Raw genomic sequence first — 72,089 nt, 5'->3', positions numbered from 1 at the left:
CCGGAAGGGTCCCCGCTCCATGAATTTTGTGATGTGCTCTTGCCAGCACAGGAAGTAGTCACTCTGCATATGCTAGTCAACCAGAGTGGATGCAGATTTTACCTAATTCTACGCTAAAATGACAAAGCAGCTCCTCATTTTCTTGCACATGACACTGACACGACAAGACTAGCATTTCATTCTGAATCCAGAGACTTGCGAGGCTGATGCTAACTGTAGGATAACATAATACTCCCTGACGACCTAATATTAAACCACATTTTTGTATTGTAAAATAACAAAAACCCTATTTTAATTTTCCTCAGGTGGACGTTTCCTTTATACACAGCAAAGCTAGCGTAGCTGATATACATCACCACGTACTTAGCTAGGCTAACTAGGCTGATTTTCTAGATGTGTAACGTTCATATCTCATGTTACATTTAAAGGATAGATTGCTCATGTTGTCCTCTTCTTGACACATAGGTCTACTATTGTTTTTCTTCATTTTTTATTAACTCTCTGAGAACAAGACCATTAGCATCACACATAGCACTCCTGCTATGGCCATGACTGACGCTCATCGTTCAACCTACTTATTTCCAAGTAAATATTTGAGTTGTTTTTCTCAGTAGAAAAAGACAGAGGTGTACTTGCTCTTTCCAAACTTTGACTACCTTACTTTCCCTACAAAAGGGCAGTTGCTTCAACAATATGCCACACTGAAAAATTTCTTAAAAACCTACGATTATCTACGAAAGCTTAGAACTCCGAGTGAGGTGACGAGGTCAATGGAAAGCTTAAGCAGTAAAAAAAAATTGTCTCGAGGACCTTCAACACAAACGGGGCAAATATGTGAGTTTGGAGGATTATACACCGACCACAGTGGGGTCCGTCCCTGAAGTGGACAATCCTGGGTTAAGCTTTATATTCCAATCAGTCACCCCACTGAGTGTAGATAGAAGAACATTTTAAATTCATTGCATAGTTGACCCTGACTGGCGACTTCTCTGAGGAAGTGCTGCACTTCCTGGAATCAATAAGTATTGACATTAGTATTATTGTTCTTGGTGTGACATTCAAACACAGTAATTTGGTTGACAGTGTCACTTCACATCAGTGTGGAGTCTTACCTACCCTTTGGGAATTTGTTTGAGCCATAATTATGAAGCGTAAGTCAGCACCATGATGCAACTTATTTCTAGCCATCTGTAACTCGAGGAGACGTACATTATTGCATAGTATTGCTCTCTCCCTTTACGTAGTTTGAAAAAGACAAGTCTCCGAGTGCTTTGGAAGATAAACAGCTCACAATGTGCTTGTGCAAGAGGCGTCATTCACACAATGATGCACTCAACACAGCACTGCTCTGTCTCCCTCTAACACACACGCACGCACGCACACTTGCACAGTGAAATGCTCATGAAAAAGTGTTCATTCCCTGTGTCTAGCTGGTTCTAAAGCTCTGCAGAAGAAGATGATAAAGGTGCAGGGATACTGAAACATTACCCAGGCTGACCTAGAACATTCTGGGATGTTTAGCAAAAAAAAAAAAAAGGGAAACGACCACAACCTCTTCAACAAGGGCCTAATGTGATTGTTTAAATTTGTATGTCAGCATGACGGGAAAGTCTATTAGGATCCTGTAATTGTGGACACACAGCATTCCTGGTTCAACAATGTAGCCCTGATGCTTTTCCAATTTGGAAAACTGTCTGAGTCTATTTAGCTTCCGTGCCCATTGAGTGCAGAGCGCTCTCTTTGGCTTCAGATCAACACTGAACTCCTCATCTTATCTGACCATGTGATCCAGTCGCTCTCATTAAATCTCCTCTTGGTCTCCATCGACTCTTCATCCCTACTCCTCTTCTCCTTTTCTCTTTTTCTGATCATGAACCAGTCAGCGTGTTTGAGAGTCGGACGAAATCTCTAGTCGATGACTGACATGAACATCACAGCACGTTATTTATCCATCTATTTTATTCATAGATTTATACAGTCATTTGAACGCACCAGCCAATATCAGATAATACAAGATTTAATCCCTTTATGCACACTTCCATCCCACAGAGACGTAGTCGTCGTTATGCTCATTATTCCATATGGACTATCAGTACAACGCGCTAATGAAGCCAGCTACAGGCAAACATTCAGAGCAGTAACAGATGTACATAAGTCAGCATTCTGTTGCTGTTTATTACCCTCCATCTTTTATTGTTTGTCTCTCCCCATTCATTCATTCACATCTTTCCATAAAATCTTTACAGTTCTTTTGTGCTGTACACACACTTGTATATCGATTAGGTCAGTGATTCACATAGCGTGAGGATTCATAACGGCATCATCCCAAGATAACCACGCTTCTTTTCATTGTTCGCAAGATATATTAACCCGTTGTCACAAGAAAACCCAATGTTTTTCTCTTGAAGGAATGCAATAAATTACTTGAGAACTTGAGATGACGGTTGCAGCACGCTGTCACGAGAGTTAAATATTTCATGTTGTAGTTTTTTTAATGTCATTTGGAATTAAATCATTACATTTAGAAATGTCAGAACTTTTCATAAAACATCCTGGGATTTTTTTCCTCTCTTCATGTTTTTGAACTTTTATCTTTTATTTCATCATTGGTTGCAATAGGAAAGCCAACCCCAACAAGTGAATCCTCAAAGTCAAAATAACTCTGTGAGAACAAGCCAGACTTGCCTCTTACCAGTGCAGGACTAGAGGACTCCTGCCTGACCTGACACCATGTTATTGCACCACCATCTTGAGACTAAAATGCACAATATTTAACAGATCCTTGAGAATTTTTTGATTTAATTAAAGGTTTCAGTGACGGTTTGTTGGTTAGGTTCACCTGGATGATGTCAGAGAGGTGGGGAGTTTTGATCAGTGGCGCTGTCGGTGGAGGTCCTCAGTCATGCAGGTCGTGGTAGTCTTAGAGTTAGGCATAGGCAACTGGACTTCTTTTGGTGTAGAAGAAATTTCACCACTTATCCAAGAGGCTTCTCCAGAACTGAAGAATCTGTGAAAAGAAACTGTTAAAAAAAAAACTTATGATTTAACTGGTTCACGCAGGCTAGTGACGATGCAGGCAAGTAGGAGAGGGGGCGGAGGAGGTTTTATTCTTTGGCTTCTGCTGTAAGATAACAATGTGAGGTTTCACCTCTTATCCAAGAGGCTTCTGAAAAACTGAAGAAGCCTCTTGGATAAGAGGTGAAAGTTGCCTACGCCTAACTCTCAAACGATCAGTGGTGCTGTTGACCTCCTCTGCGTTACACTGAGGGGCTCTCCTCTGGTTTTCAACCCCTATTTCTATAAGTGAGACAGACTAAAGTCAGTACATAAATATTGGAGAGGTAAACAAGACTAGGCAGCTCAAAAGCCCCTCTCCTCACCAAGCTTGTCCGGATGAGATGGTGACACTCTGTCACCTTGACTCATCGACTGCGGCAACAGGAGATGCCAACGCTAGCATTACCTTGCACTCATCACCTTCCTTTTTCTTTCTGTACATTCTGTGTACAGTCGATGTACTGCAATATGCTGGTACTGGTGCCCTCTTTCTCTCTCAGGTACTGTGAAGCTGGTTGAGTGATACAAAGAGTAAAAGCTCATTATTTACAAGAACTTTAATTCATGATTGACGTCTGAAGTTGCTGTTTATCGTTTTTACTTTTGCAGAAAGATATATTTTTGAGATCTGAGGCGATTCATTAAAAATTCCGTGAGGGTTTTTGTGTGTGTAGCTGGATGCAAAAGCGGGCCCCTAATCAACAGTTCTATTTATCCACTGGCAGTGGGTAATGGGGAAAAGATGACTGGCTAACTGGCAGTGTGGGGAATAATTCCGTGCACATGTGACGGAAGTGAGATGTGCTTCAGCGGGGGAAGCAGGTGTCACTGAGTGAATTCAATCCGACAAAGGAGAGGTGATGAACACAACAATCCTGGAGAGTGAGAGAAGCAGGCGAGTGAAGGCTGAAACGTTCACGAGGGCCCCTTTCACACCTGCCTCCTTTGGTCCCGATGTTTCGTTTTGATACAAACCAAAATGTAAACACTCTCTTGGACCATGGCCCTCCTGAAAAACCAGGACTCTGTAAATTTCCTGGAGAACCGTGGAGAGGTTCATTTGAAGTAGAGTAGGAGAAGGGGCGGAGGAGTTTTTCTTTGACTTTGGCTGTGAAATAATAACAACGCAACCTTTTATATTATATGAGGACGTTGGAAAGGAAAGGTGCGGGTGGTGAGCAGGTTAATAACCCCTTGTGATCTTAGTCTGTTGAATGTTGCGCACGTCCTGTAACCTCATTAAACATAAGCCTGTGGAATTCTGGCGGCCTCTATGTGATATTCTTGTATTTGACAAAGTAGGAGTTTGAAAGCAAACCTGACAAAAATAAGAATGTGAATTTGTTGCAAGCTCCACCCTGAACTGAGTCTACAGGTGTGAAAGGGACCTCAGACACAAGAAACTAGACTCGGGGTTAAAGTGGATGGGAGCCCTGCCAGCCAGCGGGGCTGGAGACCGTGGCCTCTGTAGATGACCATTAGTGGATGTGGATCAGGTGAGCAGGTGTGTAATCAACCAGCCAAGGGAGGGAACACACACTCAGGAGAGGATGAGGAGAGGTGAGGAGAAAGGAAAAAAGATCAAATTAAACACCAGCAAAACCACCGTAACGATTCTGGGTTTCTGCCACGGAGCTGACCCATCTGTTTTGCATTCCCCTTTCTAAACTAAACATATAGTCTATCCGTCAAAATCCACCTCAGGAACTGTTTCTTTATAGATTTTATTGGAGCTTGCAAGAGGTTACTCTCCACCAGGAGGTTTTAGCTGTTTATAATGATCCATGCTCAGGAAATGGGTCAATCTTTTCCTGACCAAACTCAAAGGCCCTCTGCCCTGTAGCTCATGTCAGGCAGCCTCGGCCCCTGATTTGTAAAATTGAAAACTGTACTGAGGAACAGACGATGCTAAAGACAGCAAATTTATCTTAACATTTTCTGACAAGCCGCAGAGGAAGGATCCTAAACGTGAACTCGGAGAGGAAACAAGTTTCAAACAGAACACGCTGAAATGATTCACTTACAGCAAATGAATGAAGCTGCACAGAGATCTGCATGCTGCGTGTGTAGCGGTCCGATGAGTGAGTGTGGGCTAATTGTCCATTGGGCGGCTGATCAATGCTGTGTGTTACTACATTATCAATATCCCAGTTTCCTCCCAGTTAGTGAAGCAAGTTGTTTTTGTTGTTTTTCTAAATAAAAGTACCTGCATCATTTACTGCCTTACAGTGCAGGACACCACAGATTATGTTTACCACAACAGAGGCACAGAGAGAAAAACCCAGCTGGCTCCAGAACAGCTACAGTCAATCACGCTTTTTATGAGAAAAAAATGAACTAAATTCGGTAGAATTTAAAAAACTTTGTAATTATGTCACTTCAATAATGACCTTATATACTGTCAGCTAATTCTCCAGCTGACCTTTGCAGTCCAAGCGAAGACAGTGAAAGAAGACTAAACTGCGCTTGTATGAAGTCTGCAGTACACTGAGTACTCCTGGCTAGTATAAAAAAAGAACACAGGATTCTTTCAGTCCATTAATGTCAGTAGTCTTCAAGTAATTTTCCTTCTTTCTGTTGCTTCCATCAAATGTATTTGATGTCAACAGTAATATTTGATATTACTAGTGTGTGTGTGTGTGTGTGTGTGTGTGTGTGTGTGTGTGTGTGTGTGTGTGTGTGTGTGTGTGTGTGTGTGTGTTGAATTCTAACTATACGGGTGAAAAGGTAAAATCTCATAACTTAAGGCCTTTGATTGTTATATTAAAGGTTTCATTGTTGGGGTGAAGTATCTAATATAACAGACAATGCTGGGTGGTGCTGCTCCAGCTTGTTGCTGCTGCCTGTACTTGCTGTGTATCCTACTGTAATGAAAAATGGCCACTTGGGTGCGTATAAACATTAAGCTCACGCAGTGTCAAAGCAGTGAGATAAAAAAAGAAACTTAAAACAAGGCTAAAGAGTGAAGGAAACCTGGCAAAAAAAAATTTGTCCAAAAAAAGGAAATCAGTTTTTAAAGGAGGAGGTGGGCTTCGGCGTGGTAGTTACACCTGTGGGATATTAATCATCATGCACCCAAAATGCTGCATCACTGCATGTGTCCCTTTCACGGCCCTTTGACCGTGACAGAGCTTTTAGTGAATGTTTGTCATAGGTATGAATAAAATTCCATCAAGGTGTTAATGTGAGGTGACCTTTGACCACCAAAACTGCTCTAAATCCTTGGAAACCTTTCGCCAAGATAATATTACTGCCCTGATTGTTTTCAAAATAAAACAGTTGCAGTTTATGCCGTTTTTGCATTTCCAGATAGTTTTACTTCTGTCCACCACAATAAACAAACAGATGGACAGCTTTACTTATTTGACACTTTTTGACACGAGTTATTCTTTTCCTTTTTTTTTTTCCGCCTGCATTCCCGACCGAGTCATGCCACTCTTGTTGGCTTTTCAGTATGTCCCTGAATCTGCAGTCTGGAACGGCTGCATGCACACAGATGGCACACGTGTGGTCTGGAGAGAGAGGAAAATAGGAGCAGGGAGGGGTGTCACCTCCACTGAATATTAAAGACAGGCATTATCTGTATTGTAATGAGGGGTAATCAGCGAGCACTCTTATCTCATTATGGTCTTTGTCTCCTTACTCAAGCAGCCATTACCCCTGTGGGCACTGCTGCCACTGCGCTACCAGCCTGTCATACCTGGTGAGCTCTCACATCCCCCATCCGCCCCTGCCAGACATAAAAAATGTTATTGTTCCCTTTTGCCAGGAAGTGTTACATTGAAGATGGCTTACATAAGCTGCCTGCCATTGCATCAGAGAACAGACTACCACCCTCGCTGCTGAGCCCCTTTAAAATCAAGGGGAAGACAGTGAACAGCAGAAAACATGAACAGCATGCACAGTGGTATCGCTCGAGCAATGTGGAAAGAGACAAGCAAGTGAATACAAACTATAGGAAACAATAAAATGCAAAGAGGCTGCGCATGGTCTGGTTTAAAAATGGCAACACATCGAGGGTTTTAAGGGGGTGCAGCAACAGAGGTAGGGGGATGTTTTCAAAGACAGAGGCGAGACTCGGGATCAGACTTAACAGTAGCCTATGGTGAAATATTTACTCGGCCTAGATTCATATCTAATGAGCTTAAAGACGCCCAGTTACGCAACAGAGCTGCTGTTAAATGTTTTATGTTGTGTTGTTGTGAACGCACCGGAGAGCCGTGCACTTGTCTTCAAAATTAATTCTTCTTGCAGCACAAAGAATCAGCAGATCGCACAACTCGGTCAGCCGTCCCCTGAATAAGAACGAAGAGACTCAATCAGTTTTCAGAGTCACGTCATGATAGTCTCAGCCTTGTTGTCCGATATAACATTTGCTGAATGACTTCAAATGTTTAACAATGTAATTTGCTGTTATTAATTATGCAATGCGAGTTGGACTTCTCCAGCTGCCTGATAAGTTAGAAGTTTTACTCCATATGTCTAAGAGGCTCGTCTCAGTGGGAGCTGTTTAGTGATATGAGCCATTGTTCCTGCATGTCTAATTAGCTGCAAGTATGCCAGCTCTATTCATGTAGCTTGACTTTAAATCCAACACTTTAAGGATCCCACTCAGCACTAATCTGTGCTGATCTGTACCCCAGGGCTGGAGAGAGAGAGGGTGAGGGTGGGGAGGGGGATCGGTGATGGAACAGAGCGGTCCAGCTTGGTGGGAGAGCTTTTGATGAGTCTAATAATACAATAATACCAGTCGTTATCATGAAAGGCTTTTTAGTTCTGTTTTTGAAGCCTTTTTTTGCGCCTTTGCCATGTGACACGGAGAGAGAAGTGGCTGAACGAGACAAATGAAGCCCCGTGGTTCCTCAGGAAATATGACTCAAGCGATTAGGGTTTGTGAAATGGCCTTTTGTTGTCATAAATTGTTCAGAGGTTGACTTCACTCACATTCATCAACAATCGAGCGCTAACCCTGCTACAGTCAAAAAGAATTTAATTAAGTCGCTGCAGGTAAAAAACAAAAACAAAATCCAGGGACAGTTTTACATCACAAAACCTCTGCTGTTTTTGTTTGAAAGGGATTCACAGTATTTTTTTATTTTTTTTAAAAAGCGCTAACAAACGCACACACACAACTTTAAGGAAAAACCAAGATGAAAGATCCGAGTCCTGGACTGTTAGCGGTTCACTCATTTGGTACTGTGATGACGGTGGCGGTAGAGAGTTGAAAAACACGGAAATAAGATCAGAAGCACAGCGTGTAACAAGGAACTAGGTAGTTGTAACTTCAAACACAATTGAATAAATATGAAGTTATTTACATGTCACATTGTAATGTGCTGAAACACAAGCTGTAAGTTGCCGGTATTTTGGCAGGCAGTCACGTGGTTTGCTGTGATGAGGTCCACCAGAACAATGACCAGGCAGTCTGTGCTCACAGACTCTCATCAAACATTGATATCTCAATAAAGGTCATGCACAATTTTCATGGCTGACTCTACAAATATCAACATGAGCGAAACGTGTTTTTATTGCCAGAATAACAGCAAAATATGATGCCTTTCAAATGTCCCTCCATCTCAATAAACCACCCGATTTTGTCGCTAATAAAACGGCTACAAAAATGTCCTGAAAGCTTGCCTAAGACATCCAGCTACAGTTACAAATGTGCCCATGTCTCTCCACAAACACCTGCCACAAATGTCCTCATGCTGCCGCTGCAGCAAAACAAAAACCCTAACAACTAAGTTTCAGAACAGTGACTGCAAATATCCCGAAGTGCCGCTGCTGGGTCCCTGCGCATGATGACATGTATTAGATAGTTAGAAATCACTGTCCATTACCTCTTGATATCAGGACCAAGAGTGAACGAGGCCGGCCTGCTGAGCTGCATGCTAGATGCCAGGTCAGCCAGACAACAGAGACCTTAAACTTCTGAGTGACGGCGACATGGTCTTCCTTCACCTGCGCAATCACCTGCCAGCCCTCACTGATGTAGAACCAGGTTCCGCTCACCCTCGCCTTCCCTGAAGCCATCTACTGACCCTCTGATCTGAATGACAGCCGCCTTTCTGCCCTTTCTTGTTGCGGTGTTTCCTATCATTTCATGCTGCTGTTCCTAATTTTGAGTCAAATGTTTTTTGCGTGCAGCTGTTGTTAGTTTTAGCTGTCCTGAGGAAGTCAGAGCAAATGGTATCAAAACCTTTATCACATGATCATTCAGAATATCAGCTAACTGCAGCACGTGGGGTTTATACACTCAAAACACTTGGATGATGTACTGTAAGTGTAAGTCACCCCCTCCCTGAATTGCTCCCAGTTCAGTTGATACATGAACAAGTAAACCCCTGCTCCAGTTCAGAATGGTTAAAGGCTTTAAAGCATAATCCTATGATACCCAGACTACAGTTTTCCCTGGTGCACATTTTAGAGCTTTTGCTGTGGGTTAGTGAGTTTTTAGCAGACTCGGCAGGTAGTCTCTGCAGCTTTGTGTGTGTGTGTGTGTGTGTGTGTGTGTGTGTGTTTGTTATCTTTGGAATTCAACAGAAAGCCTAAGTTACAACCAGGAAAATCTCCTCCACATCTGCAGAATACTAACATCAATCCACCAAAACGTTTAACGGCGAGCCCTTCACGCTACACAAGGAGTGTGATTGGGCTGAAAGGAAAGTTTTGTTGTATTGATTGCAAAACATTCTCTTAAAGGTTCTCATTCATTCACTGTCCTCCCTTGAAACCTGGGAGGTAAGAAAACAACAAAAGGGAATTGGCGACCACGGCAGTATGTCTTGAAAAGTGTCTCTGATTGTGTATTAACAAGGAAGTCTTTCAAAAGATGTAATTGAAGCAGCCCAAGCAGCGAGCATGCAGGAGATTTGAAGTGATTCAGAGGAACATCAGTTAGTGAGTCAGGCTCAGATTTGTCATTGTTGACTCACACGGATAGTAGAGAACTGCGTTTAGACTACAACCTCTGATTTACATGCTATTCAGTCCAGTAGAATACAGTTGTAGTCGTTGGCACTAAAATTTTGTCTGCTAGCTACACTGTTTCACCATCATCATATTTATCTTACCTCACCAACAAATAAGATCCTTTACCTCTTTACTATGAATCCTGCAAAAGGAAAGCTGTGAGCATAGGCAGGTAGATCTCAGTCCTGAAGCTCATGGCAAATGCATTTACACTTCCGTTTTTGGCCAGAGGTGCCGCCAAAGTCAACACAAACTGAAATGTTTAGCTGCTCCCGGGTGCAATGTCTTTCCCAAGTCTCAGTCAAAAACCGCAATTGTGGGGGGAAAAAATGTCATCGTCAACGCCAGCGTCGGCGTATTTTACCTCGATAGTCGTATCATTTAGTCAACGCCTCGAAACAAACCAACAGTTTTCGAGCGCTGGTCTTTGCAGGTATCTGAGACACCTGACTGGCTTCAATCTGAATGTAAACATTACACCATTTCAAACCTCCCTTAAATAGCAAAGGCAGAATTTCTGTGTTCATTTGAAAGATAAATTAATAACAAACTTCATGCAGTTGACAGAAAAAACAATATTTGGTGGAGGGGCCATGGCCTTTAAACGTGCCCGATCGTCCTCTGTGCACTTTCAAGGTTTTTAACCCAAAAGTTGCTCCAAGCAATTTTGTCCGTAGATTTCGGTTCTCTGTTGCTTGCGTTACATCATGCAACCTCAGACTGGCTCCGTGTTGTTGAGATGAAGGACTCTGCAGGGGTCAGACCATCTGTTGCAGGACTCCTTGTTCCTCTTGTCACCAAAGAGGGGTTCTTAATGACCCTGGAAGCGTGGTTCAGGGTCACCAGGCCGCAGAATCACACTTGGGTGTCAGCGAGATATGTATTTGTACACTCCTGTGCTGATTAGTGTGATTCTGCTTCTCATCTGTGCACGTTTCCACTGAGCAGCTTCGACAGCAGATCTGGAGAACTTGTCTGTCACACAGCTCGTGCCTTTGAGGGACCTTGGGATTGTAGGATGGCCACCTTGTTCCTCTGCTCACACTTGCCAAGATTTTTAGATATAAAACTGTCACTTACAACCTCGCCTTCTTTTATGTCCCCTTTCCACTGCCATATTTCAATATTTGCAGGGCCAACTCTGACAGTGTTGGAGGTCTGGGCCAAATGTGTCCCCAAAATCACTTCACACATCGATGGTCTCCTGTTGGTTGTGCTGCTGCAGTGTTATAATATAACCTGATTCTGGTCACTAAAACATTATATATTTTATTTCCCCTTTAAAACACACACACACACACACACACACACACACACACTCAAATACTATAAAAGCACAGTTTTCCAAATGAAGTGCTGCAGTGCTGTAGATTTTAGGGATTCTGTTCTTGAAGTTATAGTCCAGTATCCAGTCCCTGCACGCTCCTCTCACCGCTGGCTGCACACAGATCAGTGGTACAGTATCTGTCCAGCTCACAGAGCGGTTTATATTGATAAGTTCATAATATTTTAAATGCTATCTGGAAGTGTTTATCCTGTCATGTTGTCACCTTCGGCTGACATGATTTCAGAGACTGCAGAATGTTTATCATTGTAATTTAAAAGCTACTTTTATCGACCGTTACCTCAACCGGTCCTCCAACCCGACAACCTTACGGTCGTTCAAAACCCAGCCCTCCATATTACCTTTGCCACCAGCCTGCCCGGGGAAAAGGAAATGTTTACACATCTAGATTGTGGTATTTCGCTATGTGACAACTGTCGTGAAATATGTGAAGTGTTGAGTGTGTTTGCACGGCACTGTTCGGTAGCACCTATCTATTTCTAAATACAAAATAACACACTGTAAATGATTTCAAAAGTCATGAGGTGAATGGAGTCTGTCAAACAAATGGTGACTGTGTTGTAGCAGCATGGCGACACATTATGGCAACAATTTCTTTCCACAGATGGCAACTCAAACTGTTTGATGGCGTGGGAAACAATTAAGCTGCAGAATCGCTACTGGAATGAGAAACCATTACGGCTAATGGGGTGATATCTTGCTGTCAGAATGGTATTTAACACACACCAAAACAGGGCAAGCACTTTAAAAGCTGATCCGGTGTGTGAGGAGAGGGAGCTGGAAGAAAACTGTTATTCTGCAATGAGCTCTGGCCGCTGTTTTCTACTTAGTTTGATCCAAACACTTCACATCGTATGTCTGCAGTTTATAAAACTGCCATTGAAAAAGCAATGTAAATGTGAACATACTTAAGAATATGGAAAATGATTTGTCTGAATGTAAATGGAATTCACATAATTAAAAAAAAAAAGAAAAAAAAGAATGACTGGTCCTTCAAGATCCCATGAACGTATACGTGGTGGTCGGCCTCCAGCCAGTGTGTGACTCATCCCACAGGGATTCACGGTCTTCTAAGCCCTGCTTGCTCCCTGACTGCATAAATAATTCATTAAGCACAGCATGAAAACCGCATGTCAATTAGCCAGGTTATATTTTTTTCTTCTAATGAAAACAACAGGTCTCTCTCCATGCCAGCTAGAGGAATGTGGTAAAATAGTGCATTATTTAGAATTTTCTGGACATGGCTGCTTAAACTGCGTGTCCTCATTTTTCTTTAAAAGCATGAACAAAGTCCAACAGTGTCAATTATTCTGTTTGATTTGAGCAGGCAGATCTTTTTATTAGAGTGGATAGATTTTAAGTTTGCCTACTGCGTTACTGCTGTGATGTGCTTTCGTTTACGCTGCTCATTTACAAAGCGGCGCGTTCTTTGTATGAAACGGGCAGCTGCGTGTAATTACCGGAGCTGGAGTCTTTTCCTGTCTGATACAACATAATAACATCGATGGGCCAAGTTTACTTCAGTCAGCATGGGAATTTATAAATACATCCAAAACAATAACTACAAAAGCTTCCCATAACTTCTGTTATGCATAAGTAGCTATAACACACACACACACACACACACACACACACACACACACACACACCATTCAGCCACGATGTGCTAAATAGCTACATTTCTCCCTTTTTGTGGAGAACAAGGGTCAACTGTTACACTTCCATATAAATGAAAAAAAAAGGTTTCATTCCAAAAAAAAAAAGTTTTGCATTTGCAACCATTGTTGCGTTTTTAAGTCTGTCCATGTCAACACACACACACACACACACACACACACACACACACACACACACACACACACACACACACACAGAAAGGTTCAGGATTATCAAAAGATAACATAAAGCTGTGATACATCCTATGTTCACCCTCATGCCAGCTTGACTCACGAATGGATGTCTATGCTAATGATAGTATGCACTTAATCTCTTGAGGGTCAGTCAAATATGACCCTGCCTTGTCATTTAACACTGATTCATACCAGGCAAGGAAAAAAAAGGCCTTTCATTTGATCATATCCATTTCTCCAAAATTCAAAAAGTAGCACCTCCACAAAAACCCACCTGTACGCACCTCAGCTGCCAGTCGTTTGTTCAGTTTCAGGTGTGAGAGTGATGGCTAATGTTGTCTCTTCATGCTAGCCTCAAGCCAAAAAGATGTGGTAATCTCACTTCTCTCTCCGTCAATTTTTTTCTTCCATTCATCAAATATTTGCCTTCAAACTAACCTTCAGGCATCTCCAGGAGCTGGATGAATGCACAAAAAGCTTCATGCATCTTGGTTTTTGTTTTTTTGTTTTTTCTTCACACATGTATATGAGCTTGTATTTGACCGGTTTTATTGTGTAAAATCAACACGGCTGCACTTGAAACTTGACAGTTGAACACAGCAGGTGACACAACAAGCACACGTCTAGGTCCGATTTTTATGTAAATGCTGATTAATCTTGAAAACACTTTTATTAATTGAATCTAAGAGACGAAACAGTAAAGGGTTAAGCTAAAGTTTAGCTTAACCCTTTACTGTTTTGGATGACTATTGGGAGGTAATTATTTTATTTTCGCTGCTAAACTAAAATAATTACCTCCCAATAGTCATAGTCTGACACTGTTTTCTGACATGACAGCGCCCAAAATACTTTCTCTCATCGCTGTTATATCACAAAGGATGTCTGGGATAAGCGCCCAATTTAAGAGCGGGGTTTTGTCTTGGGTTTTTTTTGGCTTAATTTTGAGTTTAACATGTTAAATGTCTTCAACTTCTTTTAAATAAATGAGGGTTTGTTGCAACGCCTCAAGTCACTGTCAATAAATGTACTGTAAATAAAATGTAAAGGTCAGTTCCATCAAACACTACAATTACATGAACTAAAACAAAAACGGCGTGTTAGCTTGAACGTTGTGAATGCATGCTAACTCACAGGAGCTAGCGTTAGCTGATGAGCTAGCTAGCAGCAACATTCTTTGGCACACCATGGAGCCGTGATAGTGGGACACTGTCCAAGTTGCATTAATAATGATACAATGTTCTCTGTTGGGACATGCGCAATTTTATTTGGTGAAATTTAAAAACCTGTGGATTGTTTCTTGATCTCCACCACCATGACGTTCAAACCAGTTTCTGTCTTTTTACTTGCTGAGAGTGGGACATGACATGCAAGGACAGATGAGTTTTAGGGTTGCTTGAGCACCCCTAAAAAAAAAAAAAAAAAAAAAGGCCTCACATCCCCAACGTTAAACACTTCAATACGTAGGTCATATATTATTCGACTTCTGTCAATAATCCGCATTCCACACGTTTGACCTTGGAACAATTTTCTCATAACCAAACCAAAAAGTTGAGCTGTTTGTTCACTTTGGTGCTCCCCGACACACAATAGCAGTGTTCATAAGAAGAGAGCGAGGTTAAACTTACCAATGCGGCAATTTGATCAAAGTGGGATTTGCAGACATGCACCTCCAGAGACTGCGGCCTGCTTGGATAGTTTGTCAGCAGCAAACACCTGGCCTTGTTGCTTGGTTACTGTGTCTGTATTGTGATTCTAATGGCTCTATGGCTGCTGAGGTAGAAGTAGTTCAACACAACAGGAATTGAGTTTTTGCTCAAGGAGAAAGCAAGAAAAGTGGACTTTTTTTCCCCCCCAAGAGCTAAAAAAAACAAAACAAAACAAAAAATGAATGTTTACATATAGAATTCACTCATCGTCAGTCTCTGTTCCCTGCACCTTTCATCTCACATCCTGGCCCAGTGCAGCAAAGAGAACTGATGGAACGTCCCTGGCCAAACTGAAATTTTTTCATTGAATTTCCTGAAATTTTACAAAATGCATTCATAACATACAAGACAATGATTGCTGCAAATACACCCACAATAGCCATACGTGAATTACGTTTTTTTGGGAAACTCTTAATACCCTTTACATTTCAACCCTGGACGTCAGTATTTACTTACCTGGGGATCTACCTCAGCTCTACCTACATAAAATATTCCAGTTCCTTCCTGATCAGGCAATCTAGGTCATTACTAGGACCCACTAAATGCAAGCAGGCCAAAATCCAACAGTTCTCATCAAGAGAACATTATTCTTAGTCAAACATTTTATCAGATTCCTCCCCTGTCTTTATCTGGTCTGCCCATATTAATCAGAATTCAAATAAGCTCCCTCAAATCTAAGTGTTCTCATCTAATTCTTTCTCTTACATGCAAAATTTAACCCCATCCTCCCTTCTGTTCATAGTGTAAAAGGCCTACCTACAGTATATATACTGGAATCCAACTGGTGACACTGGTGAGTGTAAGGGGTTAAAGGGAGGATAGACGAGTGGCGTTGGGGGGTTTGAGAGGAACATTCAGCTGTGTATCGTCTGCATAAAAATGGAACTGGACATTGTGCTTATGGAGGACATGACCCAGAGGGTGTGTCCTGAAAGTAAGAAGACCCATCTCACTCATGGGGGGGATTGGTTAATGGACCTGCAGTCCCATCCTCTGACAGGTTTCCTGAGCTTTATATATTTAGTGAATTATTTATTCCTCAGATGTCATGTCAGGACATTCATATTCTCTTCTTTCTCTCCGGGGGGGGGGGGGGGGGGGGGGCAAGAAATGTCTAATTCTTCTTATGAGATGTCATTGTTGCCCCTCATTTAAAAAAAAAAAAAAAATGTCGCTGTGTTCAAGCACCCTTAATGACTTTGGAACATACACGCAGACTAAAAACCCCTCTGTGGTGCAATCTCTCCTTTAAATTCAATTGGAACTTCACTTACCCTTTTTCACTCGTTTTGTGGTTTTCAGCCAGGGCATTAATTATTTTTCCTCCTTTGAGATTCCCCCTTTGTTCCTCCATACATACACTCATTGGTACCCCAGTGATGGCTCCCTTACATCCACCACTGTTTCATACTCCCACGCTTTCACTGCTTTCCACCTAAACTTTTCTTATCCTGTTTAATGTGTGCGCTCTCAATTTGTCCTCCATTTGCACAACAGATCCGTGTCATGATGCAGCCTCACATATGGCTTGTCAGTGTTAGGACAAACAGCTTGACACCTCAATCTTCTCCCTCGTTTGCTTCATCTTTTGATTACTAACGGTCTTCTTCTACGTAGTTGCCTACCTCGGATTCTGTTATAGCTCTAAATGCTCAACCAACATCAAGAAAGCATCTTAAACTTGTGACGTTATGTTTGTTTTCTATGTTTGTTTTCTCGCAGCTTCTTGGGTGGTCGGCTGATGGACGCTACCTGACAATTGAGGTCAAACATAATTTCTTCTGTTTTCCGGCGGCAGAGTTGTAAAATGTCTCTCGATGTATTCCTAGAACCTCGCGATACTCTCTGGAGATATCTAACAAAGTGCCTTTGAACTGTCACTTGTGAAAAATATTTCTATGTGCACTCTAAAACTTAAAAAAAACTCTGCTCTCAAACTAAAAATTGCGATATTTAGAGTAAAATTTTCTCTTTTTAAGGTGTTCAGTCGAACTCCTGCAACGCTTCACATCATCTGAGTGAGCAAGAATCAATCAATCAGCTCTCTGTCCTGGAGTCATGTTTCGTAGTGCAGGCTCACTGTGGTCATTCCCAGAGAAATCATTTGACCGCCTCATATTGTTGCTTCACTTTATTGTTTTGTATTATTTCCCATGCAGATTGAGATACAAGTACAGGCCGTGTGTGAGCTCGTCTCATACCAGACTACTGCGAAGCGAGGCAGCTGGACACGTTTGAAAAAAGCGGGAGTCGCTGCCCCTTTGGATTTTCTTTGTGACACCAGACTTGCTTTAAAAGCGTCAGAATCACCGCCGTTTTTTCGGTAGGAATCGCCGCTACTTTGACTTTTCAGTGATGTTACCAGTGACATCACTGCAAATAGGGCAGTGATGTCACTGGATTCAGAAACTACATAAATGTGTGAAATATACATGAAAACATACATCCGCCACTACAGCTTTACACAGGCAACACGGCCATGGACAGCGATAACACAGCCCAGCTCAGCGAATACGCTGACCTCTGCAAGGCAAACCAGGACCTCCAGAAAGCAAATGAAGTCCTGTTTGTAACTGTCAGGGATCTTCAGCAACAAGTTTGGGACACAAAAGATGTCACCAAAGACTATACAGGCGTAGACATTGAGAAGGCAATTGTGGAGCTCAGAAAAACCGCAGCACTTCTTAAGGAAAAAGCTGCGGCTCTCAACAAAAGCTTCAAGCATGTTGAGGGGAAGGTTTGGCGTTCAAAGAACTTGAGGAAAGGCGTTCTCAAAGTAGAGAACAAGAACATGCAGAATGTAGTGAAAGACCTTAAACAACAAAATGCAGAGATACTTGACACCTTGAATAAAATGCTGAAAGAGCGAAATGACTTATATCAAGAACTCGCCATGAAAAAAATGACATACAAGACGGAAAAAAATGTCTTAATTGAGATCAGGAACAATCTGGAGAAAGAAATTGTACAGATGAATGAAACTGGTAGGAAACTACAGTTCTCTCACCACACTGAAGCTGCCGTGAAAACGAAGCAGTTAGAGCAACAAAACAAGGTGCTGGAGGAAGATTACCAGGAGATCAAGGAAGTGCTGCTTAACAGCCTTCAGGCCTTGAGCCAAAAAAATGAGGAATTCCAACAGGAAGTGGAACACATCAAAAAGGTTCAGGATGAACTCAGTGTTCTGAGTCTGCAGCAGCAGGAAAAAGACCCAGAGGTCACTGATGATGTGTGTGATGATAGCGAAGAGAGCAGCGATGTCAAGGATGTCACTGACGACACGGGTGATAGCCAGTAGGCAATGGTACTAAGGAAGCGGCCCTGCAGCAAAGAGTCCCGGAGCCCCCTGGTGTGATCAGTACAATAGTCCCCATCAACTAAGAGCTCCTCCTCTGCGAGCAGAAGGGTCCAGAATGGCAGGCGTGTAAACTGAAAGAAGAGGTGAATGAGTAAAGCCGTTGTCTTTGAAACTGTACTAATGTATTGGAATCAGTATTAATTGAGGGGCGACAGACATAAAATTAGGGCAGGGGGGTAACGGGCTGGATGCTGGCTGTAACACACGTTAGTCAAGTCAATTTGATTTGTGTTGCTGTTTTACTTGTATTGCATGCATCATTTTACATGGCTGTGTTTTTGTCATGGTGCGGGGGGACTTTAACTTCTAAGGATCAAATAACCAGAGTTTCAGAGTTTAGGGATTTGTGAACAACATGACATGAAAGGTTCCACAGAGGCTTAGTTGGTTGGTTTTTCAGTTTCATTCATACATGCACTTATTTAATCAATCTCATTTGTTTTCATGCAGTTGACCAAGCATTTTGCTGCATTATTATTATTATTATTGCTATTACTTTTACTCATAAATACAATGGTTCCAGTCAATATGAATATTTTAGTGTTTTGGACACAACAGTACCACTATTGGAGAAGACAGCACAACCCTTCTATCCACTTGGATCTGCCCTCTCCCTCCCAGCTTCCCATGAAATGCGTCATGCTAGCTTTGCTCTGGTTCAGTGTATCTCTGCTTTTAAATTAGCTTCCCTGTGGTAGCCTCTGTTAACCAGATTTGGGTTGAAAAGGTTTCACAAAGGCTCACTTCGCCCCTTTTGCCATTGAATTAAAAAAAAACTAGGCCGGAGCCTGGAGGACTGAGTGTCAGGAGAGTGAGCTCAGTCGTCCTGCCTGCAGGAGCTGCAGAAAACATCCATCCCCTCCATCAATAATCAGCTACGCTAGCACAATAAAGTCACGCCATTATGGTGAAGCAACGGCCGAGTCTTCCTTGTACTTTGTCATTGAATACTTAAGATAATCAAGCTCTTTCAGAGGGTTTTGCTTTTGATGGGATTTCTAAGTGCACGGTGTTGTGTTAATAGACTTTGCTGATGGAACGCTTCACCCATGTCTTTAAAATACAATAAACATAATGACCAGTGTCAGGGTCAGTCCAATTAGCTGTAGGTGTAATGAGTTGTGAGTGAACAGTATGTTTAATGCAGAAGGTATGGAGTGGGAGGAAGAACATCAGGTTTTTTTTAATGCAGAACACAGCGAACAAAAACATACACTTGTGTGAGAGAAGACATCTTAATGTTCTGGTGGATTGATAAAAAACACAAACACATTAATAGAAAAGAGCAATGGGGCTGTTCTGACTACACTGTACACTGTCTTGTTCAACACAGTTAAATGTTGAAAATGGTGAGCGGGTTCAAATACAGACAGAATATACAGTATATACACAGATAAATCCAAATATATAAACAGATTAGATGTCATCAACTTCAGACTTTGAAGCCAGGGTTCCACACTGGAGAGAAAAAAAAAAACAAACCTTCTAATCCAAAAAAAAAAAAAAAATGCTCAAAGTTTACTTTGGTATCATTACAGCCACGTTAGCGTAAGTGTAAACGTTCTGCTTGTAAATAATAATTATGTAGTACATGCTCAACATGTTTTTCAGAAAAATGTGACAATTTAGAGTAAATGTTTCTAGCAAGCATTTGGCCAAACCACTGGGATTAAAATGAAAACAAGGAGAGTTAAAAACAAATCAGAAATCAGAATAATAACACGCCAACAAGACTGCTTTTACTGGTTTACAGTACAGAGGCTGTTGCTACCAGCCTCTATGGTGTCACTTTCTAATCCGTCACTCCAAAGGCAACTACCAAGCCTTCATTGATGGTTAAGAAATCTGCCACTGATGTTTTATCGCTCTTCGGCTGCCAGGTTGTGAAAAACCTTCTTCCACTGATGGGGTCCACCTCAACCTTCCTATAGGAGCCTGCTCATACTGGCTGATTTGTACTGTGCAGTAGCACAGGAGTCCCTCAAAGACCAGTACAAGCCAACAAGAACAAGTGTGAATGCGCCCTAAAAGTTGTTCTCTGAATCTTTGTGGATTCTGCTTTTGTGTTGGGCACTTTTCTCACTCGGTCTCTTTCATCCCTCAAAGTCAACTCAGACTCATCAGTCTGAGTTGACTTTGAGTTCAGTCTGTGTATGTGTGAACACTCCAAGCAAACTCAGAGCCCTCTGAAGTGAACCAGTCTCAGATCACTTCGGTAAATGGTCTGACTAAGGTTCACTTGCTAGTCCCTATCGCTGTTAGCTAATCCATGCATAGCAAACAAAAAGCACTCCAGGTTCCCTTTGCCACCGTATCACAGCCCCCTGGGGTTGCTGTGGACTGACTATATGCACTGGAAAGATCAGTGCTCATAAAAGGCTGGAATAGCAGCAGCCATCTTGTGCCCAGTGAACATGACCCATTATCCAAAGCAGCGCATCAGAGCTGAAGTGGACCAGTAAGAGAACAAAGTCCTCTTCCAAACAAATTGGCAATGTCACCACAAAAAGGAACTCAGCCCCTTTTCTGTTGGTCCACTTTGTGGGGTACTCTGAGCAGACAGCGTTTCTCTTATAGAGACGTGTGTGTGTGTGTGTGTGTGTGTGTGTGTGTGTGTGTATAAAAGGACTTTAAGAGGTATGTCAAACTCTTTAAGTAAGTTTTTCTATATACTAACAACTGCAGACCCCTAAACAACACTCATTAAGACATTGTCCTTTATGTTAAATAGTCGAGAAAGAGGACTGGATCATTTTTGAACACCCTCCTATGTTTCTGCTCGCTTCAGGATGTTTTTTTTCTAAGAATTCTGACTCATACCTGCAGCTAGCACTACGAGCTAGCAGGAGCTTTGCGTCGGGTCAGCTCGAACTACACAGAGCGAGCAGCAGTCGGCCTTCAGAGCTCATTGGAGGAATAAAAGAATCGTGATTATGCCGATGGCAAGGTAGCGTAACAATCTAACCTCCTGACTGTTCAAGCTAAAAATGCTGTACAATGTTGCTTTGATTATCAACATTTGACTTAATGGAAGCAAATTCATACAAAAGAAAAGTTTTTCAAAACTTGGCAACCAAAAACTGTTTGATGGTCTGCGACTTATTTATAAAGCATCAGCAAATTCAGGTATTAACAAGTGACAAAGCTATTAGTTACGAATTATAAACCCGTTGAAATTTTTGATGATGTAGCAACATTCCAGCTATATATCTTGTTTTGGTCTACGACTCCCAACAGACTACAACTGTGCTTCTAAAAGACAAAGACCTAAGACATTAAAAAAAATTGCTCCCACTTAGATCTGTTGTTCAAGAAAAGGAACCGAATGGCAGGGAGGAAGCCACTAGCATTGCTGTCCGGCGCCTCTCTGTTGGCTCTCCTTCTGACGGTAGTGGAAGAGGCTGGTGGTGTCAAGTTCACCCGCATAGCAGATCGCCTCAGCAAACAGTTTCACCACCTGAGACACAGGAAACATCATTTTGTTTTCCAGGTAAACAATTCTGATTACAGATGTGACCTTTGGTGTTATGAGGAAGTGATCCCTTAGATTTTTTTTTAATAGACTAGAGAATTATCATACATACTGAAGCACAGTGATGGACTGACTTACCTGGTAGTTCGTGATGAGGGGCACGCCGTGGTCCACAGCCATTCTACGGATGAGGAAGTTATCCTTCAGGTGGCGCGTGTTGTTATTGGGCAGGTTGACCACCAAGTCAATATGACCCTCGTTGATCAGCCTGCAAAAACACACATGAAACTCTGTCAGATAATCAAAAGATAAAAAAGCAATCATTTCAAAGATTAAAGGCAAATGAAGCAGATCATCTGAACACGAATTATGACGAAAAAAATTCTCATTCAGCTTAAAAACACAAGGAGGAAACTCAATGCGAAATGTTTCGCTATTGTGCATTAAGCTTTGGTATGTGGGTTACATAACAAAGCGGCTGATTTTGCAAGATCACCCAAGAAACGATCTTATCAGGCTTCAATTGAAGTAGCAATCAGCATCCATTGAGGCGATACAGGTGTGATGGAAGCGGGAAGCGACTGTTCGTTAAAAATCACTATGGCTTCTCCAGAAGAGGTTAGCGTGGATGCCGCTTTAGCGTCAATTACATCAAGACTGGAGAATATTTACTCTTTAGAAGAAAAGCAAAAAACGCCTCTGAAAGAAAAGATGTTTACGCTCTTCCACCGACTGGCTTTGGCTTCTACATCATTGGTTGATCTAATAGGCTAACGTTTGCCTGTGAAAGACAGCGGTACTGATGGTTCACGTAGCCACACTGGGTTTCACCTGTCCATTCAGCCACGATATGTGCTAAATGCTGCATTTCTCCCTTTTTGTGGAGAACAAGGGTCAACTGTTACACTTCCATATAAATGGAAAAAAAGGTTTTATTCTATAAAAAAAAAAAAGTTTTGCATTTGCAACCATTGTTGTGTTTTTAAGTCTGTCCATGTCAACACACACACACACACACACACACACACACACACACACACACACACACACACACACACACACACACACACACACACACACACACACACCCGAGCCCTGTCTTCCATTTCCTTTTCCAGGCCTTTGACAGACCCTGTGAAATGGTGGCTGGAGTCCGACAGAACATATGAAGGACAGTGACAATGACGGTGCTGCTCTTCTCTATAGCGTGTTGGCCTCTAGGCTGACTTGCACAGCTGATGCCAGCAGTCTTATGTGTTTTTTGTTGTTCGTGGTCAAGGCTCAAATGAATACCAAATCACCAACTAATTTCCAAACATCTGGTCCAGATGGCAGCATTATTGTTCCTTTCTCGTTATTTGAAGACTACAGTCAAGTGCTGCTCTGAGCTGCTGCACTGAACATGCACATCACCAAGGAAAATATAGCTGATGGCGTAACACCTACGTTAGTCAATAAAAACCTGGCAACCAGCTACAATGTAATTTAAATTTGTCCTCCATTATCTAATTATTTGCCTTTTCCCTTTAAAAAAGAGCCACTGCAGCTTTTTCGATTTCCGTAAACTTGATATGGCATCGCTCTGATATAAGCCTTTCTTCATCCTCCCAATTCAAGCCCCTCTCTGGCTAATGCAATGAATCTGGACTTCAGAGTCTGCTACATCTTCTTTGATCTTATCAGCATATTACAGAGATAATGAAGGGGCGATGCCCTCAGATCTTCAGTATCCTATGCTGATCAGATATCCTAATTTAAATCTGATGTCGTATGTATTACCTAAGCATTACCTCAGGAATGACTCAGTCTTACATTGGCTGGTTTTTCATATCTCCATGAATGCGTTAAAACAAAAATCTAAACATCAAAGCAATGTTAAAAATGCGATTCTTCCCAACCTCTGAATACTGGGTAAACTGGTGTCTCCTCCCTTCTCTGTGGGCCAGGCCACTGGAGTGGCAGGTACATCATTAGCACAGAGCCAAGCTGAGGTGGCTTCAGTGGCATAGAGCTAAAAGAAAATATCAAAAATGTAAATGTAATTCCCACACCCATTACCTATCAATACAGAATATCATCTACAAAACTGAACAAACTTTCTCCAATCTCTACATGAAGGCAGAATCATTATAGCAGCCAAAAAATCCCTCACGTCTGATCTTCAATACATAATCTAGTTTGTAGCATTTGAAGCATAAAAGCTTTCAGTACTCACCTTGAAGCCCTCCTCTTTCAGCTGGTGGGCTGTAGCCAGGAAATTGGGTCGGAAAGATTGCTGGACAGGAGAGAAGCAGAGAAGCAGCACAAAGTGACACAACATTTAAGTATAAATACACACAAAAAAAACCCAACAATTTCACTGGAAAAAGAGAGAGATCTGCACTCTTCTTCAGCACATTACTTGTTTCTAAATAAACTAAACTAAATCATTCATGCCTCAGTCATCATATCAAGTCACTTAATGTGCTTTAGGTTTGATGCCAACTTCTTAGAGAATGCTATTGGGGTTTATATCGATATAGATTTCAAGCTTTATTATTTACATCTCATTATAAAGATATAAGGAGATTAAAACTGTCATGCCTCAACTCTCCAATTGAAAGCACAGTGCAAATAACAGCAAGGATTCTAAAAACCAGCAAAGAAATACAAATAAGTATGTGGTAACATTTACATGGATGAAAATAGATACCACTATGAACACCCAATCATCAAATTATATAAAGTAAGAGTAAGAACAGCACAGTGACAGCCGTGTCCTCCAGTTTGGTTTGTTAAGGTAATGAATGTAGCAATGTAAGATTCTGGACTTGATGAGGAACATTGTGTGTTTTAAGCCAAAGGAGAACTCTTGACACAACAGTTCACTCAGTGCAAGCTCAGTGCTTACTGACAAACTCCCCATTTCATCTTATATATTCAACTGGATTGAGCATTTCGTTTGTATGATCATCAATACATTTTCCCTTTGATTCTGAATATCATTATTACTTCTTTTTGCCTTTCTTATCAAGGCAAGATGATAGCTGATGGATGTTATGCAGCCATTACAGGCTGATTCGAATACTCATATGATCAATATAATAGTGACTCCTTCAGTGGGACAGTGAGGTACTGTACCACTTCTTACTGTAGTACTACTTGCATGTATCTAGTAACAAGGGTGGAAACGCGACCATGCCATGATAGCTCACTTCGCACCACCTCCATCAACCATGTTGCCTACAAGCAGGGGGCCACAGTCACTGGGCAGTCAAGACAAGATGGCAAAAATCATTTTCATTTTTTTTGTTAATCCTCACAGCACAATCTTTCTCAAGCCCTCTGACGGTAAACTTTCATCAGTGTTGCCGCTGTGCTCTGGATCTGTCAGCCATGTTATAGTGTATCTGTGACCCCAGGCGTTTGCCTTGAAGTGGACCTGTTCCCCAAGGGCACCAATTATACAGCTTGCATAATGAGCGCTTTGTTAAAGCTGGATTAGTCAAACTCGCAGTTTGGCAACCCACGGTGGCAGCAGGACTTAATTACTAAAACTCATGTAATGTGGTGTCACTAAACACTATTGAGTTCAAGCTTATATGCTGTTGTTTTTTCGATGGGTGAGGAAGACGATGAAGACGAGGAAACCTTGTTTGTCGTTTACTTTGAGATCGGCAACTGAATGGGGATCCTGGTTATTAGGGTGGTTGTTTTCTAAATTGTCTGTCTTCATTTCATCCATTCATTGATAGCACTGTCAGGTCAGAAATGAAATTGCGTTTCAGCCCTTTGATGAAGGTCTGGCATCATTTCTATTGTTTGAGAGTGTATAAAATGTATTTGAGCCACTGTGACTGTGATTTAGTGTGTTGCTAACTGGGGAGTGCCAAGCTGCCAATGTAAGTACCTGGTAGCATAAAAGATTTAGGTCATCTGCTCGGAAGGCACCTCACATTTGGTGTCTTGCAGGCAGCAGGAAACACAAACAGGAGGCAAGTGGACTTACAGATGGCTGTGGTCTTACCTGAATCCCAATCAGGATGCCCTTCTGGGGCAGCTTAAAGCCTGTGGAGAGCATAGCCTTCAGGAAGGCTGAATAAATGTTTGGTCCAAAACAAGCTACCTGCAATAAAAGCATAGATAGGATTTGTTATGCTTGGCCCAGGGGGAAAACCTGAGCATGGCATAAAGTGACACCGATTTCTCCCACTCACAGGGATGACCAGTGCTACTGCCATGTAGCACAAAATGAATTGATGTATTTATGAATCTACTGAAAGAATTGTCATCGTGCTTAAGCGCAAGCAAAATACGAAACAAAATGATTTTTTTCTCTATTATTTGAAATGCCATCTCTGAATATTAACAGCAGAAGAGCTCAACATAAAAGAGCTTCTCGACCCTGCAGCTACGAGGACTGCTCTTTAAAAGGTAACACAGAATATATAAAAATATGTTGCACTTAGAGCAAGCAGGAGTTTCGTGCAGGAAGACTAAAGGAGGCAATTTCGCTTGTTACAAGTCAGTATTAAACCTGTTATTTTAATCTAAACATTCTGCATAATGTTGCTCTAACATCAATTAAATTCTCCGGATGGATAAAAAATAAAATCCCTCCATTTGCTCTGTGATTTGAATCTGCTCTAAAATTTAATGGGTTCTTCAATGACCCATACTCCACCTCTGCACCAGGTCTTATTAAATTCAGCTTGCTAGTTTTACATAATCTTCTGACAGACAGAGAGACAAAGGGCACTGAAAACATAACCGCTTTGTTGGAGAACCGGGCTTTATATTTCCAATGTACGTACTTCTCCAGTGGAGGCCATCTCACAGCGGAGCACTGGATCTGCGTCTCTCAGGCGTGGCCAGGAGAACATGGGTGCCTGGTGGGGAGTGAAGCGGTTTGTTTAGACAGGCTCCTGAAGTACTAGGATTTCACATAATAAGTCTACAACTCTTTAAATAAATCATACCAAAAGAGTGGTGTCCCATGACTGTGAATCTTGGCTATGTAAGACAGAATCCTGTTGATTGAGCATGAAAACCTACTATTTCTCCATAAAAATGATTGCTTCGGCATTAATAAGAAACCACAAAAACTGTCAATCAATAAAAATAATTTGTGACATGAATAGTAAACAGCATTGAGTGTGCTTGCAGTGCTATAAAGTAATTTCAGGGATGACACTGCTGCCACCTAGAGAGAAACAGCTCACGTTCCCGTGACAGGATAACTCACCTTACATTCAGCTTATGCTCTGAGGAAAATCACAGCAAATAGTATTTGGATTTGTTGAAGAATAAAAAGGTGCACACAAAGTAAGAATCATCCTCAATATTTCATTTTGACTTCATCTTGAATGAGAGTGATAGCAACAGGATTTACGAGATAAATGCTTCTACTGCTGGTGCAGACGGAATGAAGAGGAAAATGTTAAAAGGAAGAAGACAACTCAGACAGAAGCCCCTTCAACAGTCTGTTTGGCTTCTCCATGCTGAGAAGAAGGGATGAGGAGGTAGGCTGCCAGAGAAGAGGACAACAAAGAAAATGAAAGGAGCCTGAGAAGACTGAAGAGGAGGGAGAAATTAGAAAATTTGTGTAAAGAACAGAGGAGAGAGAATAAAAAGACTTGGGAGAAGACATAAAAAACATACAAAAGAGCGCAATGGAGTGGAAAACAGAGGGAAAGGAGAATACATAATGAGTGAAAGGAATCGATGTGGGACACTGTTTTATTTCTGCGTTTTAAAGAAAACAACCTCTTTACATTGAGAAGAGAGAGAAGAAATGGTTAGGACGAATGAAGTCTTGTGTGTTTGGTGTACACACACACACACACACACACGGAGGCAAGGACCACTGTGGGGATTCATCCTTGAAGCAGGCTATCTAATCAGCTGAATGTAATGTTAGCATACTAATGGCAGACAGGACAAAGAGAAGGGAAAGCAGTATCGCTTATCACGGCTTTGTTCAAAGAGTCGGAGGAGGACAGAGAACTACGCTGAGATAAAATGGTAGAATGTACCAAGAGAGGGAAAATGAAATGAAGGCGAGAGTGGAAGACATACAGAGAGGCAAGTTTTAATAGTGCAATAAAAGATACAACAATAAAATGAGTAGTGAAGAAAACGGTGTGTGAAATACAGAAAATGAGTAACAGGCATTAGCCTTTGGGTCTCAGTGTTAATCCAAAACAGTTGGTTTGTACATGATCCAAATGAAGAAGGGCCACATTTTCCACCGTAGCACCATCCTGAATTTAAATGCTCTGAGAATGCGAAACTGTTCTTGAGTCTATGTGAGGAGAATACTGAAAAAACTCTGCGGTCTCGATTATACTGGTTTACCCCGATTGCTGTGTTGTGACTGTGTAACCACAAAAGCCTAGAAATACACACAAACACCACTTCCCCATCTCCATATCCCACACCGACCGCCCACTCCTAAGAGACAGAAGAGTTGTGAGAAGCTCTGCAACATGAACAATTTTATCTTGGGGCAGCAGCTGAGCTGTGGGAATGAATAAAGTAAGACATTTCCACATAATACTGCTGCTGACTGTGGGCCTTGTTGGAAGCAGAAGTGGCGCCTGTGTAAATGTCTTTACATTCACAGCTGAATGCAGACGCAGCTACACTTGTACTACCATTTCACTATTGTTGCATTAAAAAAGGGGGAGATGGATATTTTGACAGTCTAAAAAATAACTGAAAAACCAGTTTACTGTCTGTTTAAACACTCTCTGACCCCTCCCTGCAAGCCCTAACCCTTTTGGCTCGGTCGCTGTACAGCTAAAATAAAAACAACGTGCATTTTCTCATGATCAGGTGATGTTAATTACGTTGAAACGGGCAATTCTTATGAAACATGCAAAGTTTATGTACTTCAAAATAATTCAATTCTCAAACTAGTGAGTATCTCAGACAAATGTTGAAGTAATACTGCCAAATTACCTGGGGGTATCATTGAGGAAGCTGAAAAGGGAAGCAGTACATGCAGAAAAGTGATTTGTAAACTGAATCCAGAATTTAGAGCGCACAAACTGCTTGTTGTTAGACGCTACTGGAGACCGAAGATTAACAACAGCAAAATTATACAAATTTGTCAGAATGTTTCGCTCAGTGGAATCCAAATCAATTTTATCCAGCGTGCTCGTTATTTTACAAACACTAAAATCTAGCTAACTAAAACATTTCTGGATCAACATGGTACAGCGTGTTACTCTGACATTACGCTGCACCAACGAGCAAGGATGCAGGATTTCAACAGATTGCACACAGGTTCAAAAACACGTGTGGTTTGAGTGTTGCACCAAAAGCTTTTCTACTCTTATTTAGATCGTTTTGAGCTCAAATAAAAGAGTTTGTGGATTGCAGAGCATACGACTGGATAAAAAAGACTTGGATTCAACTGGATGATGAGTTTGAGAGTTTGCAAGCAGGCGTTTTGTATAGTTTTGCTGTTAATATTTGTTCTAAAGAAGCTTTCTCATTTTAAGTCTCTTTGATATTTAGAAAATTATGCTACAATTTTTAGATTAAAAGGGATGACAAAACGGAATACAGCTACAATGCCGGTCTGAATCAAGAGAGTTTTCACCAGCCTTTCATCCAAATGACTAAAAAAAAATCAAAATGAAGATGGCAGCGGGCGAAATGTAAACATCTAGAAACAGGAGTCAACAAACCAACCTGTCCCACAAAGAAACAATAAAATAATTAGTTGGTTTTTTTCCATCTCACCCAAAACTGTCTATGGTTTTATTGTTACGTTTGAGTCATAGGACTCACAAAGATGTCACTATACTGTTCAGCAGTCGAAGTGACAAAACATCCACAAGTTGGAAGTTATTCCTCCTAAGCCAGTAAGTGTACACCGGGGACTGACACCAAACCAGCAAATCCACTTCTTCCTCTTCAAATACTGTTTTCGTGCTGTTCTTTCGCCCCGTCTCAGATACACAACAGTGTTATTGTTCCTATGAGTTTGTATACACAGACAGAAAATTACACAATGGGGACTTGTTAGTGAAAAGAAAACAACATGGCCCCAAACGATGGACTGTCAAGAGAGAAGAGATGGCTGGAGCGTTCCATTGAGGTTGAAGGGAACGAGACAGATAAATGACGACGTTCTGACGTGTTCCTTGTGATGATGCAGCGAAGACAATAAAGCTGCTAATCCTGTGTAAATTGTTTCCTACATTATTGTGTGTCTACAGCGGAAAAGTGATACTGTTTAACAAGAGGAAAGAAATTATCACTCCTTTGTTAGACAACTGTCATGCATTTTGGCAGGTTTCCCAACAAGATATCAGACAAGGGATGGGAAGTGTATCATAGACTCCAAGTAAACTCTGCAAGTCTTTTAAGCCTGGTGAGTTGAGTATTCAGAGCGCTGATTAATATTCCTCACCACTGTGCAGACTAGAAATTGAAAACTTTAGGTGGCTGAGAAGAGTGGGGGATTATACCTGCCTGACTGGATCCAAACTACAGCCATTGTTACAGCAGCTCTGTTGTAATTAGAGAGAGAAATTACTTTGAAAAAAAATTGCTTTGGAACAGCTGGCGACACATAAACTCTCTCATATCCAATCTAAGAAGTAAGCCCCCCAGCTGGTATTAGACAGCACCTACGACTCCCCCTCCCTGCTCCGCTTCATGCTTTGGTAGGGGGATGAAGAAGTAATTGCTGTCTTTGTTATGTGATCCAATAGAAGCTGTACTAGCAGAAACTGCAGTACTTATTAAGATATCATACATGTATGGTTCTTTATAGGAACTAATTTTCTAACAATACACAATAGCTCAGTCTGTATGAAGTTCCAGGGAATGGTTATTAGGAGTTATAAGAAAAGTTTGTAACTTTTCTGCAGCAAATTCCATTAATGCTGTAATTCTGCATACTTAAAAGAATTACAGGCAGTCTTATGAGCCCAGAGAGCATTTTACAACTTAATAGGCATTTTCACTAAACAAGCAATAATCAGACTGGAGGAAGAAGAATGCTCAGCTCAACTGCTTCACTGAGACTACTGGTTCAGATTTGATTGACAGCAGCTAAGCAACATTAAGAAGCAACTTCAAAATTGCTTAGTTAAAAAGTATGTTGGTTAAAATATTGTTAGACCAAAATCCTGTCTGGTACTCTCTCCCACAAAATTGCCAGGGCCTTGAGGAATCATAAAAGGTGAACATAATTGACTAGAATATGATATAATTTTCAAGATAAAATACAACTTGAAGTATGTGTGTGTGTGTGTATATATATATATATATATATATATATATATATATATATATATATATATATATATATATATATATATATATATATATACACACACACACATATATATACACATATATATACATATATATATACATACATATATATATACATACATATACATACATACATACATATATATACATACATACATATATACATACATACATATATATATATACATACATACATATATACATACATACATATATACATACATACATACATATATATATATATATATATATACACATACATACATACATACATACATACATATACATATACACACACAAATGTATTTGGCTGCAAAATTCTAAGCAAATAATATAAGAAGTGAATGAAATCAATAATACCCAACAAAATGTAGACACGTACATCAAAGAATGTCATTTATATTTCTTAATTGATTCAGGTCCCCTGATATGACTGCTGACTTGGCTAAATTTGTAAAATTGGTGTCTGCTGGCTTCTGACAGCAGAATCTCTGCAGGGTGAACTTAATTTTACTCTACAGACACATTTTTATGAATAAATGGAGAAAAAATGAGATTAGGATAGGGGCATTTGAGTTCCCGACAAGGCTCCGGAGGCTGAACTCATCATCAGCTGAGACTTGATGACCCCTGTCACCTCAGGTTGATGACGAGAGAACATGAAGGACTCTTACAGGATGCACTTCAACTGACACTTGGGGGGGATACAGTTTGGTCAGCACAAAGGGGCTTTTCAAGTGCCCACCTGATAACACATGGTCATCAGCAATAAAGTGTACAATGGGAAATAAACAGCAAGCTCGTGACTGGAGGATGGTCGTTTCTATCAGTGACAGGAAAGACTCCTAATCAGTCCTGGAGCTGCTCAGTGGCCAGTCAGACGGACTGTGGTTGCACTGAGCAGCCTGCAGGTGTAAATATGATGAGGGTTTTTCAGACGAGAGCCTTGCGCTGAGCGATCCGCCCTGAATAAATCATCCCTGTGCATTTGAAACAAGTTAATAAATTCATTCAACATCGAAAATCTGTTCAGGGCAAGGAACCCGTGTTCAGAACTGACCCAGTAAAGAAACAATATATTTAGATATGCAGTGTCAAAAGAATAACTTTTCACCAACAGGGAAGGTGATTTGCATCAAGAACTACTGCTTGTCAACGTAGGGTTCAAAATAAGATTTTTCCAGCACCAACCTGCTGGGTTATGAGAGATGCGTCACAGAGCTGCACACTGTACTTGAGCATTCTTTCATATACCCTCTGTAATTTGTAGTCAGTCTAAAAGTCTTTGCTTTCCTCTTCTTATTAACTAACCTATCAATTGATACATTCAGTTACTCAGTACATTAAAATGAAATGAATAAAGTTTAAACAAAGCCAGCCTCAGTGTTCCATCTCACCTTGATGCCCACGTAGTCGATGGGAATGATGGGTTTCTCCAGCGAGGGCAGACTGGCCTCATCCACCGGTTCCCCCACCATCACTTTAGTTGCCACATTGATAAAGTCCACACCGATTGTTTTTGATACAAAAGGGAAGGAGCGAGATGCCCTCAGATTACACTCAATCACCTAAAAAAGGTGCATGAAAAAAAATACTGTTATTTAACGTAAGTTTAATAAAAAAAAAAAATTTCTTCCAGATTTGTACACATTCCCCCTGCAAAAACTTTACACACTGGAGTTTACACACACATTTCCTTCTGTGATGGAGCTGAAAAATGAAAATTGATCCCGCTTTGCAAATCGTTCTGAACACAAAGTGATTTCATTTTATGACTAACTTGCATTTGTTGCAACCAGGTGTGAAAGTGTTGATCTATCATTTAGTCATACCCTGTAAATTATTACCTACCATGACATCATTGCCTTTAACCAGGAACTGAGTGTTAAATGGGCCTGAAATTTCGAAAGCCTGCGCTATTTTCTGGGTGGCAATCTTAACCTGAGGGCAACAGAGAAAGAGAACACACATACAATAACTATGAAGCTGTTTGGAAGCTGACTTGCCATTATTTCTGTCCACAAATATAGAGAATTGTGTTTGCATAATGTAAATCTTAGTTCCTGCAAAATACATGTTTGTTAAATATATTCAAGTTCATAATATTCATATAAAGGGGTGAAATAATGTTGAACAGGAATGAGTGGAATATTTTTGTGGGGTATTGTCACGGGTTCCCTCAACCAAAGGCCAACACGGTCCTAGTTTAGTTTATCAGACATCAGTGTTTTGCTTCACATGATGATCTTCACAAATGAGAGCCAATCATCTGATTTTTGAAACATAAATGTAAATGAAATCTTAAAAGCAAAGCAAGAACTACACCCCGGACACATGACTTCCTCTTAACAACTAGCTTCACATCTCCTCTGTTTTGATGAGGTTTAATGTCCCTAACAAACTGTGCAGACTCATTCAGCTACTTATTAGAAACTCCTTTTTGGACACATGAAACACTGAAAAAAAAATCCCAAGTTCTATATTCACAAGTTCTGCATTTTACACCATAGAACATGACGCAGGTGTTAAACACAGACATTATTCCAGTCATTTAACTGAGAACCCACTGACTTTGAGACGAGGGAACCAGACATTCAACACTATTAACTCGTGCAGGTTTTTGTACTCATTCCTGTGTGGTCTGTTAAAGTAATGTAAAGGCTCCCTGGTTGGAGGGGCGTGTCTGTGTACGTGACTGACAGCTAAACGCTGCACAGTGGTCTTACACTGTAAGAGGAGAGCCCATATGCCACAGGCGGACAATGTGTTGTTATTGGCAGTATTGTATAATGACCACGCCAGCATCTAAATGGGCCGCACTGACATTTGCAGGTACATTTACCTGCTGTTTAATGTGCTCCAGCTCAGCAGCTAATTAACTATGTAGACAGCAAACTGACATTTGCGGTGCACTTCTCCCAGGTGAATGTGTGTTTGGTGGCCTATGCAACCAGCCAGGGTGCAGGACAAGATGTGTTCTCATGTTTTTAGATCAGATAAGAAGGACACTTTAGCTGTAAAGCTAATGTGGATTGTTGTTCAGGGTCTGTGGCTCCTCTGTTGTGTAGCAGTACTGTCTAGATCAGTGTGACCTTCTCCTCTGCCTCAGTACGAAACATTTTATCAGCTGTGTGGGGACAGATTGTCCATTTATGTAAATGTAGAATTAATACAAAAGTTTCAGGATATGCCAGAAATTACACGTCATCATGAAAAGTATACATTTCTCCATTTTGTATTTTACCTTTTCTACACAACACAGCCAAGTGATTTGCAAGAAAACACATGAACTTCGATTGTACAGGCTTGAGAACTAACCTTTTCAAGGGACCCCTGGCTAATTGTCTGGGTGGGCAGCATTAGGGTGGCATCTCCAGAATGTACTCCAGCATCCTCCACATGTTCTGTTATTGCATGGACCAGCACCTGGACAGACAATCAGTGATTATGTCACACTGACTATTTGCATGCACAGCAAATGGCAGCAGCTAAACTTTTACAGCCTTGAGCTGCTCTCCAATGAGCACAACGCAGACTTGGAGGCAGATAGCCTCTGGACCTGATGTCTGTCTCAAATAAAACAGTCTATAAAACTGCAGTGTCATCTGATGCTGATCAGTTCAAAAAGTGAATGCTGTGCTGCGCATTCGGAACACATTAATTTATTCATTCGACACTCATAGAAATCTGTTCAGGGCAAAAAAAAAACACTTATTTTTGGAGATGACCCTGTGAAAAAACAAAAAAATTAGATACGCTGAATTAAAAGAATAACTTTCAACTTTTCACACCACAGGAAAGGTGATTTGCATCAGCAAGCGACTGCATGTGAGTGTGAGTCTGTAAATGGGCTGCCATGTCATTAGCTCATTTAAACTACAGCTAACCACAGCATTCATTAGCACTCTTCAGATAGAGCATGTAATTAATACGTATTATCTCTGACTTTTCCGCTCTCCACACACACACACACACACACACACACACACACACACTCGTACAGCCTGCCCAGGAATAATGAGGCCTGCTTGGTATTCAATGAATGGACAGCTTTTTAATGTGATACTGAAGATAAAGGAAGGGCTGTATTCAGAGAAAGTAGGGGGAGAAAAATCTACTATTATACAACTGCCCACGTTCAAACTGACACTTTTCAAATGACTCCCACAGTCACCAGAACAATAAAGAGGGCATTCAGGACAAGTACCAAGGTGACTCTGTCACCTTCAGCAACACACAGTACTAACAATTATAACCACTCAAAAGTTTTGAAAAGTTCAACACAACAGCAGTGTAAACGCACAACGAGCTGTACGTGCATCCTTACAGCATTCTGTGCCTTTTTCAGTTTCCCGCTTTTACTAACTTGTTAGCAATATTATAACCGTTTCAGAATCCTTCATCCCATACACACCAAATTTTTAGATACTGGACATGACTGTCCTCTACAGCAGTGGTTGGTTGTGTGAAAAAAATAAAAAAATTTTAAACTGGAAACTACATTCTATCAAACTGTTACAGTGGTAGAATGGATTTTATCGAGTGCCTTAGAGTCAAAGTGGGCCTGCACTTGAAAACTATGACAAGTAGCTTCAGCTATCAACTTTAAAAACTATGAAAACTGTAAGTGAACCTTTCAGATTACACATTTCGTAAAGGGCACCTCCTATCTTGTAAGATTTAGTAAAAATATGAAGCAAATCCATTGAGGTAAATAAGAAATATTCAGGATTATTAAAGATCACAAACACAAGACACAGTACATTAAGCCACCATAAGAAGTTAGCAACAGCATCCAAAAACGATAAAAACTCATCTTGGACCAAAATGAAAATGGTTTGGATAGCTTTTGGTAGTCTTGGAGGAAGATGCTGACTGCAGCGACAAGGACATAAACATAGTACTACACACCAAATCTCTGAATTCTTTGTGTCTGCTAGTAGTGTTACCAAACTAATTAAGATGGTCATTAGCAAAGAGTAGCAGTGGAAGTTCGACTCTATTTCACCCATACTATTTCAGATTTCTTCTCAAATTAAATGTTTCACTCAGTTATTAAATATTTATCTCTTTGTTTTGTTGCTCACGAAGTTGTGGATGATACGGTTCTGTTTTCTGGTCCATTTTTGAACTTTGTGATATAAAAATAACTGAGCTTAAGCATTTCAAGTTTCCTTAGCATTCTTCCAGAAACAAAATAGAAAACTAGGTTGCACAATACGTGCTCTATTATGAACAGTACATGCAGCTCAAGAACATAATGACAAGAAAAGCAAGGAAATGACATAAATCTGTGGTGCATGTCAATCAGATATGAAAACAGTTTGTTGAACAAAAATCATTTCAATAAACGGATCTAATCTAAAAAGGGAAAATTAATTTAGTATCACCGGTTTCCTGAATTTTGGCTTTAATGTATTCCATTTTCCACATCACATCTGCCTGGGCTGTAATGACTTTTCACAAAAGATGAATGAGATTACTTCCACGTTATTAATTGACTGGGCTCAATATCTGTTCTACCTCTCCATTTAAACTGAAAAATGATAGAGGCCCGAATAATGCCAGGCGAGGGAGATGAATAACAATGATACTGTCAGAAATGAAACAAGGTGTCAACAAAAAAGGAGAAAATAATGTTGTTTTCTACCGCGGAAATAACATTTTATCATGTAGAAGATGTTCTGAAAGTAAAGCTATGAGAAAATTCTGATAATTTAGCTTATTACAGCAGACGATACAATATTAACTAAGTCCTGGATACTATAATGTACAATATAGTTATAACTGGTGGGATGAAAACCAAATGTTGACTGTCCTTGTGGCTGGTGTGAGCCAGGGTCTCCAGTTCATGTTGTATACACAGACACTATGGCTGAACCAGTAATCCTGCACGCCAATGGCCTACATGTGCCATGACAACCAAGTGGTTTATGGGAATTGTAGTAAAGACGTTCACATGCAGTATTTACCAAAAGAAAATCTCACCTTGCCATTTTTAGCCACGGCATCCACCTCAACTTCCCTGGCGCCCCGAATGAACTTGGTGATCACCACTGGATGTTCCTGGAGGAAAGACAAAAAAACAAAAACAAAACAGCGTCCCTGCATGTTTCAACTAGCTTGAGGGGTTTTGAAAGGGATGTTTCACTCATAAAAGAAGTTTCAGCTGTTTTCATCTCGTGCTCATGTCGATGGAAGGTCAGTTGTACTTTTTTAGTCCACAAGAAGACTGCGGAAATTCCAGAGGAAAAGATTTTGCAGTAATCGCTGAAACAATTAAAATGAATGGAGACCAATCTTCAAAACATAAAATAAACCCACTATAAAACCATAAAATGCCTCCACATTGCTCATCAAAAGTAAACCAAATGTCCAGAAGCCCCAATGAGCCAAGTAGTTTTGAAAAACCTCACTGATGCTTTGTGTTTAGCTTTCAACCATTTTAGTTAAACTATTCCTTTAAGATCTTTTTAAGACCACTTTGAATGGTATTAAAAACAACAACAACAACAACAACTTCATGTGCATACAGGCAGTAAAATAAACCGCAGTTCAGAATAACTTAACTGAATGAATGCGTATTAGTGATCAATGGTCCTATGTTGATTTATTTCCACAGCAATTGTTGGGGGAGGATCTATGACTGTACAGTTTACTTTGCAGCCTGGAACCAACATGCAGGAGAAGAATTAAAAGACGGACAAAGCTACTGCAACACAGAGGTGACATTTTAATTCAAGAAATGTTTAGGACCTATCAACGTATTTCTAAGAATTATTTTTGAACTTACTGAGGCTTTACTTTCAGATAATTGTGATTTAAGAATTTTCAAGACTCGGCAGAAACCCGATGATCAGACCGATCAGGGCGGTGTTCTTGCTTCTTAGAAGATCGTTTGTCACATCTGCTTATTTGGAGATTCGTGAATACTGACACGTTTCGCCAAAACCTCCGGTTAGTAGAAACTAGAAGCTAAACAAGAAATCTGACGTTTTGGGGAATAATAGCAGACAAATGGTTTCTTTTGCTCCGCTCACAAGCTTCTCAGAGTTCTTTGAGACATGAATTTGATTACTCAGACAAATTTCAGTTGTTATCCAGGCTCATCTTTAAGCTAATCAAGTTTTTTGTTTGTTTGTTTTGTTTTTTGGGGGGGATCTTAATGTTATCTTAAGAGCTGGTTATTTCAGAAAAGTAAAGATTAGTGCAATGGGAGGGAAAAATTAGCATTTTAAGGTCTTGAATTGAGATTGAGTTGATTCAAAAGGAAAAGCTATTTCTCAGGAGCAGAACTTAAAAAGTATATGAAATTGGGCAAAATCTCATATTGATGTTAAATTGAGCTCAATGATGTCTAGGAGGCTGGACAAATTTGAATTTTCCTCGCTTCTGAGTATTTTTTACGTGACCTCAATCAAGTTCCTGTGAAAACCCTGTGAATCACTTGCTCAAGGATAGACTGTGGATGAAAAAAACAAGCACAAAGCATCACCAGGAGAAGTGCTTGCTGATATTTATGGGTCAGACTCCCACTTTGTAGCTTTTGCTGCCAAAGGATGTGATGTATCGGTTAAACTGAAAAACTAAAAATTAAAAAGGTACCTTGTCAAATTATTTCTGATCCTCTAAAACTGAGATTCAAAACCGTCTCAACTATTAGACTGCTGTACTGCTGATATAGACATTACCACCATATGTTACAGCTTAAGTCTTCAATTTAATGTGATGGACAAGATAAGCATCACTATTAAAGTACTTACAGATGATACTGTGTGTACATGTGTCTAAATTCAGCATTGAGTGAGAACATTTCATTGCATCAAGAAATGTGATCACCAGCGTGTTTCTCTTTAATATATGATGCCTCAAAAACGGGTTTTGGTGACATTTGGTGAATTATTCTGTTGTTACCATCGGTAATAATACTGCAAAAATTGTCAAAATCTAAGAGGTTGCAAGTGTCTTTAGGGTGTTTCCAATAATTCAAGTCAGTTCACGGTTTTGGTGGAAAATAAACATCATTAATCATCATGTCCTCTGTTCACCTATGTTGGTGCACCTTCAAAAATGCTGGAAAAATACTTACTAAAATACTGTTTGTTGTCTCAAGATAGGAATGCACCAACAACTCACCTGACTACACTTGAGGTGCCTGTACGTTTGCTGGTTAAACAGTGTTGGTGCAGTGTGAGAAAAGGAAAAAAAAACTGGTTCAGTCACAAACTAGCAATGACGTTTGCACTGCATTGGTCACCACTTGGCGCTCTTTGCAACATTTGGAGGTGATCTGGATCACATTGTAGATCCTGGATACTGAAGAAATGGTAGGATATAGCTTATAACAGTACTTCTGGATATATAGATGAATTACAATCAATTCCGCACCCACGTAGCTTCTTTTAAAATCCCAGATTACTTTCTAATGTTAAAAAACAACAACCTTACTTTGGTGGTGTATGGTTAAATGTGCATGTGTGTATATGCTTATAGCTCTAAAAGTGGCCTTTGGAGAGAACAGCTGCAGCACAGCCACCTGAGAGTTCAGTAAAGCAGGATAGGCACACAATATTAGCCAGCAGCCACACCAGCTGGTAGCAGCAGATAAGTGAAAGCAGAGGGAGAACACAAGACGAAGAGGAGAGTCAGAGAGTGTGTGTAAGTGTGTGATGGGAAGAGAATGATCACTTGCTCTGACATTTATTCAATAGATTTCAAGACAGAGAAAAATGAAAAGTGAAGGTGAGGCGTGTGAACTTCCATTACGTGGCAATGTGTCTCAGTGGCAGAGTTAGTACTGATCTTACCTGGGACACTTGGGTGGCCTCCTCCAAGAAGCGTTTCATCTCCTCTTCTCCATACACCACATTCATCGCAGAACCACTGATGAGGGGTGAGGAAGACAGAGAGACAGAGAGGAAAAGAGAGGGAGAGAAAAAGCCACAGGAGATGAGGAGAAGCAAGCAAACAGGAGACCATATGAGTTTCAAATGATTGTTCAAAACACTCATTATCTTTGCATTGCATCACCATTACCACTGGGAACAAGGAAGAGTCAAAATATGGAGCGCGAAAAGAAGCTATTTAGGTTGAAAAGCACTCCGGGCTCTTAAAAAACGAGTTCAAAACTGAGTCATTAAAAAAACAACAGATTTAGGCTGGTTTTGTTGTGATTGTTGTTTTTGATGTTAGAATGCCAGCTGGGCTAGCCCCCTGATTGAAACGAACGGGTTGAGAGAAATAGGACAAAGTAAGGCCACAGGCTTGAGTTGAGCTTTATTTCTCAACTCTCAGAGGAACACATATGTCCAAACCCCAAAGGAATATTGACCCCTCCTTTAAGCACCAGTAGGAGGGAATTAATACGCAGCAGAACCAGGTACATTCTGTGCATCTTTTTTTTTTTTTTTTTTTTTTTAAATCATATCCAAGTCATTTAGAGGACTATTTTTCTGTAATGCAATAAACACTAAACTTCTATTAGGAGTAACAAAACTGAACACTATATTATAGACTCCAAGGCTGGTCTTCGCTTCACTCACAGAGACTGAAAATCTCCAGTACCTTTACAAGTACTTTGCATTACTATTTTACTTGTAAATGTAATAAATCAACCATGAAAAAAAACAAACAAACAAAACAAAACTAAGTAGAATTGCTCAAAGTCGGACTAAAACACATAGATGATGTGGTTTTGAATCAAATTACTCCAGCATGTGTAGGGTTCAATCAGCTCCAAGTCGGCCAAGCAATCTTAAAGCGAGGGAGCATCCTCCCTCACATCTGCACTAATAAAATCAATGCAACAAATTACTGGCACTCCCTTGAGGACATCTACAGAACACGATGTCTTCACTGGGCCACAAACATCATTGTGAGCCTCACCCCATCCTGCTCACCACCTTTTTACGATGCTGCCCTCTGGGAGGTGCTACGGTAGTTGAAAAAAAAAAGTACACTTGAAGATTCCAAGGTACTTTATACCCAAGAGTCATTAAAAAAAAGTATAACACTGCAAATTACTCACACATAGCCTAAACATTTGTTAACATTCAGATATGTGCAATTTGTCTTGTGGGTATGTCTTTTATACAGTTGGTGTTTTGACACATGTATGTTGTTTGTCATCAGCTTGCACATTTTGGTGCACTGTTTGGTTGTATGTGATTCAAGTTAAGTCAAGTCAATTTTATTTGTATTACATGAAATCACAACAAAAGTTCTCTCATGACACACTCAAGTAGAGCAGGTCCAGCACCAAACTCCTTCAATGAATTTACACCCAACAATTCTCCATCAGCAAGCACATCCTACAACAGCAGCGAGAAAACCTTCCTTTTAACAGGCAGGAACGTGGAGCAGATCCAGGCTCAATGGGGACGGCCTTCTGCTTTGACCGGTTGGGGGGGAAGAAAGCAGGAGAATGGAGCATAGAGAAAGACGGATAATATAGAAAGACAGATATACAGAAGGAAAGAGAGGGGCAGTGACAAAGAGGGAGAGAAAGGGGAAGAGAATGACGGACAGATGGGGACGTGACCAGGTGATGCTAAGGGTGGCAGCTTGAGCCACTTCAGGTCTATAGCCTCCTCCAGCAGATTCACCTGACACAAATTTCATTGTACATTGCACAATGACAAGAAAAGCATTGAAATGACTTGAATGTGGTCCTGAATTAACACGTGGCAAGAGAACCTGAGGCAAACATGCTTCCCAGCAAGTTTTTGAGCACCTTGGCAGGTGTCTACATGTCTGTCTGAGAAGAGATTTTGTCATCACAGCTGTGACCTGAAGCGGTTTTGCAAGTGCATAGTTGAGATTAATGCTCATGTAAGTCATTGGGCCTCATGCGGTGGGTCCTCTAACGACACTTCTACCACTGATAAATCTGATTATTTCTTAAAGGAGGAATTAAAGCTTCACAGTGTGAAACATTCCTATCTTCAGTAGCATATCTGTGCTCCAAATATGGAGTGGATCCAGTAGTCTTTTATGGGAATTTCTAGGGAATCGATTCTTGAAGTGATGAAATCTCATGAAAGCTCACACCATCATGGACAGATGTTTTATTGTTATAAAAAATGTGAAGCATCAATCCAACGAGGAAGAGAGAGTATGTGTGCATATTTTTGCATATCTTCTGATGCTGGAGAGGTACATTCAAGAAGGGAAAGAATAGAAAGAGAACACCCCAAGGAGAGGAGAGATTCAACAAATGAAAATGTGAATCCTTCGTTCTGATATGAAGTTATTTCAAGCTCAAATAAGAGGCTAAATTGCACATTTTGTGTTCTCTTACTGAATTGAATATATTTCTCTCTTATTTATATCTGTCATTTCTTAATCCTTTTAACGTGTGTAAGTTTTCCACATCTTGTATGTCAAACCACAAAGATACAAAACTCCATAATTTACAAGTTTACTTTCAGTGACTGCTAAATATAGGGTCTCATCACGACACCTGCTGGACAGAAGTGTCCCTGCATGATGGAGGTAACAGGACTAAATTAGGGTTATTAATCATCATGAATCAAATTGTACTTCTCTCAGCTGGCATTTACAGTCTTTTATGAGTCGTTTTCTTTGCTAGAGCAAGACCAGCATACACTTATTAGTATATTTTGTTGGTCCAGTAATAGATTGGATAAATTTAATAGTAAATATACATGTAATTAAGAGTACATTAAGACAAAGCATAACATAAGCTTGTTAATGATAAAAGCGCTATATATGAGACAGTCACTTTTTTCGTGATTAAGAGACTTCAAACACTGAAACTGTGAAAATAAAGATCTCTCATAATGTAGTTTATCTAGAGGGTTCTAACATCTAATCCATCTTGATGATCAAATACCTTCATGACTTTAGGATGAGGATAATCCTCCAAAATAAGAACTACAAACAGGTAAAATTACAAGGAGCTAAAGATTTGTCAGCTCTTTAAATAAGCAAACCACTATGAAAACATTCATTCATGCTGTTGAATTTTGTGGACAATGATATGCAGAAATACTGTAATTCTCCGTCATGTAATTTTGTAATCCATATCATATTGGCATGAGGATAGCAAGAGCACTAACCATAACTTCAAAAGTTATCCAGCCATTTTGTCCTTACCTGACATCACAGTTTCTTATCCAATGGAAAGTTGGGTTTTTGTAATTGTGTGGTAAATCTGGTCTGTTGATTAGCGACTGCGTGGTCAAATTTACCTGAGAACATAAGAGGGGCGGAGTAGACAGGGATAGCCCACCTGGCTAGCAAAGGCAAAGGCATCTTCCTGCAAGAGGGAGAGAAAAACAACACACAGAAAACAAAAAGCAAAGATTTTATAAAGGTAATCAATTAAATATGCAAGAACTAATTATTAGCAGTCTTTAGAGCTACAGTGAATGTTTGTTGAATACTGAGAAAGTTACGATTGCGTCATCAAAACTCTCTGTTAAATTATAGTCACCGGCGGCAACAGGAGTGCCTGTAATAGAGCAAAATGTCAATAAATGAGTTAAAATTGAAGATGTTGGACAGAAGTAGCTGATAGAAATGATGGGTCAAAATATCAAAATACATGTTGTAGTGTCAACATATAACCGGTCTGTTCAACGTCTGTTCCTCATCGCACTTGCTATCGCTGTGAGAAGTGAAAGAGATGTTAAAACTTAGACACACGTCATTGCTGAAGGCAGCCTTTGCAGTCAGTGAATTACAAATCTATTTGAGACTGAAGGGGAAAATACACAATAGCAAGACAACAGTTCATTGTTCCAAAAAACAAACAAACAAACAAGGAAAACGGTTTTAAAAAGAGGGCACATATTAGCCTGGCCCATCGACTACAAGCTCCATCTCCTGTAGTCTACAAGCTGAGTCAGGTTTTGGTACTTATCCAGAAGGAATTGATATGATGTTCGAAAACAAGAAGACAGAGACATTTTTGAGACAGACAAAAAGGAATCAATATCAAATCAACCATGTGGGCTCATCCTCGAGATAACAACCTTCTCATACAGTAAGGCCTGTTTTACCAAGTCTCAATTCAGCCATTCTGAAAGGTTTATTCCCATACCTGTCAAGAACAGGAGTAATCAAAGCAAAAAAAAAGCTCGGCTCCAACAGTATTCAATCCAGAGTTTTAACAGAATACCTGCATTGATAAGAAGTGACAGCTAGTTGGTTTGTCCATATAATCAGCATGCATCAAGTCTCCGCCTCTTTCATTTTTACCTGAAAGCGATTACTCCATCATCAATTCAATCAATGAAACACCAGTGAAGTAACCCACCTATTTAGGTTGTGTGTTGTCATATATGTGCTGCTCAATGACTTTAATGAAATTACGTGTTGTACGAGAAAGTAATACAACAAAAAAGTGTTTACGTATACCTCAAAACCGTAAGTGTATTAAAATATGAACTGAGTGCTCCAAAGAGATGTTCTGAGCACCAAAATAGATGTAAAATAGGATCAAGACTCACGTTTGTATGTAGACCCCAATCTTCAACTGTTATTGTTCCAGTACAGCAGACAGGGCTTGTTTATGTGCAGTAACTTAAATTTTGCAACTCCAATTAAAAGCACATGAACAAAGAAAATGATTTGTTTTCAACTTGTAATATCTACATTGCTTACATTTTGACATTTATGTCACCATATGCTCAAATAATGAACACAGAAATTTTCTGTTTAATTATCATGGTTTTGAAGTCAGTCTTACCACACTGCCATTTAGGGAGGATCTTTTTGCTTCTATACACTTCAGCTTAAATTCATCTCCCATCTCCTCCATTCAGTTACATGAGAAATGAGCGCCAAAAGAAGGAGTGGGAGTTGTGGGGGGAGACTAGCCGTAACAGAAAGGCTGCCTCTCCTCCTTCTTCTCCTTCTTATCACCATTATCATCATTGCTCTTTCTCTCTCTTCTCCGCCTCTCTGCGGGTCTTGCCTCTCCTCTTTATCATTACCCACTGTTCAGTCACCAGGTAGAGTGCCATTAACAAACACAAAATAGCTTTTCATAGACGCATGCACCATGTCCCCACTGCTCTGCTGGAGTTTTTCCAGCCCATTAAAAACAAAATAATTCTTCAACATCAGCAGGGAAATGGAACACTCTGGCGAAACACAGTATTTTATTTGCGTGCACTGGCTAATCACTCCTTAGTGGTAACTGATGCACGAGCATAGGTAATGGTGCTCCACATGCTGCACCATCGGTGCTTCTTTGTGACTTAGTTGGGAGCAATCCTGAGAGGACCAAAAACACCAGAAAAACATCAAGGAAAAAAAAAAACAGTAAGTGGTGGAGAAAGGTGCCTGCATGAAGAAGAAGAAGAAAAAAATGATAATAATGAGAGAAGTAGTGAAAGTTGTGACATGTAAATTAATGGTAGTGATCGTTACAGGTTTGAGGAAGGCTGAACCAAAACATTTTTGTTAATATAATCACTAAATAATGATACCAAGCATCTACAGGCAAAAGCTGCAGCTCAGGCTGAAGAGCAGTGCTGAGAAAACAGTTTATTTGGGAAAAGTTGATTTGGCTTTGTCTCATTATATTACATTTTTAGTGTCATTTGAAACTATTACAAACCATTTCTTATCTACGATAAATTAAAATATTATCTCTATGGGAAGATGTATTGAAAACTAAGGTTTCACTATACCCAACAGTATTATTTCTTTGATTAGAATTTAGATTTAAATTCCCCTGAAATAATTTTTACGTCCATCAGACCAAGTCGGTGCACAACACTGACAGCTAAGTAACATTATGTTATCTACATAAAAACTAGATTTTAACGAAGTTGTACTGATGGAAGGCAACGAGGCATCATATTAAGCACACAGCAAGTATATCTCCCACTTTTTCAAGACAAATTCCATCATGTCAGGTGATGTCAAACCTCAGCGGTCTACACAAATATTTATTGGGAGTTCTACAGGTGTGTTCTATAACCTGGAAGGTTGGAACATTCACACTTTCAAGTTACTCATGAACATACTACATGCTCCCCAACTAAATTCTAACTTCGGCTGTCTGCAGTGGGTAGAGAAGCCCATATTTTTTTTCATTGAGATTCTAATATACGAATATCCTCCACACAGCTTGAAATTACCACCTGCACTTACCTATTTCCTGAGGAAACCTTGATACTGGGTCAGGGAATTAATTGACTGACTGTGACTGAAAGAGGGCTGCCAAAAAGGCATGAGCGACGCAGCTGAACTTAGCTGCTTGGGTGGAACAAGACGTGAGAACAGGAGAGAAGCTCCGAAGCTTAAAGGTCATAAAGACAGTCCCTCTCTGCTACAGTCAAATACATTGCTTAAATGCCTTAAGAAAATACACTTTTGCATACATGTCAGACTGAATATAGTTAAATGTGTGTCACTATCATTAGCTGCACTTCTACTCATACTGTATTTTCCTCTTACCAGAGAGCTGAGGGCCCTCCATGGGGCCTGGGCCACACCGAGGTCATCTAGGATACTAGAGAAGACAGAGCGCTCCTCTGCCCGGTCAATCTGCAGGGGACTTGTCCCTAGAATATTCACCCCATTCAGGTGCAGTGGTACTGCTAGGTTGTTGGGAATCTGGCCTCCCACCGAAACAATGCTGCCAGAGCAACCCTGGAGTAGAGGAGAGGATTAAAAAAGAATGAGCGAGATAAAAAGAGAATAGAACAGCAGACAGAGTAAAAGAATGGTGAAAGGATGCAGGAAAAAAGACAGGGAAAGGAAGAATACTCTGTCAAATCCAGGACCTCCTGCCACTGGCCTATCAACCGAGATTTACTGTTCGAAACCTGTGCCCACTTCCAATTATTCTGGCCACTGATCACACAGTGAAAATATGAGACAAACAAAAACAGTTCATCTCCGTCCTGCCATGGGGTTTAGTTTATCATCGGGATGGCGTGTGTGAGTGTGTGTGTGTGTGTGTGCTCCTTTTATTAACAGTTTGCAGCCCCTTTTCCTGTCTAGCTTATCCAGGGGGATGCTGTTTCCATGGCAATGCAAGGTTGAATCTCTTCATTATTCATGGGCTTGCTTTCCTGCTCCTGTCCAGGGTTTATCTCCACGCTCTAATGCTGTATTTATCACTCATACACACACACACACACACACACACACACACACACACACACACACACACACACACACACACAAAAAGCAAGAGGGGACTATAGTTGTGCGAGAGGGATTGATGCAAATGCTATCTCCCTGAACAAACAAACCTTTAATCACCCTCTGATCCCATTGTTACTTTAACTGGAAGCCAGTGGACATTAATACGTAAACACAACATAAATATAGAGACACCACTAAACTTACACGGCTAAATTATCTGGGAAATGCTATTCATGCCCTTGAGCATGTTTTGCAATATTCAGGATCAGTTGTGCTCCAGACACTGCACAGAATAGCACTGAGGATTAGGACAGAGATACACCATATACTCTACATGATAAATCTGTGGAATTCCAGAATATGGGGAAATTTTCAGGGAATTTTTGCCCAGAGAGAGGTGGAAAGGTATCCCTCTCACATCTGTATGCATCATATCTATAAGGTCAGCAACCTGTTAGCTTGTTAAGCATTAGACTGGAAATGGGAAACTGCGCACCTACAATGTCTGTGGTATTTTTATTTTTTTTTAAATCACCTACTTGCATCTCATTCATTACCGAGGGATGTCTAAGTTATTGTTTCAGTGCAACTGCAGAAACAATAAAACTATAGCTTTACAGGGTGTGTAACCATTCCGGCTGTGTAACTGTTCCTCATTACATAATACGGTTGTACACAGTCAAATACGACAATAATTTCTAAAACAAAACTTAATGCTGAAAGTGTGCATTTGCATCATTCTTAAAAAAAAGAATTGGTGTGATGAGAGTACAGGCAGATTTACACATGGAACTCAACTAACAGCAAAATAATGTTTTTGATGCCTTTGTACAAGCCATCTGCAAGCCTTGATAACCCACACAAAGAAAACTAAGCTTTTAAATCTTAGATGAGCCTTTAGCGCTGCAAAATGAATATCGAAGAATTCAACTCCAGTTTCAGCTGGAAAGTGGGTTTTTTTTGTTTTGTTTTGCTTTTTGTCCATGTTCAAAGGCCCATTACATCCTAGAGGAGGTCAAGGCAGAAGCAGCCAAGCTTAGCCACATATTGAGTTCATACATATAAAAAAATAGTTCATTGCGAATGTTGTCAAACGTCAAAACAAAGGGTTTAATTCAAAGACATAATTATGCTAGGTTTATTCGGTATGCTAGTAGTGGACCAGGGGTTATCAGTGGTTGAGATGGTGGGCCTCCGCTCTGACAATGATGAGAATGAGGCTCTCCCATTACCCCTTCTGACACTACTTGCTTTCTGTCAGATTACTCCTGTTTTACATAACGCCAGAGTTCAGCAAATACATACGAATGTCTGTCCGGGTGTTCAGACTTCCTCCCACATCTCGAAAATTTGCAAATTAGGTTAATTAGAGACTTTAAATTGCTCGTAGGTGTGAATGTGAGTGGGAAAGATTCTGTCCTTCTATGTGAGCCCTGTGATGGACTGGTGACCTGTCCAGGGCGTACCCCACCTCTCGCCCAATCACAGCTGGGACAGGCTCCAGTAACCTAAGCGGTACAGACGATGGATGGATGAATGGAATGTTCAACAGTCTCTTGACCACATCTTGAACAAAACTGTATCCATTTAGTATGTTCTAACAAACACGTGACCATTCCTCTATCGCCAATTCTCGCAAAAAAAAAAATTCTTTCAATGCAAATCATGTTCCAATGGTGTGAAACGATGTTAATTCTAAAATTTTCAGATTTGTTTGCTCCAGCATCCTGTATCAGCAGAGCCTACCGCTGCAAAGCAAAACCATGCTTTAGCTATCATTTCAACAGCACTTTGTTGCTGTTGTACTTAAATAGGCGACATGAATGATACACTATATTAATAGTGCTTTTGATCTAATTCATTTCTTGTACATTGATTAACTAAAAAGTATTACATTGAGTATGGAAAGCCTTAAACTAACTGCAAAGCTACTTAATTCCATAAATATACTGTATTACTCTGATATTCCTGCCTCATTCCCATCATATCTTGAAGCCTGGTGGGTGGCTGTAAATTATATCTGTGGTACAGCAGAAGTGCTGCTCAGTTTTAAAGTTCTGTTGTTTACTCATTAACATTCCTGTGGATGAGAAAAAGGGGGAGAAACCCCTACATTTAGATTTTATTCTTGTCACATAAAAATGGTGCGAGCATGCTGACCTCCTGCTGGGTGATGTCCAGGATGCGCTCCAGGGTCAGCTCTTCAAAGTAAAGGCGGTCACACTCATCAAAGTCAGTGCTGACAGTTTCAGGGTTGTGGTTGACCACTACGGTCTTCTTGCCCATCTGTCTTAAGGCCCTGATGCTGGAAACTGCACACCAGTCGAACTCAACACTGCTCCCTGATGGACAGAACAGTTAAGTAAAGTTTTAGGGTCATCAAAAAGAGAACAGCATGAAGACATTTGCTTTCTATGCTAGTGGTAGTCTGTCTTCAATGAAATTGCAGAAATTTTTGGCAGCGTTTAATATCTAACAATGACGGCTCAAAGATTACAACTACTGAATGTAGAAAGTTTAATTTAAACAAATTAGGGTAAATTCTATTGTGTAGCAAAAAAAAAAAAAAGACCTTCAGTGTTGTTACGACTAGATTTATTAAAGTTTTTGAGCATAAACCCCGTGATAAATATTAAACTGGTAAATTCATATGTAATGTAACCACCCAAACAGCTTTTTACAGCATGATGATGAAATAATCTGAAAGCTGAGAGTTGAACTCACCAATATGGTAAGGCCCACAACCAAGAACCATAATTCCTTGATCTTTAAAGTCCAGATCATGCTCCTGGCGAAGTGGATAAATTCACACAACTATTGGTTACAATAGGCCGTTAAGGAAATGAACAATTCTTTAGCTAATTAAAAACAAAATAAATCTACTATTCAGTGTATTTTAATCTGAAAAAAAATGATGTCACAGTAAATTAAAATGAAAGAACTTTTGAACTGAATTTCTTAGTAGCAGAGACCACTTACCTGGCCATGATAGGTACAGTACAGGTAGTTGGTCATGGCTGGGTACTCCGCAGCCAAAGTATCAATCTGGGAAGAAGATTTCAATGTTGCAGAGAATGGACTCCATAACACTTAATTTTTTGATGTGTTCTAGTTGATAGTCATTGTGAATATGCGTTGAACATGAACACTTATCCCAAAGTGGAGCTAAACAAAGGTGTGTATTGCTGCTTAACTGCCAGATCTACATTCTACTACTACTACTACTACTTAATATAAGTTAATATAAGTTCATATGAATTTTGAAAACGTATCTGTGGAGGTGGAAAGGCAGTTCATTTGATTGTGTGACTCGTTGCCTGCAATGGTGTGACCTCTGCCCTACTCTCCAAGATGGCGCCCAGTGACACTCACCTGTTTGACCCAGGGTCTGATGCCTTGAGTCAGCCTCAGCTCTCGCGCCACTCCCTCATTTGTGCCCAAAATCTGGCCAACCTGCCGGTCGGAGAAGCCATCCTGCTTGGCCTTCAATAGCAGCCACTCAGGTACTGTAACACTAGAAGAAAATAAGTAAAAGCTAATTAAATCTTTAATTTCGACTGTTTTTATTTTTTACTCATTAAATTTGTCATCAGGCTTTTCACTGGGGTTCAAGTCTAAGCTTTATCTAGTTTGAGAGCTTTAAAAGAGAATTCTTTATTTGACGCAGCTTGAGTAGTGTTAAGGCTGTGCACGCAAACATGTACCTTTCATTTTTTAGGTGTTGTCTACCTTGAAGGGGTTTTTTTTCCTATCTTTCAAAAAAGCTTTGTGTGTGTCTCAAATTCAGTTCAATGGGCCCTGGCCATAAAAAATATGAATACAACTTTTGTGACATAACAAATAATCAAAGAAAACAGAAAGCTATTCGTTCATTAGATTAGCACACAAAACGGATGATGTACCAGTGAGGAAAAACAATCCTGCTATGACATAAAAATAGGAGAAAATAGCAAATTCATATTTCAGTGTAGTTTTCTAACACCTGTGCTCCCCTCTCATAAATTTCAAGTCCACTGAACTCAAGTGAGTAGGTCTAGACAGGCTGGCCTTGCAGTGGTGTGGACAGAGGCTAAGAGCACATCCCATGGCTATCAATAGCAAAACAACTAACAGGGTGCCAGTGCTGGCAAGTGCAGTCATTGAAAAATGCATTGTTAGTTGGGGTATAATTGATATGAAGTAAATGAAGTTAAGTATCAAGTAGTAACGCTGAACTTGATTCAGTTTCAATTAAAAAAGCAATAGGGCTTAGTGATTTTCACATTTTCTACTCCTTTCTGATAAGCCCTGTACTGCATCAATACAGTGCACTGAATCTTAAAATGGTTTGCATTAATCATATCATAAGAATAGTAGCCTTCCAACAATGCATAGCATGACTACCCACTTAAACACAGCAGCTGTGGGCAAAGCATAGCAGATATTCCTTCAGTGCTGATGGCACACATGCATAGTTATGAGGTCGGAAGGTCCTTCCTATAAGAGCTAGAGAACCAACGTGCTAACTGCAGACCAGTGGGGCCTGAAGCCCACCCATCCCAATAAGCCCTGGCCCAGAGACAGTGGAGACTAGGACTGCCTTCTCTATATTCACATGGGCACCCACCAGACAGCCATTAACTATTAAAACAGCAGAGATCCTCTAGCTGAGCTATGACAAACTCGCAGTGGCTATGATAAGAGAGAGAGAGAGCGCAAGAGAGACCCACGAGACTGACAGAAACAGAGGTGAAGAGATATCATGTTTCAGCAAAAACTGGTACTGAATGGGATAAAGACATTCAAACTTATATTTTTCTGACTTCCACTGTATCTAAAAAAAAAAAAAGAAAAAAAAAAGATTCATGGTTTCCTCAAAAATGGGTCCTTCTCCCAAGCATTTCAAAGTCCTTGTTATCATTATTATTTAGCTAACGCAATGGGACAGAAGGCTTTTTAATAAATAACGAGGTGACCTTGACTTTTGACCACCAACATCTTTTCAATTTATCCATGAGATCCAAGGGGCCATTTGAGCCAAATTAGAAGAAAAAAAATCATGCCAGGTGGTGCTGAAATATCGTGTTAATGAGACGAGACGTACCGTGTGGAAACCTGAAAACTGAATGCAGTCATCACTAGTGACGGTATAAAAAGTCTTGCTGGCAGCTTTACATGATGGCATGTAGGACAGTTGTCATACAGTATCAGGAGCATTTGACTGAACAACAGTCCACCTTTCCCCTTTTACTCTGCAGAGTCGTGGTCAGTAAATAGTCGTGTCAGCTTTAGATAACATGTCAGTAGCAAAGAGCCAATACTAATCTGCCAAGAGTCTTGGTAAAAATCATGTGGTAGCAAAGAGCAAAGAGCCAATACTAATCTGCCAAGAGTCTTGGTAAAAATCATGTGGGAGACAAGAATAAGCTGAGGGATGAAAGAGGTAAGACTGCTGATGAATGATGGAAACTGGGCCATCTTCAGAACCAGCAAAGGAATTAACAATAAAGGAAGCCATGTCTGAGGGAATAATAACCTGCCTTGGGCACACTAGACAGCTATTGAATGGATGAGTGAATGGACAGAGGGACTGTATTTTAGTGGAAATAGTTCCAGTTGACCATACTTTTAACCTTTACAGTCAAATACAGAAAATAGTTTTTGAGGAGGCCTCGGCTGTAATACAGCCAGTTCTACATGCACTAGAGACTCTACACATACAAGTAAGTACTGCAAAAACAAACAAGTTGGAATAGATCTGATCACGTGGAGCCCAGTTCCAACAATTTCATGTTCTATGGCGTAATATGAAAGCTGGACAACCTGCATGGTTACACACAGCTTAACCTCAAAGTCTTCACTGTAACCCACCATCAAGTTCTTCAGCCATTTCAAAAGCTGAATCAGTGGACTCAGTACCGTACATCTAAAGTGTAAAATAAAAATGCAGTTTCTTCTTTCCACCAGGTGGCACTATGACTAATCTGCCCCACGAATGAATGGGTTTTCCCTTGGTCCATTCTGCAATGCTCCACCAAGTTTGGTGAATACTGGCCTCGAAATTTTTGCAAACTCTTGCTGGCAGACATACATACAAGAGGAAAGCATGACTTTCACGACAGAGGTAATGAAAGAAAAACTTATGAGATATGCTCAGTGAATGTTCTGAAGTTGTGGCTAAAACCTTTTTATAATCCCAGGATACACAGATAAAAATCCATATCACATCCCAGCATCTGCGTTACCTCTTGTAGTTAGACAGGTGCTGCTCCAGCTCCGTTATCCTATGGAGTTTGTGAAGGAACCACTTATCTATGGCAGTCAGCTGGTGGATCTGATCCACACTCATACCACTGTGGAGGGCCTTAAGGGGAGAGACATGAAACAGACTCTGTGTTACATCTATAATTCATCATCGTCAAGTTCATCATTCATGCCCCTTGTTGGAATATTGTGAGAGCAGATATCCCTCAAGTTTCACAAAAGTAAAACAGGTTTAGAATCAGTTGCTTGTTTTAAAATCATGCTCAAAGTAAACAGCTACAGGATGGGAACGGACGTCTTTGTATCCTTTAAAGCGCCGTATGTGAGGAGATTTTTCATGTTGCAATCGTTCATGCCTGATTGAAAGATGATGCACTTATCTGAATAAATGCTGACAAAAAAAAAAAAAAAAACTATATGGAATTAAAACAAATATTCCAGATTAGGTCATTTAAATCCACTCCCTCATCTGAACATGTTTGAAAATGTCACACTGTCAGTTAAATAATCAAACACTGTTTTCCTGCATTTTTCTAGCATTACAACTACTATGCATATATTTGAAAAAATAAAAATTCCACTAACACTTCCACACAATTAGACATTCACAACTCTGGCAGCTCTGTAACACATTTCACTTAGCATTTGATGGTTGTTGTTTTTTTCTGACGCACTTTTTTCAGTTTACTTCATACTGTCATTTTTAATGAGAGCACTTCAATAAGAGTCATTCAATTTTAATATCATAAAAGATCAGAGTACCTTGGCGATGGAGAAGATTCTGGTGCTGGAGGGGACAGCCAGCTCCTGTTGTAGGTTGTGGGTGTTGGCCCAGGCTTTTTTGAGAGGCAGCCGGGGCACAAACCCATCCACTGATGGATGACACATTCTCAGGGCCTTCTGCACACTCTCCTCAAATGTTCGGCCCACTGCCATCACCTGAATACAGTAGATGGAAATATATAACAGCAAAGTGCGATCAGTGTACAGACTGACCTTACAAACGAGAGTAAAAAGAAGTGTTCATCCATGGTTCCTCCTCACCTCTCCAACGCTCTTCATGGCGCTGCCTATTTCACGAGACATGCCCTGAAAGCGGTCCAGATCCCATCGAGGGATTTTGGTGACGATGTAGTCTAGACTGGGTTCAAAGCAGGCTGTGGTCTTCTCAGACACTGCATTCTTGATCTCTGGCAGTGGGATCCCCAGAGCCAGTTTAGCAGCCACAAATGCCAAAGGGTACCTGTGAGACATTAAGACCCTAATCAACTAGAGGTGGATAGCGGTTTGAGGATTTTTCTGAATAAGAACTTAAGATTTATTAAACAAATAAAAAAAAAAAAAAAAAAAGAATGATTTAGAGGCTGGGTACAGAACTAAAGGAGTCGATTAAAAAAGGGACCGGAATGACACAGCAAAACCTCTCGGACAGTGGAAAGTGGTCTGAGCAGAAGAACAGAACTGTGTAGTCAATGCAAACTGCCCAAAAAAGTAAAAGAAACTAAAGCCAGAGGTTCTGAATACTAGAAACTGGGTAGGAGAGCGATCCCTGGCTGATGTACTTGAGTTTGGGGAGTAGTGAACCAGCAGACCTCAGGTGCTCCACAGGATGACCTCAGTGCGACCAACAAAGTGTGATGAAGCAGCAAAGGACAGATTCTATGCAGGGGGCAGAACAGAGGACTGGCTGGGGTTTGCTTCTGGGCGCAGGCCTACAGACTGGTCCCTAGAGAGCAGGACTTGAGGTCTGCAGCTGGAATTCAGGACCAAATAGTACCAGACTGGGGGCTAGCAGACTTGGGGCTATTAGGCTTAGACTTAAGTGAGGCTAGAGCTAAGAGGCTGAGTAGACTGGCCTTTGGAGAGGCAGGTTAAGTTTCGAGGGGGGCAAAAGAAAAAATAAGGCAGAGGTTCTGTAAGTCAGACTGTTGAAACTGGTCCATGGCCAGTCAGCTCCTGTTACTGATGTAGTGAGTAGAGGCATGTGAACCAAAAAAGGCAGCAGGAAGGCAGATCCTGGAAGCTTTTATATTCATTCAAACAAAAATCACATATCTGGAGTAAAAAAAATGAGCTCCAGGCAAAAGCAGATGAGTATAAACTGGCGAGAATTACAACAGGCCTCTACCGTGCAAAGAAAGTACCTTTCAAAAGAGAAGGTAGTCACTAATCCAGAACAAAGAAATCTGACTTTATCCATATAATCCCCAACTAAGGAATTCACTAAGAAGCTGACAAACCCCACACTGATTATATCACAAGCCCAACCTGGTCTCTGATGTATATATCTATATTTTTATCTCTCTTAACATGCATTTCAAGCTCTTATATTAATATGCAGGTATTCTCTCACCCAGTGGCTTTGGATGCTAATGCAGAGCTTCTTGAGAGCCGAGCATTAACCTCGATGATGCAGTACTCCAGGGATGAGGGGTGTAGAGCATACTGGATGTTACATTCACCAACAATGCCAAGATGACGGACCACTTTGATCGCCGTCTCGCGGAGCATGTGGTACTCCTCATTGGATAAGGTCTGGCTCGGTGCCACCACGATGGAGTCGCCTGAAGAACAAGAAATAGTAGTTCAGCCAAAAAAGCATGTCTCTCAATTGAATTTAAAACACAGATTGAACTCTTCACCGACAATTTCTATTTTAAAATTTGTTTTTACACTTTACTTTCATTTGGAGCATTTTACTCTATCATATTTATGTCACTTTTTTCTACTGTGTCTCTTAGTCTACTTGATATTTTATATTTCATCACAGCAGGGAATTACATCCACACTGTGACTTTTCTACAATATTCTGCATTTTACAGACAATTTAGTTTATATTCTTTAATTTCATAATTCCAGCAGTGTTTTTTGAACAGTGTCAATCATTGGCCACTAGCAAAAGGTTAGGATTGCTTCTCAAATATTGATTCTTACTGCTTTTCTTGATCCACGCAAAAGAGATGATAACAAGTAGCAGTCCAAAACATGGTCAACATGAACAACCTAGTCTCACTGAAAAATGGAAACTTTCTCAACCTGAAGCCGCCTCCCCAGAGAGAGAGAGAGAGAGAGAGAGAGAACAGTATGTGTGTGTGTGAGTGTTTTTGAGGACAACATAATGCACAGCATAAACAAACTGAACAGAGTTGAATCAATCTACTGTACAATAAACCCAAGGATTTTCAGTCTCAGGTGGAAGTGAACTTAAAATAAGCCCCCCCCCCCCCCCTTACATTATTTCTGGATGCCTATAAAGTCATTATTATGTTATTTGATCCAGTAAAATTCCTCCAAAACGAAAGTATTCCTTCATGGTATCTTTAACCACATCACGCATATTTGGGTTGTTCTACTACGTGTCCTTTTGATGACTGTTGACTAATAGTGTTGGGGGAGGCCCAAGTGAAGGTGAAAGACTGTCTGGAGCCCGCCTTGGAGAGTCCCACCTCCCACTTTGAAAACCTCTGGAGTAAGAATGTGAAACAGAGCAGAGACGACAGTGCGTAGAACAGAGTTGATATTTCATTACCTGTGTGAATGCCCAGGGGGTCGAAGTTCTCCATGTTGCAGACAGTGACACAGTTATCGGCCACATCTCTCACCACCTCGTACTCCACCTCCTTCCAGCCCATCAAGGACTTTTCCACCAGGATCTGACTGCTCATGGCCAAAGCCTACAACAGAGAAACATTTTTGAAGTTAAGCTTCTCCGCAGAAATCAAATACATTTAATTACAAGATGAGGAATGCCCTCAATTATACAACATGAACAAATCTTATGCAGCAGTATGGAAGTGGCTGACAGTTACTTTTGCAGCATGTGATCACAGATCAGAACCAACAGAGCAGTCAGCCATTTTGCCCCTTATTCTTTACTGACAGGGGACCGAGGAAATCTTATGGTGTTCTGGTTAATATTTCTCAACGAAAAGTAAAAACATCAGTCAGTAAATGTGTGAGTAAAACACCTCAGCAGCTGTTTAATCAGGATGATGAGGAGAAAAAAAAAAGGTAAGTATCCCCAGATACCAACACCATTACTGCCTTGCACCATTCTGACCTTGTGAGCAGTTTCCTTCAGCTTTTCTTTGTTGGCACACAGACCAGAACCCAGACCTCCCAGGGCGTAGGCAGATCGTAACATCACTGGATAGCCAATCTGCTCTGCAGCTTTCAAGGCATCAGACACCTGAAAGTTAAACATTCCATCTCTCAAATTTAAGACGGCTTGCTTTTATCCCATGACAGAACTTAAAGGCCGAGTGACTGAGCACATTTTCAAATGAAGAAAGGACTATGTAGGTTGTGTAGAATGTGATCAGTATTCTTGTTGTTGGACTTGGATCCTTACCGACCCTACTGCAATACTTGGTGCAATCTTCTCATTGATCTCCATTAGTTTGTCAGCAAAAATCTGTCTGTCTTCTGTAGCCATGATGGATTCCACTGGTGTTCCAAGGACTTTCACCCCGTACTGCTCCAGGACACCCTGCTGATACAATTCTACTCCTGTAAGCAGCACAGAACAGTTGAGATTCAAATGTATGATGAAATATACAGGCAATATTTACCCCAATCCATTCATGTAAACAAGTAAACATGTCTCACCACAGTTGAGGGCAGTCTGTCCCCCCATGGAGAGCAGGATGCCATCCGGACGCTCGGCTTTGATGACTTCAGTAACAAATTGTGATGTCACAGGCAGGAAGTAGACGGAATCGGCCTGCTTGGTGCCCACTTCGTTGGTCTGAACCGAGGCTATGTTTGGGTTCATGAGAACCGTCTTTACGTTTTCCTCCTACAACAACACATAAAAAGTCATCATTTGGCAGAAATTTGAAAACTATGTTGAAGATGACAACCACTTTTACCAAAGGCATGTATTCAGTTAAAGAGATGCTGCTGGGAGTTTTTCTGCCACGCATTATTCATAGCGGTTGAAATCCATCTTTGGACAACAGGGGACGGAAGGTTACTGAGGAGGCAGCACTACCTCAACTGCCAAGGGGCTGCAGCTGCAAGCACCCCCCCCCCCCCTAAAAAAAAAAGGTTACTAAAAAAATCAATAGCACATTTCATTTTAGAGCAACTGCTGTTGGCACTTTGTTACCTGGCTGCACAACACAGTAACACTGAAAAGACAGAAACACCTTAAATGCAGGACATTCAGGACAAATAAATTTATGTGCACCTCTCCAAAATACAACAGCACCTTCCGGTGCTCAATCATCTTGTTATAGAGCGGAATTGTCCGTTTTAATGTTTCCTGACCCCAAAAGCTTAGATACAAGATTATGAACAGGTGTGTTATAAATCTGAGATGGTTTGTGAGTTTGAACCAAGACATCAAGTTGGATAAGCCCAAGATAGATTTATACTAGTGGTAGAACTGCTTTACAATTACTTATCAATCACCGGCGAACAGGATATAATATAAACATCTGGTAGGGTAAGTTACTTCATGTATTTCTGTCAAGGATCTTGTGCTGTAACATGTTTTGGAGAGCAGCAGGGTGTCGCTGGGGTATGGACTTTTTTAATGACAGCCTGGTTGGATGGCAATCAGCCTTTGCAGACTTACTAGTTTTATGAGCAGCAAAGTTAAAGGTGATGACAATATCAAAAAAAGACTGAGAAATGGGCTCAGGTACCAATTTAACATGAAGATAAGGAGATTATTATTAATAAGTATCAGTCGTAAGGCATAAGTGAGGCTGTGAGTGTGCACAAATAGATCTTAAAAAAATTTGATTTTTTTCTGTAAGAACAAATCTACTATTGTAATGATATTATTCAGCTGTTGTGAGCATGAAACTATGAAAAATCAAAAAAAATGATGATGATTAAGAAAAACTGCTGATTTGCATATTGATGTCTGCTGCTGTGTGAAATATTGTAAAACTGCTATAACATGCTGTTGATCATTCCAATTAAAAACGAACCATCTAAATATTGAACAAGACGCCACTGCCGACTATATATATCTTGCATTAAAAGGGAAATGTAGCAAAAACCAAATGCAGACGAGGACATGCCTATATTTATAAGCTGTGCCTGGATCATTGGAGAAAAATGTTGAATGTACATAAAGAAAATGGGTAGAGGATGTTCCTCTTTTCTTACCCTGGCCTGTGAGTGCTAGTGGAACAGGCTTTAGGTCTATATCACCTTAATTACCACTCAGTAGTTTGGTCGAGTGAAGCTGAAAAGGATCACCTAAGCTCCAAATAGCTTAGAATAAAGCTGCAAGGCTCTTGTCCATTAGGTGAAGGAGAGTACAGAGGGATGCATGCTAGTCTCTGATAGCAAGGAGGAGAGGAGAGATGGCTATGCTATATAAGCTATCAGATACTTGTTTACAAATTTCTCTTATAGAAAACAACCAAACGGTCACAAATAAACAAAGACCAGCATCACAATATGAAGGAGGCTGACAGGGTTACCCTTGGGTCACGTATGGATATACTGGGCCATCACCCTGTGGAACATATGATCCATCCACCCATTCACACTCACAGCCACGTCTACGGTCAATTTAGAGTATCCAGTGGGAGTACTGAGTACTGTGGGAGGAAGCCAGTGTAGCCCGAGAGAACCCACGCAGGCACAGGGAGAACATGCAGACTCCACACAGAAAGACCCCGCGGCGGAGCCAGAGCTCAAACCTGGAACCGTCTGGCTATGAGGCCACAGTGCTAACCACTGCACCATTGTGCCGCCCATGACCTATTATATGTAAAAAAAACAAAAAAAACAACAACAACTCAGTAACTCTAACAGCATGAAAGTGATCTTAACTATGATAAAATGCAAGTGTGTTTAGTGTTTTTCTCTCATATTAGTCTCTTCAGCATGTGTGTATTGACACAAGATGTGTTGTTTTATTCAATTAATTGTTATATTCTGTTGTGCAGATGGTTCCGGTTCGAGTCCCGGCTCAGGCACAGGATCTTTCTGTGAGAGTCTCCATGTTCTCCCTGTTCCTGCGTGGGTTCTCTCTGGTACTCCAGCTTCCTCCCACAGTCCAAAGACATCAAGAGAGGACGAGGCTGATTGATACTCTAAATTGACTGTAGGTGTGGCTGTGAGTGTGAATGGTTGTCTGTCTCTATGTGTTGGCCCTGAGATGGACTGGTGACTTGTCCAGGGTGAACCCCGCCTCTCACCCAAAGGCTGCTGGGATAGGCTCCACCCCCCTGTGACCCTTAACAGGATAAGCAGAAGAAAATAAATGGATGGATGGATAGATTTTGTTCAGCATGGATGACAGGAGGAGTAGTGGTTAGCTGAGTGGCAGCTAATGGAGTTCCAAAGAAAGAATGAGTCACACATTGGTAAGCTTCCCTGCAACAAATATTGCTTAAGATCCTGTTTTGCGAGTTACTTTTATCATGGAGGTCATGTTTTTGGTGGAGTTTGTTTGTTCAGCTCCGTAGTAACTGGACTCAACATTGTCACACATACGAGAGTCTCAGTGTCAAGACATCTACTAGGTGAGTCAAAGGGCCACCTGGTGGTTACAGGAAGAAGGAAAATGTGACAAACATTAAAATTACAGTGTTGTTTTTACATGATGTATAGCAGCCTAATAAATGTGTTCTTTAGCCCCACCTAGTGGATGCAGGAAGCTCTACTGAACAGCCGCACACACTGATGTGCCCGGGGGGGAACTGCTCATCGCTGCCTGCGGGTTTAATTAGGGCCCAGATTATAAAAAGTTCCGGGGGTCAAATTTTGCCCTAAGTGTTTTGTAGTTTTATTTGATTTTGACCTTAATAGTCTACAGATATCACTGGAACTGTTTCTTTATACGCAGGGTTGACACTCCCTTCAACAGAAGATTACACAATCAAAATATCACCACTGAACGTTTCAACTTTTTCAGTACATTAACAGTTTTGTTCTTACTTTCATGGCCTTGATTGCCTGAGATCCAGAGTAGTCAAACTCTCCAGCCTGACCAATAGAAAGACCACCAGAGCCCAGTACCAGCACCTTTGACACCTGCATTCACAAACACATTTACAGCATTGAGATCATTGATGTCTGTATTTGCCAGTAAAAACCTGCTGAAGGCGTTGCCGTCTAATAAGCTTGAACCCTGAGGGACCAATTCACACAAAGCGTGTGACTTTAGACACACATTGTTTGCACTCAAATATCTCTGTAATGGTTCATCGGAGCTCAATCACACTCATATCAAACAACACAGCTGCGCCTTTACAATGGTACCTATCACTTGTTTTTCCATTCAAGAATTTGTTAGCAAATAATTTTTGAATTTGTCTGAATTTAATCATAAATACGGTTCGCAAAAAGCAGTGCATTGATGTGCGCTCCTTTTACTCACATCTAAAAAAACTCACAAACTCGTCATCTGACAGATATGGCACGCATATCATACGAAACGTCAGAAATGGAGCTTTGCAATGATATAAGACACATATGTGTGCATTGAATGTATCTTTTTACAACTGGACTGATAAAAGACAACAAAATAATAAGTTGCCTTAATTGTTTACTCCAGTATTTCACTCGTGCTTGTCAATCGCATTATAGAGAGGAACAACATATCTACCGACTCCTGGGTTGTCATGTTTTCCTCTTTGACAAACTACGTCCATAATCCGGTTATGATCACTGTAAATTCCTACAGGGTGTCCAGTCTAAGTGTGACATTGTGTCCTTTTCTGAATGACAGGAAAGTTTTGCTTCTCAAAAACTTCTCCTTTCTTCGTGGAATGGATCCAGCTCAAGATGATCCAAGATTGATACAAGTTGTAACTATTTTCTACATCATAATATTTGCTACATAATAATATGTTGATATAATAATTATAGGGACACCATGGGGAATCTTGATAATCCCTTTTGATGTAAATAGTATTGTATATAGTTGTGTGTTCTTGAAAATGGTTGTGTAATTGTATTTCTTTTTATTATTTATGCATGTTTCTTTTAAAATGAATATTATTTTGCATCATAAGCAGAACATGTGTTTACTTCAGTAAAATGGCTCTTATTCTGGCCATGCACACACCACGCGTTCTTGCAAATTGTGAAGTCACACAACATCCCACCACCATGGTGCTTATACTGTCAGATTCCAGGGAAACTCCCCCAACTCAATATATAAAGATATGTGTGCTGGAAACCTTCTATGATGACAAACGTGGGGAAAATCCCAAAATTTTGTAATATTAAAAAATGTTTACATTTTTTATAAAATATATTTAAGTAGTACCAAGTGAACTGATGGCATATCTGGATAGCATAGACTGTCCTGAAAAAAACGAACAAAACAAAAACAAAAAACAAAAAAAAACAAGATATAGCATGTAGAGCTTAACCAAGATAATAGCTCTAAAGCAAAGGACGTATAATTACCTCATAATCAATGGGTACCTCAGGGTTAATTATATTCTTCTACATTTCAAAACAAACATGGCCTATTATTGAGAAGTTAAACCTGCTGAACTAGAGTGACAAACTGTACCTGAGCTCTGGGAGGGATGTAAGGTTTCTTAGGCATGACTGAAACAATGTTGCCGTCCTTTCCTTTCTTGATCAGAGACATGAAGGCATCAAAGAGGAACTGTAAACACAAACAAAAGAAAACCCCTGCTAATACGTGACATGACAAGGACATAAGTTCCAGTTTAATACTATATTGATTATATGATGACTGGACCAAAGAGTTTAACTTGCATTCACACCAAATTTTAAAGCTTTAGTGTGGAACATTACATCACAGGCTCCTTTGCAGCCTCCTTTGTTATTGTTTTGGCTACAAAACGGTGAATAACTTGTTTTAAGCGTCGCACAACCCTTGAGAAATGACTGTTTCACAATAAGAATTTGGGCCATTTCATCTGATAACATTTAAAAAGTCTAGAAAAGCATGACAATCAGATTATTTATCCACATTTAAGGTAGCAGAAGGCTGACAGAAAGTTGCCAGCACTTAAATCTCTGGTATTCTGCCTCCTGGCAGTGCAGGTATGTCACCACGTACACAAACTCAACAGAGACTTGGGATCTTGAGCATAATGAGCACTCGTAGAGCTCATTTTTCTTTTGCAGATTATAAAAATGTGACCCTCTATAGCTTTAATTGCCAAGTTTTACCCGTATATAATTATAGACAGTAATCCCTCTTTGCTTCTTTTAGTTGGCACCTCACACTCGCTGTTGCATCCTTGTATTTATTTCCAGGCGACTGCTACTTTAAAATCTGATACATTTCTACAACAGATACTTTGTACAGAAGTATTAAATCAACTTTTACCAGAGCAAAGGTAGTTATTTTTAACCTTTGGAGAGCATTTGACAATTCAAAGCAGCACTGTAAAAGTCTTTAATTACCTCTGTGTCTGTGGGGCCTCCTTTGGCCTCCGGGTGAAACTGGGCCGTGAAAACAGGCTTAGTGTTGTGCATGATTCCCTGAAAAATAATGCAGAGTTCATACAGAGACACTGAAGCCAAGCCTACACTATATAATACATCCAGTGCTTTAAAGTTAATGTATGTTTCTAAAATGTTTAGAGCAACAACAAACGAATTGATCAATCGATTTTTGTTTTTCTGCTGTTCCAGTTCCAGACGCTTTAAGACTGAAAATAAGAGTATAGAGACAAAAGAAGAAACTGTCACGTTGGCACCTAGGAAATTGTGATGAGCATTTTATGAACTAAAAGACTCATCAATAATTGGGGAAACAATCAGCAGATTGATGGAAATAAACCTAGATTGCAGCTGTAAAATGATTAGGTCTATAAACGTACTCACATTCAACTGACAGCAGGTATTTGGTCAGAGAAAATATTAACCCACAGGACAACATTCAACTGACTTGCTTTCATAGAAGGTGAGTAAAACCTGCCTCATTGGTGCCGTCATTAGCGTTGATGAAAAGCGGGGTCCACCCAGGGGGCAGGGAATCGCTGTCGATGCCGTAGCCATGGTTCTGTGCTGTAATGAAGGCCTGGCCTGTCATCACGTTTAGCACTGGCTGGTTCTGGCCTCTGGGGTACCGCGGATAAATCACGCAATATGATTTATTTCATGAAAGATCCAAATTCAGTGCAGTGTTTAATGTAAGTAGCTTTCACCTTCACAATAGCAGACATACTGTCTTGCTCACCTGTTGCCCATTGGTAGTTTGTATGATTTGGCTCCAGAAGCAAGAGCCGTGATCTGATTGCCCATACAGATCCCAAACACAGGCTGGGGATGATCACGCTCCAGCACCTTCACACGCACACACACACACACACACACACACACACACACACACGTTCCAATATTGTCTATCGTGCTTGAGATAAAACAATAAATATAATATCTGTTCAGATCAAATAAACATGTGGAGGCGTGTAGTTGCACATTTATTTTTATGATGCAGGTGACTTGAGAAAACAATGCCCATGAATTTAACAGCAATTGCAATGAAACAGAAATAATAATGTAGATTAAATGAAAAAGCAGAATTTTCATGGCAAAGACGACCATACGCATCAGATTAAATCACTTTAGCTCATATAACGTCACCTCCTACCTTGCGGACGTTGTTAATGAGTGTGACGGCGAGGGACGGATCTCCTGGTCCATTAGAGATGAACAGTCCGTCATAGTTCAGACTTAGCAAGTCCTGGTCCCAAGGCACCAGGTGGACCTCTGCACCCCGCTGCAAGTGCACACACGCACACACATGCTACTGTTTCACATCGGGCAGGTTAAGATGAACTCATTCAAAGCAACATCCTGTAGTCCAGGAGTTTTAATTAAAAAGTGTCCCAGTGTAAACAATGAATAAATAAATACACTGACTTTGTTTCAATAAAAAGCAGCCTCACATCTATTCATTGTTAACGTTTTCAAGGCAAGCCAGAGAAGTGGGGCCATCAGTTTCATCAGAACAAAAAGAGAACTAATTTTTATCTCATAATTTAACCTCCGGAGGGGAAGAATAAGGTCTTCCCAATGAACGAGCTTTATAGTGGTTTGTAACATTTAATTTATGTGATTTTGCAGAGCTTTTTTATGATGTAATTTCATATTATGGACATTTTTTATGATTCCGTTTTATGACGGGGTATGATGACCGTTGATGTCCATTTTTATATAGCATTCTCTAATAAGCTTGTTTATCAAATAAAGATTTTTTTTATCTAAAAAACTTTTATAGAATTTTAGGTAATACCCTTAAGTCCACTTTTGTGTCTTCAGCGTCCCTCGTTAGACATTGCCCTTGCTTCTCTGCCAGCTTTACAACCAATTTCAATACTAGATCAACCAAATAGGGATCCCACAGCTCGTTCCTGGAGGCTTAACCCGGGGGAAGATTGATTTCCCTTCACCTGGATGACTTAAAAAAAACGCTCTAGAATGTTTAACATTTCATAGTTTTGTAAAATATATGAAAAAGGAGATGAAGTGCTTTATATTTAAGTAATATTGAAGGATGTGTGGGATCTAATAAGGATGCAGAAACAATCACAGGGGGATTTTCATGCGCTCGTTCTCACCTTAACCAGTAGACGAATGATGTTATGTTTAATACCGCAATCAACTGCCACCACTTTAACTGGGTTTCCTTTTCCAAAAACTTTGGTTTCCTGAAGAGAGAGAGAGAGAGAGAGAGAGAGAGAGAGAGGACACAGAACAGACAGATAAGCACTCAAGTGAAAAAATATGATTGATTTAGTCTTTAATACCAGTTACCTCTGGTGTCATGGATACAACAAGTATTTTTTGAGTTGTAAAAATGAAATGGTTTGCAGCTGTTACCTTTGTTGAGACCTCTGCTACCAGGTTTTCCCGGTTGGGGTCAGATATCTCTACAGGTTGCCCATCAAATTCAATTTTTCCCAAAACTGTACCCTGAGGAGGAACCACAAAAAACAAAACAAAAGCATGACTATTCGGACAACGCTTTTATAAAACGTGTCGCAAAGCAGATCACCACATTATTTGTGTTGTTCTATTTTAGAAAGAAAATGATAACTTTCCCTGTTAAGTCGAATTATATTTACCTTATCTCTGATGACCTTGGTGAGCATTCTGGTGTCTATTCCAAACAGAGCAGGAACCTTTAAGGAATGGAAAAGTCATACGTTGTGATTTAACCATCCAAGTTCATGCAGGACACATACTGATTAAAATCCCAACCTTTTCTTCCTGAAGCCATTGTCCCAGAGACTTAACAGAGTTCCAGTGGCTGTACTCATGGCTGTAGTCCTGAACCAAAAGACCAGACACCTAGAAAAACCCACATACAATTTTAGCCTTGAAAAGGTCAAAATAAAGAGTTTCCGAGTACTATATTCCTGCGCTTGGCCCTGATGTGTATGATGGAAAGAGCTGCCACAAAATCCAAAAATGCACATGTAAATGTCAGCATGTCCTCTTCCGGTGAAAATTAAAATTTCTTTAACCTATCAAAACCAAGCAAACTATGTGCAAAGGCCAAGAGAAACCTGCCAATACCTCGTTGTTATTATGCGTGTATGTATGGAGTTAATGTGTAATTTCAAAATTACGTTATCTGCCAATTATCTTCAATAACTGGCCATGATAGAGGAACTTTTTTTTTTCTAAAATATTATATAAACTGGTTTTGTCACAATCTAATAACAAAGCAGAATTTTTTTTCCAAAACACAAGTATGAACAACTGAGAATTATGGCCATCGAGTGCAATGAGTTCTGAAAACTAAGCTCAGTGGAGGTGAAAACCATTAGTTTTACAATATGCAACCAAAACTGCAAATGTCAAGCTGAAAAAAAAACTGTATTTATAGTGGATTATTATGGTTTTTACATGTTATAAAGCTAAATTAATTGAATTAAAATGGTGACAAAGCTACTATAAAAGGCAAAGTGCTTCAAAATGTAACATTGGCGCAGCTACCATCCAGCAGGCTAGCTACTACAGCTAGCTTGCTTCAAGTAGGCAAGTGAGCAAGCTACACGTAGCTGGAGTAGCTTGATTTATAAGTGGCAAAATGCCTACAAACATCAGCATGCGAGTGTCAGACATTCATTTAAAGTACTCCTGCTAAGACTTGGCATTAATGCCTGTGTCCACCAAAATTCTCCCTTTAAATGTCCAGTTTTTCAATTAAAATCTTCAAAAGTTTGAGTTCTTTACCTCCCTGGTTGTTCAACTGACCACACAGAGGCTTTTAGACAGTTTTCAGTTCTTAGCTAGCAGACGGCTTTGCAAGCCAAACCAGAATTAGCAGGGGAGCCATCAACGAGCATCCAATGGTATTTTTATACTTAACTATCATTGTTATTACTATTTGTGATTAATCTCCCAAAATGTCTCTGAGGCAAACAACAACAGGAAGTTTGTGAGACTTGAACGTTTTATGCAGCAAAACAATCCACAAAATCGAACAACACTTGATTTTGGAAGCGTAATTTTAATCTCTAGCTGTAAAAAGCTCACGTTGGCTATGACATCACCGGGACAAGCCCTGTGCTTCTGCTCTGTACTCTCCTTTTAGCCACTTGTTCCCAATAGCCCTTTTTGAAAGACACATAAAAAGCTCTCAAACAGTGCTGTATTTAATTATGTAGTTTATGCAGCAGAACAAACTTTTACAAGTAAGCCACTGACTTCATGACAAGAGAACCCTAAAGTTCAACAATGTTGACTTATTCCTGGGTTTTGGGACTCATTCCTGCATTGTGGCTGGCTATCGTTACACCCGTCCCGCTACCCTAGTTACGTTTCAGCTTTTTGATTGGAAACTCTTTTTTTTTTTTTTTTTGCTTGCGGCTCTACAACACTAATAAGCTGCAGCCACAGAAAATGACAAGGAGAAAAAAATCTAATTTGCGATGGTGCAATAACGTGGTGGCTGCAAGCCAGAGGTCTGAAACGTGCTGCTCATCCCTGAACCCTCCTGATCTGCCTACCTGGATGCGATCTGACTCCACGTGTTTTCTCAGGCCAAGCTTGTCCAGCTCTTGGGTGTCAGGTACCCCATAGTTCCCAACTATCGGGTAGGTCAGGGTCAGAATCTGACCCCTGTAGCTGGGGTCAGTCAGAGCCTCAGGATACCTACAGAGGGGGAACCATACCAAAAATGCTGTAATGTGATGATGCTGGAGCTCATTTGATATCATGGGATCAAGCCGTAGTCCTTCTTACCCAACAAGGCCCGTATTGAAGACCATTTCCCCAGCTATGGAGGCATTGTGCCCAAAAGAAAACCCTTTCAGCCTGGTGCCATCGTCCAAGACCAGGTGGGCTGTCTGAGCCTGGGAGTTAAGAGGAGAACAAGAAAAATATCACCTAATATATTCCCTTTTCATAGAGTGAGTTTTAGAGGACTAAAGGTAAAACTTTGTAATAGATGTGTCGTAGACTTTGAGTTTAGGAGTGATGGCAGCCAGCGAGCCGCTGGGATGCTGAAACCGCAGGGCACTGTGATTGTGCTGTGAATGCTGAGAGAGACAAATCTGTTCTTCTGTTCAATGTGTGTGCGCGCATGTGTGTGTGTGACAGAGTAAGAGAGAGTTGGAGAGGGAAATAGATAAATATAAAAGGTTGTTGTGATGACCCACTGTGACCTCCAGCCAGTGGAGAACATCAGAAGAACAGTCATCGATAATCACACCATTCTTTCTCTCTCTTTAAAAAAAAGATCCCAATGACATTTGTACATATTGTTGCCATATTGATAGATATGACTAAAGCCTGCAAATATTAAAGTATAAAATCTAAAGCATCCATGATAATCCACACATCTAATTTCTATAACGCTGATCTGTTGGAGGTCACCTACCCCAGCTAACATCGTGTGAGAGGCGGGGTTCACCCTAGTCAGGTTACCAGTCTGTCACAGGGCCATCAGGAGCAATTAGGGGTTCAGTATCTTGCTCAAGGATACTTCGACACGGTTACCGGGGGTAGTGAGAATCGAACCAACGACCCTTTCGTGGCCAGACGGCCACGATACCTCTGAGCCATACCGCCTCCGTGAGCACTCAATGAAGAAAATGTGGGCATTTTTTTTCCCCTTGTGACTGAAAATTACGCCAGATGCTGCAATCACCGTGCATCGAATGAACGTCTTCATGTGATCTATAGACAGTCTATAAATATATATATAAAAAAATATTTATAGATACAGTCCAGCAGCTGCATGGTAACTTGCACATTTACTAAGTTTTCAACGCGTGTGCGTTAAGTTCAACATCAGTTTTCGCTTTTAACTGCAACATACTAAAAGGAATAATTTCAAACTCCTAGTATTTTAGTCGGGTTTGTTTGTTGTTGTTTTTTTTCTTTACGTTGGGTAATTTTAACTATTAGCCCATAAAGTCCACGTTACAATACTTTTCAATGCACACACGCATCCAAAATGCTGCAAGAACAGCAACTTTTTAGCTGAAGTTTAAAATGTGGTGAAATGAACTTTTTCTTTTGCTTAACCAAAGCCGAATTGAAAAGTACATTGTGGTGTTTGTGACACTTCAACACAATTACTTTTTGGTAGCAAGTACATTTGTGTAGAACGAAGGCATGATAGACTTTATACATTTTTCTACGGGGTTCGGCATGAAGAGCACAGGCTCTCTGCTGCGGTAGCCGCTCAGTTGAAAGCACTTCTGGGGAGTTTAAGCAACATGTTTACAACAAAAAAACACAATTTTTGACTCAGCGTTTCCTTACCTTTACACTAAAAAGTTTTGCAGTTTGAAGTCTCAGCCAGGACGACGTGTTTCCGACTCGTCTGCCTACTACACACCCATGTCTCAGGGATTTAACAGCGCTGTAAGCTAACAGGATCTTTGTCATATTAGCCTACTGTTACCCTTGCAGGACAGACTTGGTTTAGTCGTAAATTTACTGTCAAGCACACTGCAAACTCAAAACATAAACTCAAGTTTTGTTTTCAAAAATAAAAATCAGATGAATGGTTTTGGAGCTGCCCTCGTGTGCAGGTCAGGTTCGCGTTTGAATCGTTGACAGGGATTGGCCGCCGGGGCGTTGTTTAACTCACCGCATGAAGCGCACATGGTTTCCATTGGTCTTCAAGAAAACGCCTACCTTTTCACAGAGGAGAGCACAGAACTGAGGATAAGCATAATTATTCAGTAAAGAAAGTGTTCTGCAGGCCACAGAAGTGTGACTGTCCCTGTCGCTTGCATTTACACCTTAGATTGAATGGATAAAAAGGCTATAATTCTACTATGGAATTGACATTAATATACAAATATATTAGCCTGACTGAAGAAAATGATCACATGGTCATTCCTTAAATAGTTTTCTTCTCCATATTGATGTAATAAAAGGAAAAAAAACAAAACAGGGCTACATTTTCTATAGATGTCTACACACGAGAGCATATTGATGACATAAAAAGGAGAATATTTTGTCCTTAGATTGAAAGTGCCTGCTTTGAGTGTTAAGAGGGCTTTCAGTGGAACAAACTCTATACAGACTTTTCTTTGAGGCTAGTTGCCTAACAACAACAACAAAAAGGGGGGAAAAAAAATAGCCAAACTGACCACGGACAGGCTCCATGTTGGTGGGATTAGAGGGTTCAGTGTATTTGCTGATCACTGCAAGACTGGTCCTCAATGGAGAAGGCTGGCTGAATGCTGGGTTCAGCAGTCTGAACAAAGTGGGTGTATATAAGAGCTGCGTATATCACGACATACATCCACACTCCAGGAACCTGTCATGCTATTTGATAATCTTCACTATCAAAAATTAAGGGAATTTCCCACCATTTTCCACACACGCATGTCATGTATACTTGGCGTCCTGGTTCTGTGTTGGCCCTCTGAACCGGTCTAAACCTAAAGGCCCAGTGTTCACCCCATATCATGTTCCACTTCTCTAAAATTAGCCTAAGCACCTCTTGAAGACCTGTGGTGCACTGCTGACATCCAGTGGTGATGTTTGCTATTAAAGAATTAGAGGGAGTTGAAGAAGCGAGTCGAACTGGTTCACAAGTCAGAGAGCAGATCTACATAAATGTGTCATAGTAACACCCGAGGAGCCGCTAGTATCGGTTTTCTGCCGCCATGTGGGAGCCATAGTGGCTGCAACAGCTTACTTTTGACATGACATACTGAAGTCTTTATATAGATGGTGTTTGTGTAGGTTTGTTATGTAGGAAGGGATTTATTATAGTACAGGATGAGCTCAACAACATCTTGATTAATGCTGTATGTTCTCCTCTAAGAGCCGATGAGCCTGTCCTGGTCCTCAATGACTCACAGACTAAAACTGTGTTTTCTGTGTCGAACAATCGTTTATTTGCAGAAACCAGTGGCCATATTTAAAATGAAATACAAATCATTGAAATACTGAACCAAGATGAGGGCTTCAACTAGAAACTTTCTAACTTAAAAAACATTCCTTTGCCAACATAAAAGAATATTTGTTATTGTCGTATAAATGTAATATGATCACATATTTTAAGAAATGTGATATACATAACATTATTTGATTAAAGTATTATTTTTTTGCATAAACATGTGTCATTTATTTCATAATCTATGCACTCTGTATCCATTTTCATAATACTTTTATCTACGAATGTAATCGCACCAGTTAAATTTGTCTGTCTGTGAGGTTTTCATTGCCTTTGTAGGATTTTAAGACAGCATTGCAGCTATAAGTAGTGCACACTGTGAAATAGATCAGGCGA

The 72,089-nt window shown here is 40.5% G+C and overlaps 1 protein-coding gene across 1 annotated transcript; it reads right to left on the bottom strand.

Moving 5' to 3' along the window:
• Positions 1–19,420: 19,420 nt before the first annotated feature.
• On the bottom strand, positions 19,421–70,403 carry cps1 (carbamoyl-phosphate synthase 1, mitochondrial). Its single transcript, XM_086219923.1, has 38 exons — positions 70,100–70,403; positions 68,573–68,682; positions 68,338–68,482; positions 66,581–66,670; positions 66,445–66,501; positions 66,200–66,292; positions 65,938–66,027; positions 64,968–65,096; positions 64,554–64,660; positions 64,293–64,434; positions 63,776–63,853; positions 62,907–63,005; positions 61,319–61,414; positions 58,019–58,208; positions 57,762–57,919; positions 57,471–57,599; positions 56,940–57,084; positions 55,764–55,974; positions 54,455–54,653; positions 54,173–54,349; positions 53,392–53,510; positions 50,540–50,681; positions 50,147–50,212; positions 49,892–49,955; positions 49,328–49,509; positions 46,472–46,666; positions 43,249–43,316; positions 39,844–39,919; positions 37,025–37,102; positions 34,355–34,462; positions 32,888–32,977; positions 32,434–32,604; positions 26,554–26,628; positions 25,767–25,865; positions 23,976–24,035; positions 23,659–23,771; positions 21,899–22,028; positions 19,421–21,745 (listed from the first exon to the last, which is right to left on the bottom strand). The coding sequence occupies exons 1-38, from the start codon at positions 70,223–70,225 to the stop codon at positions 21,632–21,634; spliced, it is 4,521 nt and encodes a 1,506-aa protein (XP_086076049.1). The 5' UTR covers positions 70,226–70,403; the 3' UTR covers positions 19,421–21,631.
• Positions 70,404–72,089: the final 1,686 nt, after the last annotated feature.

This window comes from Aulostomus chinensis, chromosome 12, assembly GCF_037954235.1.
Source record: "Aulostomus chinensis isolate RoL2024-O1b breed Wild chromosome 12, RoL_Achi_v1.0, whole genome shotgun sequence".
NCBI classification, from domain to species: domain Eukaryota; kingdom Metazoa; phylum Chordata; class Actinopteri; order Syngnathiformes; family Aulostomidae; genus Aulostomus; species Aulostomus chinensis.
Note: the sequence above shows the minus strand (reverse complement) of the source record. Positions and strands in the feature narration are given on the sequence as shown.

Bases quoted from the DNA above. Each gene is read 5' to 3' on its own strand.
- cps1 (XM_086219923.1), bottom strand. From the start codon at position 70,225: ATGACAAAGATCCTGTTAGCTTACAGCGCTGTTAAATCCCTGAGACAT. The intron at 66,028-66,199 runs GTAACAGCTGCA...CTCTCTCTTCAG, and splicing joins TAGCAGAGGTCTCAACAAAG to GAAACCAAAGTTTTTGGAAA. The intron at 61,415-62,906 runs GTACAGTTTGTC...TTGTGAATGCAG, and splicing joins ACATCCCTCCCAGAGCTCAG to GTGTCAAAGGTGCTGGTACT.